Source organism: Pituophis catenifer, unplaced genomic scaffold (assembly GCF_029215685.1).
Source record: "Pituophis catenifer annectens isolate HBS135680 unplaced genomic scaffold, rPitCat1.0.hap2 SCAF_2, whole genome shotgun sequence".
NCBI lineage: Eukaryota > Metazoa > Chordata > Lepidosauria > Squamata > Colubridae > Pituophis > Pituophis catenifer.
In genome coordinates, this window is record NW_027256882.1 from 6323015 (window position 1) to 6383962 (window position 60948).

The 60948-nt window shown below is 59.3% G+C and overlaps 8 protein-coding genes across 14 annotated transcripts; 2 read left to right on the plus strand and 6 right to left on the minus strand.

Moving 5' to 3' along the window:
* The first annotated feature begins 2775 nt into the window (after positions 1-2775).
* On the plus strand, positions 2776-12574 carry LOC139309770 (beta-1,3-galactosyltransferase 4-like). Its single transcript, XM_070933977.1, is given in 5 exon segments — positions 2776-2806; positions 5150-5269; positions 8487-8662; positions 8665-8859; positions 10831-12574. Coding segments are annotated over 5 exon segments (1641 nt in total). The 3' UTR covers positions 11950-12574.
* Position 12575: 1 nt separating this feature from the next.
* WDR46 (WD repeat domain 46) lies at positions 12576-17585 on the minus strand. 2 transcript variants are annotated; one of them, XM_070936183.1, is made up of 16 exons: positions 17456-17585; positions 17128-17262; positions 16930-17010; positions 16710-16822; positions 15688-15775; positions 15527-15588; positions 15326-15430; positions 14911-15061; positions 14405-14540; positions 14223-14322; positions 13990-14143; positions 13754-13901; positions 13576-13670; positions 13305-13400; positions 13100-13213; positions 12576-12861 (listed from the first exon to the last, which is right to left on the minus strand). In XM_070936183.1, exons 1-16 carry the CDS (start codon positions 17537-17539, stop codon positions 12754-12756), a joined length of 1770 nt encoding a protein of 589 aa, XP_070792284.1. In that variant the 5' UTR covers positions 17540-17585; the 3' UTR covers positions 12576-12753. The 2 variants fall into 2 exon arrangements, with proteins under 2 accessions (XP_070792284.1, XP_070792285.1); XM_070936184.1 differs by lacking the exon at positions 17128-17262 and having other exon boundaries at positions 17456-17584.
* Positions 17586-28392: 10807 nt separating this feature from the next.
* On the minus strand, positions 28393-33515 carry TAPBP (TAP binding protein). The gene is made up of 7 exons (XM_070936207.1): positions 33352-33515; positions 32875-33108; positions 32456-32761; positions 30959-31291; positions 29992-30318; positions 29207-29296; positions 28393-29119 (listed from the first exon to the last, which is right to left on the minus strand). The coding sequence occupies exons 1-7, from the start codon at positions 33431-33433 to the stop codon at positions 28950-28952; spliced, it is 1542 nt and encodes a 513-aa protein (XP_070792308.1). The 5' UTR covers positions 33434-33515; the 3' UTR covers positions 28393-28949.
* A 2676-nt stretch (positions 33516-36191) lies between these two features.
* ZBTB22 (zinc finger and BTB domain containing 22) lies at positions 36192-37838 on the minus strand. Its single transcript, XM_070936206.1, is given in 2 exon segments — positions 36192-36374; positions 36377-37838. Coding segments are annotated over 2 exon segments (1560 nt in total). The 3' UTR covers positions 36192-36276.
* A 220-nt stretch (positions 37839-38058) lies between these two features.
* On the minus strand, positions 38059-44974 carry DAXX (death domain associated protein). 2 transcript variants are annotated; one of them, XM_070936209.1, is made up of 7 exons: positions 44351-44974; positions 41765-42557; positions 40437-40678; positions 39252-39447; positions 38578-38920; positions 38286-38487; positions 38059-38148 (listed from the first exon to the last, which is right to left on the minus strand). In XM_070936209.1, exons 1-7 carry the CDS (start codon positions 44579-44581, stop codon positions 38089-38091), a joined length of 2067 nt encoding a protein of 688 aa, XP_070792310.1. In that variant the 5' UTR covers positions 44582-44974; the 3' UTR covers positions 38059-38088. The 2 variants fall into 2 exon arrangements, with proteins under 2 accessions (XP_070792310.1, XP_070792309.1); XM_070936208.1 differs by having other exon boundaries at positions 38286-38484; positions 44351-44892.
* Positions 44975-45391: 417 nt separating this feature from the next.
* Positions 45392-50861, minus strand: KIFC1 (kinesin family member C1). Its single transcript, XM_070936210.1, has 15 exons — positions 50608-50861; positions 50410-50524; positions 50120-50161; positions 49792-50008; positions 49503-49701; positions 47755-47901; positions 47537-47665; positions 47204-47320; positions 46932-47105; positions 46568-46735; positions 46274-46412; positions 46043-46182; positions 45823-45896; positions 45643-45718; positions 45392-45551 (listed from the first exon to the last, which is right to left on the minus strand). The coding sequence occupies exons 1-15, from the start codon at positions 50734-50736 to the stop codon at positions 45507-45509; spliced, it is 1911 nt and encodes a 636-aa protein (XP_070792311.1). The 5' UTR covers positions 50737-50861; the 3' UTR covers positions 45392-45506.
* Positions 50862-51167: 306 nt separating this feature from the next.
* Positions 51168-57932, plus strand: PHF1 (PHD finger protein 1). 4 transcript variants are annotated; one of them, XM_070936214.1, is made up of 15 exons: positions 51168-51630; positions 51727-51808; positions 51930-52025; positions 52117-52202; positions 52430-52578; positions 52817-52912; positions 52998-53066; positions 53770-53893; positions 54584-54651; positions 55712-55831; positions 55963-56107; positions 56212-56315; positions 56417-56476; positions 57276-57350; positions 57533-57932. In XM_070936214.1, the coding sequence occupies exons 1-15, from the start codon at positions 51415-51417 to the stop codon at positions 57834-57836; spliced, it is 1794 nt and encodes a 597-aa protein (XP_070792315.1). In that variant the 5' UTR covers positions 51168-51414; the 3' UTR covers positions 57837-57932. The 4 variants fall into 4 exon arrangements, with proteins under 4 accessions (XP_070792315.1, XP_070792312.1, XP_070792313.1 ...); XM_070936211.1 differs by having other exon boundaries at positions 51321-51630; positions 57536-57932; XM_070936212.1 differs by lacking the exon at positions 57276-57350 and having other exon boundaries at positions 51321-51630.
* Positions 57933-58348: 416 nt separating this feature from the next.
* Positions 58349-59699, minus strand: CUTA (cutA divalent cation tolerance homolog). Of its 2 annotated transcripts, XM_070933322.1 has the most exons (6): positions 59658-59699; positions 59381-59562; positions 59239-59298; positions 59100-59145; positions 58593-58642; positions 58349-58507 (listed from the first exon to the last, which is right to left on the minus strand). In XM_070933322.1, exons 1-6 carry the CDS (start codon positions 59682-59684, stop codon positions 58405-58407), a joined length of 468 nt encoding a protein of 155 aa, XP_070789423.1. In that variant the 5' UTR covers positions 59685-59699; the 3' UTR covers positions 58349-58404. The 2 variants fall into 2 exon arrangements, with proteins under 2 accessions (XP_070789423.1, XP_070789424.1); XM_070933323.1 differs by lacking the exon at positions 59239-59298.
* Between the last annotated feature and the right edge of the window lie 1249 nt (positions 59700-60948).

The following is a 60948-nucleotide window of genomic DNA, read 5'->3' on the forward strand; positions in this document are numbered from 1 at the left end:
GGTTTCGAGGGTCTTGGTTTTACTTCACCTTTTGTTTTCAGAAGATCTGTAATTGGCAGCGCGATTTTTGCAAACGAGGGGATGAACTGTCTATAAAAGTTAGCAAACCCCAAGAAACTCTGTAGTTGTTTGCGGGTGCGTGGCGCAGCCCATTCCAATACTGCTCAAACCTTCTCAGGGTCCATCTCTATTCCCTCATGCAATATGCGATATCCAAGATAGTCGATTTTGTCTTGGTGGAATTCACATTTAGAAAGTTTGGCATATAGTTCAGCAGCCCTGAGTTTTTTCAGGACAGTTCACACTAATTTCACACGGTCGGCCATGTTCTCAGAGTAGATAAGAATGTCATCTAAGTAGACCAGCACCCCCTTTTACAGGTGCTCATGCAATACTTCGTTGATCAATTGCATGAATACAGCAGGGGCTCCCTGTAAGCCAAAAGGGAGTACTCTGAACTGGAAACATCCCAGTGGGCAATTAAATGCTGTTTTCCATTCATCCCCCTCTTTAATTCTCACTCGGTAGTATGCCTCTCTTAAATCGAGTTTGGTGAAGATTTTCCCTTCCCTAAGTGGGTTAACATGTCCTTCATGAGTGGGAGGGGGTAAACATTTTCCACGCAAATTGCGTTGATATTTCTATAATCGACCACCAAGCGGAAGGAGCCATCTTTCTTTTCGCAGAACATCACTGGCACCGCCACCTTAGGCTTGGCTCGTTCAATGAATCCCCGTTCAAGATTTTTGTCAATAAAATTTCGCAATTCTCCTAATTCTCGAGGAGTCATGGGGTAGATTTTTGGTTTGGGAAGCTTCACCCCGGGGAGTATTTCAATGGTGCAGTCAGTAGCCCAGTGGGGAGACAGCGTGTCTGAGGCCTTTTCGCTAAAAACTTCACGGAGATCCCAATACTCCTTTGGAATTTTCTCCTGCCCCTCAATATGGTCTATTGCTACTTCTGCTCTTTCTGGTTTTATATCGTCCTTCAGGGGTGGGCTTTCCTTCTCTGGAATCGGTTTTGCAGTGCGGATGCGCAGGACCCCCGTCTTCCAATTTACCCGTGGGTTCCATTTACGAAGCCAGGGCAGTCCAAGTATGAGGGGTCTCTCCATGCCAGGGGCCACAATAAATCTGAGATTCTTTACATGATCTCCCAACTGCAATTCAAGGGGTTCGGTCATAAAACTGGCTGGGCCCCCTCCTGCAATCGATCCGTCTAACTGACAGAATGCAATGGGTCTTTTTAACGTTTTTAGTCTCAGTCCCATTTCCTCCACCACCTTGGGGCTAATTATGTACCTGGTGCATCCCGAGTCTAACAGGGCTAGCATTTGGGCATGGGTCCCTGTGGATGGCACCCTTATTTCTACGGGGATGAGCAGGGGGTCTTCCGTGCGACTCACCCAATCGTCGGTGTTGGAATCGGAGTCCGTCTCGCTGTCGTCGCCGTTGGTCGGAGTTCCCAGCTCACCCTGGTTTTGGGGAACGAATGCAACGATTTCTCCTTTCAGGGCAGTGCCGCGGGTCTTGGCTGGTATTTTGTCACCCTTCTTGGCCCCGGAGCCAGCAGCTTTTGGCACTGGTTTGGAGATAGCAGGAAGTGTCCTTCCTTTCAGCACTTGAAGCAGGTGAAGGGCTTTGATTTGGGTTTAAATTCTGCTCTCCCCCCAGCCATCTTTGGTGCTCCCTTATGGTGGAAGGAAGATGACTGGTCCCCTGTACGCCCTCCTCGAAGTCGGCTTCGGGCCAATTCGATCTCCACATCCTCAGCCACTATGTACCAACTCTGCAAGTCTTCGGGGACCCCCATACTTCTACAGTCTCGGTATATCTCTTCATTCAGCCCATCCTTGAAGCTCTCCAACAGAGCCATTTCTGACCACCCTGTCATATAGGGTGTCAGCTCACAAAACTCTTGGATATACTCTGACACAGGCCTCCGGCCCTGCTAGATGCCCTTCATCCTGAGTCTCGCCTTTCGTTCAGCTAGGTGGTCTTCAAAACGCCTCCTAAGGGCCCCCATGAACTGGTGGTAATTTCTCAGTAAGGGGGAATTATTATTGTGGAGGACCACCATCCATTCAGCTGCTAATCCCTCTAGGGAGTTCGTGACACATCTCACTCGGGCGGCATCAGATACATAGTCTTCCCCCCAGTCCTGCATGTGGTTCCACACTTGGGTCAGGAAAAACCCCAAGGTCTTCGGATTCCCATCATATTTCCCAGGTAGGGGGGGAAATTTTGGCTTTTTACGTCTGCGGGGGGGGCCCTGCAAGGCTGCGGGGTCCCTGGCCGGCTGCATCCCTCCCTTGAGCTACGGAAGCCTGGGATGTTCCTTCCTCAGCTTCTTCCTCTCCCCCACAGGCTGTCTCTTCTGGCTCCTCCCTGGGGCCTTCTCCTCCCTTCTCCACAGGGAACCCAAAAGACTCACGGCTCTCCCGGCTTTTCTTGCTCTCTTCCACATCACGGAGAAGTTGCAAGGCTTGTGCCAGCATGAAGCTTTCCTTTTGTCCCTGCAGCCAGACTGCCTCTTTCTTGCGAGGTCGGGAGCTGGTTACACTCCCCGGGGTGTCCCCACCCAGTCCGGCAATCTCCCTACTCCTTTCGACCATCTGGCTTCTTCAGAATCCAGCCGGAGTTTTTCCAAACATTCCGCATTCTCTTTCTCCGCTTGGAGGGCGGCTGCCGTGGAACTCGCTGCCCCCATCTGGTCTCCGTCACTCTCTTCATCTGACATAATTTGGATTACAGTTCCCCTCGGTTTTTGTCAGGGATGACTGGAGTGAGTTCCAGCTTATTGTCAGGTATGCTTCCTTCAAAATCCAGGAAAGAATGACCCAAACTCCATTATTTATAGATTAGTACTTTTACTGAAAATGAAGTGATCGCAACCTAGGTAAAGCTGGAACTAAGCAAAACGCGCGAAATTGCATCTAGAAAGCATCTCCCCCCCCCTTGTCCATCGTCCATCATCCAATCCACAGGTCTCCCAAAGGTCAGGTGGAATCACATCTGGCAACATCATCCATCAGGAATGTAATGACAGTTGGTCTGACGGCCCCTTCGGAGAATCGGTTTCGTTTCTTGGAAAGACTCCTCCTGCGCCCTTCCCCCCCTTCGCCCCCCTAACTGTTTCCCACCCATTTCTTATGGCAGCTGAAGCAGTAAAAGCGGAGGCTGACACTGCCATTCTCCCGAAGGACTCAGGGCGGCAAACACAAGTTAAGAAACAAGTACAATAAAATCATAATTTAATCCAAATAATTAATTAGTAGTAAGTAATAAAGCCCGGAATCAGAGTCAGCCTATTTGTTTGAAAAGCCAAGTCTTCAAGTCCCGACGGAAGGAGCGGAGATCAGGACCCGTCCGGAGCTCAGTAGGTAATTCATTCCAGAGGGTGGGAGCACCCACAGAGAACGCCCTACCCCTGGGCACAGCAAGGCGACGTTGGCTCGCCATCGGAACCCTGAGGAGAGCAGCCCTATGTGAGCGAACAGGATGGTGAGAGGCAGGCAGGAGAAGGTCGTGCAAATATCCCGGACCTAAGTCATGAAGGGCCTTATAGGTGAGGACTAGCACCTTGAAGCGGACCCGGAGAACCACTGGTAACCAGTGCAGCTCACGCAGGAGGGGTGTTATATGGGAGTAACGAGGGGCTCCCATAACAACCCTTGCAGCTGCATTCTGGATCAGCTGGAGTCTCCGGGTGCATCTCAGGGGCAGGCCCATGTAGAGGGAATTGCAGTAATCCAAGCGGGAAGTAACCAGGGTATGAGTGACTGTGCGAAGGTCATCTCGGTCCAGGAAAGGGCACAACTGGCGCACCAGGCGAACCTGTGCGAAGGCCCCCCTGGTCACAGCCGTTAGATGGTCTTCTAGGGACAGCCGAGCATCCAGGAGGACACCCAAGTTGCGAGCCCTATCAACAGGTGCAAGTTTTTCCCCATCTATCAAAAGTGATGGATCCTCTGAAACCCGAGATGCTGGCATCCACAGCCACTCAGTCTTGGAGGGATTGAGTTTGAGTCTGTTTCTGCCCATCCAGGCCCGTACCTCCTCCAGGCAACGGGACATCACGGAAAGGGCATCTCTGGGGTGGAGATGTATAATTGGGTATCATCAGCATATTGATGATATCTCACCCCAAAACCACGAATGATCTCACCCAGTGGCTTCATATAGATATTGAAGAGCAGGGGGGAAGAGAACCGACCCCTGAGGCACCCCACAATTAAGGGGCCTCGGGGTGGATCTCTGCCCTCCCGCCCATACAAACTGAAAGCGACCCGAGAGATAGGAGGAAAACCACCGTAAGACAGTGCCTCCCACCCCTAACCCCACAAGTCGCTGCAGTAGGATACCATGGTCGATGGTATCAAAAGCCGCTGAGAGGTCAAGTAGGACCAGGATGGAGGAACAACCCCCATCCCGAGCCCGCCAGAGATCATTCACCAGAGCGACCAATGCCGTTTCCGTGCTGTGACCGTGTCGGAAGCCTGATTGGTACGGGTCAAGGTATTCCGTTTCCTCCAGGAATTGTGGGAGCTGTTGAGCCACTACAGTCTCAACAACCTTCGCGATGAAGCGAAGGTTGGAGACGGGACGATAGTTATTAAGTGAGTCTGGATCCAGGGAAGGCTTCTTGAGGAGAGGTCGAACCACCGCCTCCTTAAGAGAGGCGGGGAAGTTCCCCTCTCTCAACGAAGCGTTGACAATTGCCGGGATCCAGTCTCTAGTCACCTCCCTGGCAGCCGAAACCAACCAGGAGGGACAAGGGTCCAATAAGCAAGTGGAAGAACTAAGTTTGCCCATAATCCTGTCCACTTCATTGACAGAAACAGGGTCAAACTCAATCCAGATATTATTCTCAAGACCCACCCTAGTCTCCCGATTGGATTCTGCCCAGTCAGAGTCCAATCCGATCCGGATCTGAGCGATTTTATCATGCAGAAACTGTACAAAATCCTCAGCTCTGCCCTGCAAAGGGTCTTCCCTCGCTCCCTGATTGAGGAGGGAGCGGGTCACACGAAACAGGGCCGCTGGGTGGTTTTCTGCAGATGCAATGAGGGCGGTGAAGTAGTGACGTTTCGCCGCTTCCATCGGCACTAGATAAGACCTAATATGGGTTCTTAACTGTGTTCGGTCAGATTCAGATCGGGAGGACTTCCAACTCTCCTCTAAGTGTCTTTTCCGACGTTTCATTTTCCGGAGCTCCATGGAAAACCAAGGAGCAATCCAGGATCTGCGTCGGGTTAGAGGCCGCAAAGGTGCGATTCTGTCCAAGGCGTCGGTAGCCACCCATTCCCAGGATGCCACCAGAGCCTCAGCTGAATCGCAGGATTGAGAGGTGGGGAATGTCCCAAGCTCCGTCAAGAACCTTTCTGGGTCCATCAGGCGCCTGGGGCGGAACCATTTTATGGGTCCCGTCTCCCGGCGGCAGGGGTTGGCAGATTGAAAGTCTAGTCTAAGGAGGGAATGGTCAGTCCATGACAGGGGAGTGATGGAAAGTTCCCCCTTACCACGACCACTTATCCACTGCCCAGAGAGAAAAACCAGGTCGAGTGTTTGCCCTCCCCTATGAGTTGGGCCCTGAATGACCTGAGTCAGGTCCATGGCTGCCATGGAGGCCATGAACTCCCGGAGTGTCTCAGATGACTCACCAATCGAAGGCAGATTAAAATCTCCCACAACTAAAAGGTCTGGGAGCTCAAGTGCCACCTCAGACAAGACATCGAGCAGTGCGGGCATGGCTGTGGCAACATAGCTGGGAGATAGGTATGTGACCAACAAGCCCGACTGAACTCCAGGGTCCCACTTCAATAGAAGAGACTCACACCCGCCTATCTGAGGGACAGTGACCTCCCTAGGACTCAGACTTTCTCTAACAACTACTGCCACCCCCCCGCCCCTTCCCTGGTGTCGCGGCTGGTGCAGGACACGAAAGCCTGGGGGGCATAAATCAGAGAGAGGGATTCCCCATTCTTGCCCCAACCAGGTCTCCGTGATACAGGCCAGGTCCGCACCCTCCTCATCAATAAGATCTCGTATGAGGAGAGCCTTATTCATCACGGACCTGGCATTCACATATATCAGAAGGAAACCAGGGTCCTTCACTCTCACATCCCCAGGAAATTAACTAATTTAATTACTTAGTTGGTTTCTATTAATATGTTGAATTGTATTATTGGGAATAGTTGATAAAAGAATCATTGGTGATTAGAAGAGGAGAATTTAAGGAAATAATTGGGGATTGTACTATGTTATGTGAATCTAAATTTAGGGGTTCAAATTTTAAGGAGGGAAAAGAAAAACTGAACGACAATAGGATGAGAAGTCAAGATGAAGGGTAATATTGGTTTTTTTTTAAATTAAAGAGAATAAATGCTATGAGAAAAATTGAACATATAAAATTGTGTAAAAGATGAACAAAAATTTATACAAATTTAAGACCGGGCCAATATTCTGTTCAGAAAAGATGTGATGTATGTTTGTTTGTGTGATACACAGGAAATGCCTGTCACCCAAAAAATAATTGACAGAGAGTTGAGAGATAAGACAAGAATACAGTTTATTAATTAATTATCTCTTTGCAAAGGTCCCCCTCAAAGTGAGAGAGCAAATTACCATTCTTTCTCGCCGTCTTTTATACAATTTCAGGTTACACCTTACAGGATACAAGCATGTCCCTTGAGTACAATTTCAGACTTTATATAATAGATAAACACATGATATTCCCATAACTCCAGTATATAAAAATACCCTACTTAAAAATATTGCTTATACATGTAATATCAGCATATGTGCACTTCCCTTTCTTAACGGGGTCAAGCTGACCTGAACATCTCAAGAACACAACTTCCTCTAAAAACACAGGAACCACACATCCCGTTCTCATGCTGTCAGCTAAATCATATAATCAGGTTATACAGAGTAAAATAAAGCCTTAACATGATTTTAAAATGGCGTAACTTAGGCTATATTGTTTTACAGGAATAACCCTAATTTCTTTATTTCTCACAATCCCTCCTCCTCTTCATCAATTTTTATTCCTGTAAACTATGTATATCTTGCAACATTATAGAAACCTCTCTTCTCCCTAAGCTACCATGCGAGTCTTCAACTAATTTCTTTTGCTTCTTTATTCGGCAGCAACACTTCCAAACATTACAGCAAAGAGGTATACATTTAATACAAAGACAGGAAATAAGACATATAACTACAATCAATAATATGCCTACAAATAATTCCTTTAACCATGCAAAGCTAGGTAACCATGAAGTTAATATATCCCAAACTCCTTTAAAAGCTGTATTTTCAGTTACATATGTTAAATGTGTAGTAATATTGTGTAATGTTTTTATCTTAGATTCTATAAATTGAGACCTATCGGATACATTGAAACAACAAAGGCCGTGGAACTCCTCGCACCCATGACCCGTTCTTAATAACATGTAATCTATAGCCACTCTATTTTGTAATAAGGATTGTCTTATTTCTCCCATCTCATCAGCTAATGCAGCAATAGCAGAAGATGTCTCATTTATACTCTTAGCTAAAGCACAAGCTAGGTGTCCAAGTTGATTCTGACTATATTGTGTAGACATCCATGGAAACATTCCCAAAAGTCCAGCCTGAACCTTATTCAGTACCACCACTTCACCATTACAATTAGCATCAAATTCCAATTGTGTAGCATCTCTTTTACCTCTATAAATCCCCTTATATGCTCCTTCTCCAACATGGTCATATGTTTCTATTGGAGTAATATGCCATTTGGTAGGATCCTTAGGAGCATATATAATTAAATGAGGTTCTCCTTCAGGCCTAGGAATTTCTCCATCTCCATGTCCCTCTACACTTTCAACACCTCCATGCGTAGTTACTTTAGTCATTACTTTCTTCTGAACACGGTCAGTATGATACAGACTTGCATTCATCATCTCATAATAAAACTCTGTTTTATAATTTATATCTTTGAAATGTGTAACAGCCATAACATTTTGAACCCAAAACAGGACCTATGGATGGACAAGACCCAGGTGTGCCCTCAGCTGCCCGGGTGCCAGTCAAGCACTGGTTTTAACTGGTCAGTCCTTCAGGGCTGCCTTTCCACTTCACCCCCCCACCCCCACCCTCAAAGCCCCTGGGGGAGAGCAGCTGTGGGGAGCACCCACTTCCAGGTGAGTGGGGGGACCTGAGGCTGGGACTCTTTCCCCAGGGCGGCTCTGGACATCCAGAGGGGCCTCCCCCATATTAGCCGCATCATCCGCCTTTGGGGTCTCCGGGGTTTCTGTGTGAATTAGATGCCTTTTATGCTGGGGACGTTTTAACTTCTGTATCATTTTAGTGCCCTAAACTGCCAGGCATCCATTGCCCCCTCCTGTGGACACTTTTCTGCTGGACAAGAGAGGCTGGCCGGCCACAAGTCCTGCAGCCACTGAGGGCTGTTTGCTGAGTCTGGATCCAGAGGTCCCTCCCCCAAAGAGGCCTTTGCTATTTACCATCCGAATCAGTGTTTCCACCTGGATATTTGCTGCTGCTGCTGCTGCTGCTCTCTGGAGGACTTAAAGGGGGCTTTCCCCATTTGAAGGATTCCCCTATTTTCCATTCTTAAGCTGTCAGAACCTTCCCTGACCAAAGTCCAGCCGGTCAGCCTTGGTCCACTGAGAGAAAAGCAAAGGGGCTGATTGTTGCCAGTTGTGGAAAAGGAGCCCTTTCCCTCTCTGCCCCTCCCTCGACAGAGCCAGGCTCCGCCCTCCCTGCCTCCCTGGATGTTACCTGTGCAGGTAGATTTTGGGTAGCAACAGTGCCAGGAAACACGGATCCTGTCCTCTCCTCTCCTGCAGAAACCCCAAAGGTATTTCTGTGCCTTGAAAGACCCCCAGCTGGGTGGGTGGGGGAACAGGGGGACTCCTGGCTTCCCTCCAGCCCATGTCAGGAATACCTGCCCCCTCCTCCTCTCCCTACCCACACCTCCAATGGTGAGTGGGCACGCTCTGGGCATCGGGTGGCCCGCAGGTGCCACAAGGGCATCGCCAGGGAGAAACGGGAGTTGCCACTAAAGGAAAATATTTGTAGCTCAGGGTTGAAACGAGGGGCGCTTTCTGAGCTGGGTTGCTTTCTTCCTTCCAGAGGTTTCATGAGGTCCTTTAATTGGGCTGTTCACTGTGAGCTTGTCTGTCAGTTCCTTGATTGGGGTGCTGTTTACTTCTTGACTGTTGGCCTGATGTTAATCTTGGGAGTTACAATTCTGCTCACCTGGGTGCCGATTGCTGCTGGTGGGAGGTGCTGAGGTCTTTCACGTCCTTTTTCCACAGCATGTAGATGTTGTTTGGGTCTCTGTGTCTATTGTTGGACGTGTTTATCCCAAGCATGTTTCAACTCAGTTACTGATGAAACATGACCTTTGTTCATTTTGGGGAGGGACCCCTCCTGCTCCAGGCCAAGCTGGATCTCTCCTAAATGCCCCCAGCCCTGGGGGGGGGGAGGGAGGGAGCAGGCGGCCTCTGCTGCAGCCAGCAACGAGGGCTCGGCACAGGAAGGGGGGCACTTTAGAAGGAGAGGCAGCCATCGGAGGCTGTTTTAGAGGCCTCTCTGCTGGAACAGGCAGTCCCCCTCAAGGAGAAATACCCACAAGCCCCTGCTGCAACTTGAAGAGGGTGGTTACCCAGAAGGAATCAAAGATGCCCCTGCTTCAGGCATGCCCAGGGCCCCGACAGGCAGCCGCCCGTCCACAGGAGGCAGGAAGGCGAATGGTTGACCAGCCATGATCTCCAGAGGACCTGAGCAGCCATCTGGCTGGGCCTGCAGAGCTAGTGCTGGCATCTTGCTGGACCTGTTCCCAGCACCCGCACCCTGCAACCCAGCAACCGGTGCCCCAGGTTACCAGATGCTTGGGAACAATGGGGTGCACCGACCCAGGTCTGCTCTCCAAGAGGTCCCTGGGATGTGCCCAACTGCCAGCCACAAAGGCCCCGCTGGGCTTGTGGGTTTAGAGCAGGTGCCGGAGGAAGCCCGAGAGCCAGGCTCCAGGGCAGGCTGGCACAATCTCAGAGCTGAAGGCTAAGAGCAACTGGCGGGGGAGAGCTTAATGGCGCCGCTGGAGGAATTGGCTCTGAGCAGCTGGCAAAACGGGGGGGGGGCTGAATTTCACCTGAGGGGGCCGAGCTGGGTGGGAAGGCCCCACTTGGGCTAGCCAAGGCCCAGGCAAGGATGCCCAGCTGGTCTGGGTGGAACCGAGGAGGGAAGGGGGACGGAGGTCCCTGGTTCTGCCTCCTGGGCCTGACCTGATCTCCAGGCTTCCTTCCGCCTGGATCAGATCCCCGGAGAGGCTCCCAGGAGAGGAATCCCCCTGCCTTTCTGCCTCTTGGCCAAGGGCTTCGGCTGGGCCCAAGACCGCCCTCCGCCCCTCAGCTGAGGAGCCTGAGGACCGGCCTCCCTCCTCCGTCCGCCCGGGGGAAGGAGGCGCCTGCTGGGACCAAAGCAAGGCCGGGTCCTTTCATTCCTCCGCGGGAGGGGTCGGCGCCTGCCGGGGGCGCGCAGCGGCGAGAGCGAGGCCGGCAACCTCACGAGCAGCTCCGCAGCGGCCGCTCAGCCACCAGCAGCTGGACTCGAATTAGCGAGCGCCGCCTCGTCCCCCACAAAGGTCGGCTGGGCCGCCGCCGCCGCCTCCCCGCTTTTGCCGGAGGGAGGGAGGGAAGGCAGGCGAAAGAAAGCCCCCGCACCGTTAGCCCAGCCGCTCTCGCCGCCCGTCCCCTGCGGAGCGCGCGCGCGCGTCGGGCCGCCTCGTGTCTTCCGGCGGGGCTGACGCTCTTTCTCTCTCTTGCAGACCCACCGGCCGCCGCCGCCCATGACCGTCGCGCCGCTCCTCCCGAAGCGCTGCCCGCGCCGCTCGGCCCGGCTGCTGGCGGGGCTGCTGGGCTGCGTGGCCGTGGTGTCGGCGCTCATCTTCCTGGCGGGCGGCGGCCACGAGGAGCTGCTCTCGCGCTCGCTGCCTCTCCTGCTGCGGGCCGGGGGCGCGAGGGAGCCCCGCGCGGCCGCTGCCCTCCCGCCGCTGCCCGCCGCCGCCTTCTTCCCGCTGTCCCCGCCGGCCTGCGCCCCGCCCGCCGCCGCCCCGGGGCTGCTGGTGCTGGTGGCCAGCGCTCCCGGGCACTTGGCGCGGCGGGCGGCGGTGCGGCGCAGCTGGGGCGGGGCGCGGGCGGCGGCCGGCCTGGCGGTGCGCACCGTCTTCGCGCTGGGGCTGCCCGGGGAGCCGGCGCTGCAGGCGGCGCTGGAGCGCGAGGCGGCCGAGCACGGGGACCTGCTGCAGGGACGCTTCGCCGACACCTACGCCAACCTGACGCTGAAGACCCTGGCGCTGCTGGGCTGGGCCGCCGCCCGCTGCCCCGCCGCCCGCTTCCTGCTCAAGGCCGACGACGACGTCTTCCTCAACCTGCCGGCCCTGGCCAGCCACCTGCAGGCGCTCGACGGCCCCGACGCCCTCTACCTGGGCCGCGTCCACTGGCACGTGCCGCCCACCCGCGACCCCCGCAGCCGCCACTACGTGCCCGCCTCGCTCTACCCACCGCCCGCCTACCCGCCCTACTGCAGCGGCCCTGCCTACGTGCTCTCCGGCCCGGCTGCTGCCGCCGTCCTGGCCGCCGCCCCCCACCTGCCGCTGCTGCCCGTGGAGGATGTCTTCGTGGGGCTGTGCGCTCGCCATGCCGGCATCACCCCGCGGCACCTGGCCCACATGGCCGGCGGCACCCACTACCCACCCGACGCCTGCTGCTTCCGGGAGGTGCTCTTCAGTGTGCACGGTGTGGCACCTGGGCGGATGCTGGCCATGTGGGCCAAGGGCGAGAGGCCGTGTTCCATCTGGCAGCGCCTACTGGGCCTGGCCCGCTGCAAGGCACTGACCTGGCTGGTGGCCGTGGAGGAGGAGGAGGAGGAGGAGGAGGGCCCGTAAACCCTGGCCAGCCGGTCTTGGACTTGCAGGAGAGCGGCTGGGAAGTTCGCCCAGCAGACCGACTCCCCTCTCCAGACTTCGGGGCGCTGCGGCCTTTCAGCGGAGGAAGGCCAAAAGTGTGTGGCCACTGCACCCGGTCAGTCTTTTGGGCTGCACATTTGAGGCTGAGCGGGCTGCCATCCCTTCTCTGCTAACTGACTCAAGTGGACTTTTCAGGCAAGCAGGGAGAAGCTGCCCCACAGAATGGCGCCGGAGGGGTCTGAAGGGACTTGGACAGCATGTGGGGCTGGAATCTGGAATAACCGGGTGATTGTGAAGGCAGTAACTTTGGTCTCTTAGTGGGGAGTTCAGGGCTCTGTGGGGCACAGGAGCAGGCTTGCCAGGTGCTCCTGTGCCTGGGCTGTGGGGCAGGGTGGCTGCAGCCCTTGGGGGAGGGAGGTTCTCTGTGGCAGGAAAGCCCCTGCAGTGTCCAATGCCTGGGAATATTTTTTTGGGGGGTGCTTCTTTGGCCCCCTCTTCCCAAGGATGCTTTATGCCCCCTTGAGAGTCCCCCTTCTTTGCCAACTGTCGAATGGGAAGCGGGGGGCAGCCCCCACCTTCAGCAGGCCAGAAAAATGACACACATCTACAAATCACAAGTGTGTATTTATGCAAAGGTTCAGATAAACCCCAGAGGAGTTCCAGGGAAGGTCCATGGGACCAGCTGTCCAGTGCAGGGCCGGTATCCAGAGCCCGTGCCCCTTAAGGGGAGCCATCCAGAGCCACTCTCCTGCACACGGCGGGGATGCCAGCCTTCTTTGCCTGCTATTTCTGGAAGCGATCCAGCGCTGACCTCTGGGCTGGAGAGAGTTTGGCCTTGGAGGTTGCTGGCTGAGTCTCTGCCTTGGCAGCCAAGCTCTTCCGGAGCAGAGCCTGCCAGGAGGAAGGTGGGTAGGTGGGTGGGTGGGTGGGCCTGAATAGGAACTGGCAGAAACCCCCCTCCCCACAAGAGCCAGGACCCAACCAGATTAATGTGCCGATGGCTGCTCCTGAATCAAATGCTCTGATGGTGTATTAAAAGTAAGCATTTGGCAACCACATTGTGGCTCAGCAGAAAGGGGGGGGGGGGGGAAGGCTGGGATCCAGGAGGCGGCAACCTCCAGGGACTCACCCGCTGTTCCTCGGCAGCCACTTTCTTCCTTCGCTTCAGCCTGCTGCCTGCCGAGTCCCTGCCCTTCAGCTTCCTCCGAGGAGAGAAGGGCTCCTTGGCCTCCGGGTCGTAGCCCTGTGAGGAGGAGCAGGGGGCATGGAGTCAGCGTCCTCAGACCCAGAGCCCCTCACAGCCTCCTCCTCCTCCCATCGGTGCCCAAACGTACCAGCCTCTCTGCCCGCTCCTGGCGCTGCTGCTCCAAGGAAATGGGGTCCACCCGGCCCAGCTCTGTGGGGTCCAGGGTGATCAGTTCCGATGGGATCTGGGGAGAAGAACACGCTGTGAGGAAAACCAGTGGGGCTCCTCCCTCAGAGCCCCCTCTTCGATCCATGGAGGCGGCTCGATGTCCGGGAAGAGGAGCCCAGCTCTGCCGGGGGAGGTGGGGGCTGGAGTGGTGGCGGGAGGGAGGGCAGGGGCGGGGGGACCTGAGGGCTCACCTTCTCCAGGAAAGCTTTAACCTCCCACTCCTGCCTCTGCCTCCGGCTGCGGAAGGGGTTGTTCTCCAGGGCGTCAAAGTTTGGCTCCCCGGCACCTGCAAGGCAACCGGGCTGAGGGAAGTCTTCTCCCAAAACAGGGTGGCCCATCCCCCCTCAGATGGCCACTGCCACCCCTTACCTGGGACCAGTAGGCTGGCAAAGCCCTGCTCGTGGCCCACGCCCAGCACATCCTCAAAGGGGCAGAAGCGAAGGCCGTGGGAGGGGCCGGGCAGCCCGTGGCACAGGTAGGGCTTCCGGGCCGGGCAAACGGAGACATCCTTGTATACCTGGGGGAGAGGGAGCAGCTCACGAGGGCATGAATCAATGGGGGGGTTGGGGGTGTGAGGGCCAGGCTCAGCCTGCAACATCACTCACCTGCACCACCTCCTGGCAGGCGGCACCCAAGAGCCCCCGCTGGCTGAAATCCAGCAGCCCAGCCCCAGAGGGCAGCAGCAGAGAGTGGAGGCGCCGATACGCCCGGAGGTCATAGATGTGGAGCTTGTGGTCCAGCCCTGAGGTGGCCATGTAGCTGCGGGAGAAGGGAAGGAAGACCCGTTCTGCATTGGGCATGCCCCCCCATGCGCCCCCCCGGCTGTCTGCTTGCTCACCTCCCGGAGGGGTCGACCGCCACGGCCCTGACGGCCCCCTGGTGACACAGCATCCGGGCCAGTGGGGCCTTGGCGCTGGGGCTCCAGAGCGTGACCGTCCCTGCAGCAGAGAGAAGGGGAGATGGTGGGCGGGGGTACTCTGGATGAGGGCAGAGATGCCCACATGCCTCCACCCCGCTCACCATTGCTGTGCCCAAGGTGGATGATGGCGTTGGAGGGGTTCTGGGCCATCACCGCCAGCCGGCCTGCCTTGGTGCAGATGGTGGACACCTCCTTCCCCACTGAGATGTCCAGGTACTGCAGGAACCCTGACTCGCTCTGGAGGGGGGGAGAGAGAACAGTTCTGGGGGGGGGGGTTGAAGAAAAGTGCCCCCACCCGTGCCAGGCTTTGAAACCTCACGGCTCATTAGCCCAGCTGACCTTGGGTGATAGCTTTAGCAAAGGGTCAGTCTAGATGAGCATGAGGTTCCCTCCAACCCTGAGAATTGCTGGTTGCATTTTTGGGGGTGGGGCTTTTCTGGTCAGCTCAACCCAAGCTTTGAAATTGGAGAGACCGGAGGTGGGGTGGAGCCTTTTGCTGGGGACCCAGGAGACCCGCTCTGCAGAAGCTCTTCCCCCCCCCCCCCCAAATCAATGCCACTGGGCACCCCCTTCGGAGAGATGGCCAAGGCCTGCAGGGCCCGCTCACCGCTGTGGCCAGCAGGAAGTGGTAGGGCAGGAACTCCATCCGCTGGACGCCGTGGAAACGCTTCAGGCAGTTCAGCTCCACGCCTTGCTGGTCGTAGATGTACAGCCACTTGCGCTGGGCCACCGCAAACAGGGTCTCCGTGTGCAGCCACCTGCAACATGCAGGGCGGAAAGTGTGCCCACCTGCCCACAAAAGCACAGTGGTTCCTTCATGGGGTGGGGGAGGGGAGATGAGTGGCCAGCCAAACCAAGGCCTCCGTTGTGGGTTGAAAGACTCACAAAGATGTGAGATTTGGGAGCCGTTGAGTGGAGCCATTGGGGCAGGGATTGCAGCCCCCTGGGGGAACCTCTGTCCTCCCCCTCAGTTCCCTAGGGGCGGCCTAGAGCTGGGCCATGTGGGGGGGGGGGAGACTCACGTGAGATCAGTGATGGTTTCCATGACGTTGATCTCGCACATCAGGGCCTTTGTCTGCCAATCCAGGGCAGCCACGTGGCCCCGGCGCCCACCCAGGAGGAGATGCCTGAAGTGGGAGCAACGCAGGGATGAGGGAGGGAGGGAGGGAGGGTGCAGGGCACCCCATTCTCGGTGGCCCGAGACCCTTCGCAAAGCCCCTCACCTGCCATTCCGCGTGTAACTCAGCCGGTAGGGGCCAAAACGATCCAGGCGCAGCTCAAAGTGCTGGGGAGGGGGAGGGGAGAGACAGCATGGTGATGAAATCGCCCCCCCCAAACCAGTAAGCACCAGCCCTCCCCAGTCCGGAGCAACCCCCCCTTCCACCTTGGCACTGGCAGCGAGGTCCACAGCAGCAGCGATATCGGCCTGGGTGACAGTGCAGGTGTCTTCCTCCTCGTCCCCCTCCAGAAACCTGGCCAGGAGGAAGAGAAATTGGGGGGGGGAAGGGAAGGGTCAGCGTTGCACCCCAGCCTCCTTTTTCACCCCATAAATAAGTTAGTCAATGAAACAAAAACCCTTTCAACAAAAGCGGAATTCCATTTTCAAGGCCATTTGAAAAGGCCGGTCAGAAGGAATGGTCCCCCCTCCCCCATGGGATCCCAACGCAAACAGACAAGAACCCTCCCCCCTCCCCTTCGGGCTGGCTGGCGCTGCACCTGTGAAGAGGCCCCCCTCCCTGCCTGCCAACCCTGCCAATCAGTGTCACAGAAGACAAGAAGACCCAGAAACTGGGAGGCCAGGAAGGGCGGAGGGGAGCTTGCCAGATGTTTGGCATGTCAAAGCAGATCTGCAGGGAGAAAGGCTCCTCCTTCCTCCCAAGCAGCCTCAGACAGAATCGGGTCAGGAAGGAGGGAGGGGAGGGGAGGGGAGGGGGGGACCCTTTGGGACAGGAGGCCTCCTGGGGTCCCACCGGGGGGGGGAGAGAGAAGAGAGGAGGGCCACCGGCTTCCTCTCTGCTCTGGCCAGGTGTCCGGCGGATGACCGAGGGCTGCAAAGGGATTGGAGCTGGGCAGGTAGCAGAGAGACTGCGTCCGAATGGGCGCCCCCCTCAAGCGCTGACAGCCCAGGGAGACCCTCCTCCAACAGGAGATGCCGCTGCTAGGCAAAGGGGCCTCCCTGCAGTCACTGCTTGAGGACGGGGCTGGACTAGAAGGCCTCCACGGTCCCTTCCGGCTCTTTTCTCTTCTCTCTCCTATTCCTCCCTGCCCTTGACGCGCCCACTTCCGTTCCTCCCCAGACAGGAGGCGCTGAGGGCCGGCGGAACCGCCCGCCACAGTCCTCTGGTCCTCGCTGGGAAGGCAGGCGGGGCGGGATGCTGCGCGAGCGGGGCGGGGCGTGGGGCTCACCCGGGTTCCTCCAGCAGCAGCAGCTCCATCCGGGCCGCCTGGCGAGCGGCCGCTCGGGCTTTCTCCTCCTGCGAGGCCAGCCGGTGCTTCAGCCGGTCGCTGGACACCGACTCCTGCGGGGACAGGGCGGCGGCGTCAGGGGTTGGGGGTTGGGGGTGTCGGCCCGGGAGGGAGGAAGGGAGGGCCGCCCGGGGGGTGGGGGTGGGGGTGTCGGTCTCACCAGCTGCTGCGGGGCTCCTCGCTGGAACTTCCGCGCTCTCTCCGGGGGGCTCCGGGGGGCTCCGGGGAAAGGGTCCTCCTCCTGCAAAGGGGGCGGTTGGGGGGGGAGAGCAAGCAAAGGGGGGCGGTTGGGGGGGGGGATCAGCTTCGCCCGCGACCCCCTCTCCCTCCCCTCGCTCCCCCCCCCCCACTCGCTCACCCCCGAGATCCGCCCCTTGCCCGTCTTGGTCTCCGTCTTCCGCGGCCGCCGGGCCCTCTTGGTCTCCGGAGGGGCCGCCCGATGGCCTTCGGCCCGGCCAGGCTCACCGTCCCAGTAGCGCTGCGGCCGCCGGGCCTGCGGAGAGGGAGGGAGGGAGGGGATTGCGGGTGGGGAGGGGTCGCTCCATGGAAGGAGGCTCCCGAGAGGAGACCGGGGTGGTGAAGGTGGGCGGGGGGGGTCGGACTAGATGACCTCCGGGGGTCCCTCCGTCCCTGCAACCTCCCGTCCGCCAGCGCAGGGCCCCGGGGAGAAGGAAGCGGCGCCTCACCTTCTTCCTGGAGGCGGGGGCTGCCTCCCCCCGGGCCCCCTCCACGGCCACGGCCACGGCCACGGCCGCCTCGCCCCCCGCCATCCTCGCCCGCTGGGTCGCTTCGCCCGCCGCCCCACGTGGAGCCGCCGCTTCCGGGTCGCCCTCCCAGCTGTCTCCCGGAAGTGACGCCACGGGAGGCGGCCGCCATTTGCCCAGCGGAGCGAAGCGCCTGCGGCCATTTTGGAGAAGGGCACGGCCTGCCGCTCCTCCGCCGGAGTGAATTTCAGCGCGTGAAATGGGTTCTCGGGAGGGGGGGGAACGGGACGAGGACCCATACGAAGCGCCACTCTGGAATCTCGTCGTGCGGTTCCCGGCCGCGACTTCTTAGCCTATGCCGCATTGCGATACTGTGGCGAGGATACAATGAGGAGGAGCCGAGCGGTAGAAGAAAAGAATCCTTTGCCCCAACTTAAGATGGCTGCACCATCCTCCGTTCCCCTCCCGCCCGGCCTTAAGATGGCGCTGGTGGGCGGGTCTTCCAGACGGAGGCCGATCCCGGTTGGCTCCGCCTGCCTTTGAACGCCTGCCTATCATGCTGGGCGAGTTGAAGTCCAGCCTCCTTAAAGTTTGAGAAAAGCTGCTTTAACACGACCAGGAAAAGAAAAGAAAGAAAAAAAGAAAGAAAAGGCATGAAGGCAAATGTAGGAGAATGAAGGGGGAAAACCGGATAAAAAGCCCTTTCCCAGGAATCTTCTCTACCCGTCCAGCCCCATCCAGAGGTTGGGCGTGACAGCCGCTTGTCTGAAATGGTCTAGGCTGGGATTTAACAGATTGAACAGCGTTGGAAGGGACCTTGGAGGTCATCTAGCCCAACCCCCACCCACCCAAGCGGGAGACCCTAAACCACTTCTGACTGATGTCAGTCCAGTCTCTTCTTGAAAGCCTCCAGTGATGAAGCTCCCACAACTTCCGAAGGTTGATGGTTCTCCCTGTCAGAAAATTTCTCCTTATTTCCAGGTGGAATCTCTCCTTGTTCCATTTCCATCCATTATTCCTTGTCTGGCCTTCGGGTGCTTTGGAAAACAGCTTGACCCCCTTCCTCCTCTCTGGGGCAGCCCTTCAAATATTGGAATACTGCTATCCTGTCCCCCCTGGTCCTTCTCTTCTCTTCACTAGACTAGCCAGGCTCTGTTCCTGCAACCGTTTCTTCATATGTTTTAGCCTCCAGTCCCCTCATCATCTTGGTTGCTCTTCTCTGCACTCTTTCTACAGTCTCAATATCCTTTTTTATAGTGTGGGGACCAAAACTGGATGCAGTACTCTAGGTGTGGCCTTACTAGGGCTTTATAGAGTGGTATTAGTACCTCCCTTGATCTTAATTGTATCCCTCTGTTGATGCAATTTAGGATTGCATTGGCTTTTTTAGCTGCTGCTGCTGCACACGGCTGGCTCATATTTAGCTGATTGTCCACTAAGACTCCAAGATCCCTCTCACAGTCACTGTTATTAATTAATTAATTAATTTATTTATTATATTTCTATACCGCCTTTCTCCCGTAGGACTCAAGGCGGTGTACAGTCAAGAAAAATATAGACACAAAACATCATAAAATTGCTAATTAAAATTATTACTTAGTTTGGTCAATTAAATAAAACCCAGAATTAGATAACATTTAAAAAATCATTCACATGTTCGTATGTTTAGCCCCGCCTGTTGGAACATCAGGGTCTTGAGGGCACGGCGGAAAGCAGGGAGATCAGGGATATTCTGTATCTCCGGGGGCAGTTCATTCCAAAGGGTTGGAGCCCCCACAGAGAAGGCCCTCCCCCTGGGAGTCGCCAGTCGACATAATTTGACTGACAGTACCCTGAGTAGTCCCTCCCTGTGAGAACGAACTGGTCGGTGGGAGGTCTCGTAGGTACCCAGGTCCTAAGCCATGGAGCGCTTTAAAGGTGATAACTAACACCTTGAATCGCACCCGGAAGACCACCGGGAGCCAGTGCAGCTCGCGTAGGAGAGGTGTTACATGGGCGTAACGAGCTGCGCCCATAATCACCCACGCGGCTACGTTCTGGACCAGTTGGAGCCTCCGGGTGCTTTTCAAGGGGAGCCCCATGTAGAGAGCATTACAGTAGTCCATATGGGAGGTAACTAGGGCATGAGTGACCGTGCGCAAGGCATCCCGATCCAGAAAGGGACGCAACTGGCGGATCAGGCAAACCTGATAAAAGGCACCCCTGGCCACGGCCGTCAAATGATCTAAAGATAACCGTGAATCCAGGAGGACACCCAAGTTGCGGGCCCTCTCTGTGGGGAGCAAGATCTCATCCCCTATTGTCAGTGATGGTACTAGCTGACTATACCGGGACGCCGGAAGCCACAGCCACTCGGTCTTGGAGGGGTTGAGTCTGAGCTTGTTTCTCCCCATCCAGATCCGCACGGCGTCCAGGCAACGGGACATCACAGCAAGGGCATCATTGGGGTGGTCTGGGGTGGAGATGTATAGCTGTGTGTCATCAGCATACTGATGAACACTTACCCCGAAACCACGGATGATCTCGCCTAGCGGTTTTACATAAATGTTGAACAGAAGGGGTGAGAGGACTGACCCTTGCGGCACCCCACAAATAAGGTGCCTCGAGGTTGACCTCTGCCCCCCCTGCCAACACAAACTGCGAACGGTCAGAGAGGAAGGAGGAGAACCACCGAAGCACGGTGCCCCCTATTCCTAACCCCTCCAGCCGGTGCAGTAAGATACCATGGTCGATGGTATCAAAAGCCGCTGAGAGATCTAATAGGACCAGGATAGAGGAGCAACCTCTGTCCCGAGCCCTCCAGAGATCATCCACCAATGCGGCCAATGCCGTTTCCGTGCTGTATCGTGACCTGAAGCCCGACTGGAACGGATCCAGATAGACAACTTCATCCAGGTATCGGGGTAGTTGTCGTGCCACCACACTCTCAACAACCTTCGCAACAAAGCGAAGATTGGAGACTGGACGATAATTTGATAATATAGCCGGGTCCAGGGAAGGCTTCTTGAGGAGGGGCTTCACAACCGTCTCTTTCAAGGCGGCGGGAAAGACACCCTCACTCAGAGAAGCATTTATAATCCCCTGGAGCCAGCCTCGTGTAACCTCCCGGGAGGCCAGTACCAACCAGGAGGGACATGGGTCCAATAAACATGTGGCAGCGTTAAGCTTGCCCAGAATCCTGTCCACGTCCTCAGGAGCCACAGAGTCAAACTCTTCCCAGATAACGCTCTCAAGACCTGCCCCCGTCTCCTCCCCTGGATCTACCCAATCGGAGTCCAGACCTTCCCGAATCTGAGCGACTTTATCATGCAGGAATTGTACAAAATCTTCAGCTCGACCCTTTAAGGGATCTTCCCGTACCCCCACCTGAAGTAGGGAGCGGGTCACCCTAACCAGCGCAGCTGGGCGGTTCTCTGCAGATGCAATAAGAGCGGAGAAGTAGCTAGACTTCGCCGCTCTTATCGTCACTAGGTAGGTCTTAATATAAGATCTCACCTGTGTTCGGTCAGATTCAGATCGGCTTGTCCTCCAATCGCTCTCCAGGCGTCTTTTCCACCTGGTTTCACCCAGTCTATATTTGTACTTTTGTTTTTTCTTGCCTAAGTGTAAGACTTACTTTTCTCTACATTGAATTTCATTTTGTTAGATAGGCCCAGTGTTCATCTGTCAAGATCCATCTGGATCTTGAGCCTATCTTCTGGAGTGTTAACTATTCCTGCCATCAATAGGTCTGTAAGAATTATCACAATTAGATTTTATTAAGCAGGGAGAGTAAGGCCATAAGACCTCCGGGTGCTCCCCTTGAGGAGCACCCGGAGGCTCCAGCTGGTCCAGAATGCAGCCACGCGAGTAATAATGGGGGCGACTCGTCGCTCCCATGTAACACCCATCTTGCGCGAGCTGCACTGGCTCCCGGTGGTCTTCTGGGTGCGCTTCAAGGTGTTGGTTACCACCTTTAAAGCGCTCCATGGCTTAGGACCTGGTTATCTACAGCAGTGGTCCCCAACCTTTTTATCGCCGCGGCCCGCTGAGCGCGCGCAGGGGTGGGGGCACGGCCCAGGAGCTTTTGCGCATGGCCCATTGCGCATGGCCCAGGAGCCTTTGCACTGCAGCGTTCATGTCCCCCGGCCGCTGCGCGGCCCGGTGCCAGGTACTCCACGGCCCGGCACCGGTCCGCGGACCGGGGGTTGGGGACCACTGATCTACAGGACCGCATTCTGCCACCGATTGCCTCCCACCGACCAATACGCTCCCACAGAGAGGGCCTCCTCAGGGTGCCGTCAGCCAAACAGTGTAGGCTGGCGACCCCCAGGGGGAGAGCCTTCTCTGTGGGGGCCCTGGCCCTATGGAATGAACTGCCCCCGAACATACGAAGGATCCCCGACCTCCGTGCCTTCCGTCGCGCTCTGAAGACCCTATTATTCCAGCAAGCTGGATTGACAGGATAAAGGTTTTTTAAATTGGGTTTTGATAGGGGTTTTAAAATGATCTTAGTTGGATGTTTTAAATTTGGCCGAATGATTGAATTATTTTAATAAGCTTTTAATTTTTGTTGTACATTGTTTTTACCATGGCTGTTCACCACCCTGAGTCCCTCGGGAGAAGGGCGGTATACAAATATAAATATACTAACTAACTAACTAACTAAATTATATTGCTATTTATTTGAACAAGACATGATTGAGGAACAAGTCAAAGAAACGATGATAATTTGGAGTAAATATTTTGGGCACAGTATTGATTTGGACAATTGGCAGACTCTCTGGGAAAAAAATTAAAAATTACATTAGCAACTTCATATAAGGATTTTTTTTAAAAAAATATACTTTATTAAATTTTTTCATTACAAATAAAAAAAAATATAAAATCTATAAAGAAATTTTATATAAGATGCTTTATAGGTGGCACCCCCCCACACAAGATTAGCATAAATCAATAAGGGAAATTCTTCGGCATGTTGGAAGTGCAAGGTGGCTCTAGGGAACTTCTATTATATGTGGTGGGAATGCCCAAAGGCAAAAAAATATTGGAATCTGATAAAGAGTTGGTTGGAAGAAATTTTGTTAATAAACACAGAAGCCAAACTGGAATTTTTCCTTTTGGGAATGACAGAGGGCAAATACAAGAAAAACATAAATTATCTACTACTGCATATACTTACAGCAGCACGGATAGCCTTTGCGCAGAAGTGGAAAGAGAAAGATACCCCAACTGAAGAGGAAATACTACCAAAAATTTTCAACTGCTCAGAAATGGATAGACTCACCTTGGAACTCAAGGATAAAAGTGAAACATTGTACTATAAAATCTGGGCAAAATTCTATGAATGGTTAGATAAAAGGAGAATAGCTGAGACAAATGTGTAGTGTTAGACTAGAATTATATATGTTATTATAGATAAATATGTATGTGAATTGCACAGATAGGTATATGTAGGTATAGATATGTATAATTGTATAGGAATAAGGTATAAATTGCTATTATACTATGTTTAAATAACATATAAGGTGTAAGGAATATATTATTATATTATCATTAGTATATTATGTATTCATTTAAAATGTTGGAAGATGCTTGGGACCAGTGATGTCGTATCTATGTCCAATGTTTTTAATTTTGAACTACTAATGAAAAAACTTTAAAAAAACCCTATTCCTGCCAGCTTATTATCATCTGCAAATTTGGTGAGTTCCCCTCCTATTCCCTCATCTAAGTCATTTAGGAAGATATTGAAGAGTCCTGGGCCTAAGACAGAACCTTGTGGTACCCCACTGTTTACTTCCCTCCATGTAGACTTAGACCCATTAATGAGAACTCGTTGAGTACGGTTTATCAGCCAGTTATGAATCCAACTGGTGGTGATCCTATCTATCCCACTTTTTTCTAACTTACCAAGATGTAGGTTGTGGTCTAGCTAGAAAAAAGGTCTCCTGCCTTGAGCAGGGGGTTGGACTAGAAGATCTCCAGGGTCCCTTCCAGCTGTATTCTGACTCCCTGTGCATATCCCACTGGTGGTGGCCAAGGCCAAGCCTAAGGAGTTTGTTCACCAATCTCAACCAATCTCATTGTGCATATGTTGTGCACTGACAATAAAGATTTGAATTCAACTTTGCATGACGGGGAAATTGCTAGTCATGCCTGAATCAAGAAAAGGGGAATTCAAACAAATACTTCAGGCTTTGATAATGTTTGCACAAAGTTACAATTTCACTCATTGGTAACTTGCCACTTCCTGGGTTTACTTACTGCTGGTGCAATCACATGTTCCATCCCATACTTTGCTTAGCATGTTCTCTCTATCACTCATTGAAGGTATTATGATTCGTTGCATAGTCAGCCAGATGTTCAGTCTGGATTTGGCATTTTTGTCTGCCTATTGAATCCTTCCCACGGACCTGGGATAGGCAGATGTGGGTGTTTGACAGTGTCATGGATACCGTTGTAGGATGGAAGCTGTTCCGAGGGAAGCTGCCTTTTGCAATTGACCGATGGTGGTTTTGTCAATGCCAATGAGGGTGTTCAAGTGGTGCTTCGGTTTTTTTGGGATTGCACCAGTGGTGGGTTGCCCCCGGTTCGCACTGGTTCTATAGAACCAGTAGTAAAAACGGCGGGAGGCTCCGCCCACTGACCCCGATGCCATCAAAACGCTTCTGCGCATGCGGCCCTCCTGCGAACTGGTAGTAAAGGTAAGTGGAACCCAGCCCTGGATTGCACCCAAGGCGCCTAGGACTATTGGGACTGCCCTTATTTTCTTTTACGGTCTATTTGCAGGTCTTTTTATTTTGTTATCTTCTCCGGTTCATTTTCTTCTGTCCTGCTGCCTCCAGCCCCTGCCACATCCACTACCCCGACTTTTTTGTTTTTCTTATCGACAACTATTAAATCCGGGGTGTTATGTGGCAGGTGCCTGTCTGTCAGAATTCTGAAGTCCCAGAGCAATTTAGCTTCTTCATTTTCTATGACTTTATTCTATGGTCCCACCAGTTCTTGCTTGCAGGCGCATGATATTTCTTGCAGATCTTCCAATGCGCCATTGTTGCTACTTTGCCATGCCGCTGCTTGTGGTCAGTCTGGGCAATCTTGCAGAAGCTTACCAGGTGGTCCACTGTTTCTTCAGCTTCTTTGCATAGGCGGCACTTGCTGTCTGTTGCCGTCTTTATTATTTATTTGTAGCCTGTCTTTATTGTTTTTACAAATATAGCTCGAGGCAGCAAACATACCCATCACACCTTCTTCCTCCTCTTTTCCCCTGTGAGGTAGGTCGGGCTGAGAGAGAGTGACTGCCCAGCGTCATCCAGCTGGCTTTCATGGCCAAGATGAGATTTGAACTCCGGGTTTTCTCGCTTGGGGCCGTAACCACTAGACTAGGCCAACCTTGCTCTCTTTTGTTTATTTAGGGCTCCTGCCTTTAGTATGCCAATGGTGAACTTAAACGTCCCGTTACTTTCTTTTGTCCCAATAACGGGGGCTTGTACAACATTTCTTAGAAACATCTGCCGACCACATCCCATCATCAAACTCATGCCCTGCCTGAGTCATGCCCTGGTCTGTGCCCACCATTTTCCATTTCTTACGTGTGGTTAACGTTAGCAGTTTCCACTTGCAAGCGCAGCTGTTTATCTTGGTCTCTGCATCTTGGCACCTCACAAGCCAGCATTCATTCACTACGGAATAACTTATGGCTTAGCTCTGGCTGAAGCTCTTACCGAAGCTGAAGTTCACTCATCAACTATCTCGGCAGCTGTATTTATTTTGGGATGTTCCTCTTGTTTTAAACGTTTTCAGTTCAGAATTGTCAGCTGCCCAGTGTCAATGACTGAGAAGGGTGGGTACAGAAATGGAATAAATCAATAACAAAATAATCAAACAATGGTTTCTCTCTTTCAAGGGGTCACTTCCAGGCTCTCCAACTCGTTTGAAGGAAGGCGACCTGCTGATTTTGGCACTTCTGTGGAATCTGAAGCACCGGAAAAAGGATTTTTTGTCCCATTAGAAACTCCAGAACTCTGTTCTGAACTTTCTGCTTATGATCCATCAAAGTTTTGCAAAATTCTTTGCAATTCAAAACCCAGCTGTGGGCTTTGCCAGTCCTAAACTTCCTCAAATACAGTATAGAGGTATCAACCTTGGGTCACTTTCCTCTGGACTTCAACTCCCAGAACTCCCCAGTCAGCTGAAGTCCCCAGGTCTTAAAGTGGCCAGGGTTGACCCCCCCTCCCCCGCTCTAATCTATTCAAAAGCCGAGGGTCTCCAAAACAGGGGCAGTGCCTGGTCTAGCGAAAGCCTGAGGGATGCCTGGGCAAAATAAGCAGCTGCATGGGGCGGATTGAATTTCTTCTGCAACTTTCCAAGTGGTTTAAAAAGCTGGCCGATGCGCAGCCGATTAAGGGCACCTGTCCCGTGTCCCTTCATGAAAGAAAAATACCTCCTATTTTTAGAGGGCGGCCCTCTCCAACAGGCCACTTTCTCACAGAAGAGGGCGGCTCTGCTAAGCGCCTGCCCCCTCCAGCACCTCTCGGCCACAAGGGTCCTTGAATGAAGTCTCTTTGTTGGGAAGTGGGATTATTTGCTATCCTAGAGGAGACAGCTCCTTTGCACCTTTACCAGAACCCCATTTTAACACAGTAACAAGAGTTGAAAGGGACCTTGGAGGTCTTCTAGTCCAGCCCCCTGCTTAACCAAGAGACCCTACCCCATTTCAGACAGGTGGCTGTACCGGTCTCCTCTTAAAGAGACCTCCAGTGATGGAGACCCCACAACTTCTGTTCCACTGGTTAATTGTCCTCCCTGTTAGGAAGTTTCTCCTTACAATTCCAGGTTGCTTCTCTCTCCTTGATTAGTTTCCATCTGTTGTTTCTTTTTCTTGCCTTCTGGTGCTTTGGAGAATAATTTTGATCCCCCCCCCTTCCTTGTGGCAGCCTCTCAAATATTGGAATGCTCCAAGCATGCCACCCCTGGTCCTTCTTTTCAATAGAATAGGAATAGAAAATAGGAATAGAATAGGAATAGAAGGAAGGCACCTTGGAGGTCTTCTAGTCCAACCCCCTGCATACGCAGGAAGCCCGATGTACCGTTCCAGACTACAGATACCCAACTCCTGCAACTCTTCTGTTTTTGGGGCTAGGGAGGCTCCTCAGGGGTGGGGGGGTTTCTTGGCTCAGAAAAGGCCTTGGGAGACCAGTGGGAGGAAGCCAAGGGAAATAATGCTGGCCGGGGGGAGGGGGTGTTGGATAACTTTGGGAGAGCCCCATGGAACCCCCCCCCAGTGCATGAAAGGGCGGCCAGGTTCATCGGGATTGTTTTGGACCGCTGGCCACGGAGTGTCCTCGGGTACACCGGTCTGCCTCCGTGGCTCCAGCCACAGGCCTCAGCTCTTCCCCAAGGCTCCCTGGCCCCGTTGCAGCCGCTTTCAACCCAGGACCTTCTACGCTTATAAGGCTTCCTGCCTCAAGCAGGGGGTTGGGCTAGAAGACTGCCGAGGCCCCCTCCGTCCACATCCTACAATACCCAGAATGCTCAGCCAGGAAGGGCACGCCTGGGTCGCCTTCCAAGGGCGCAGAGCCTGCAAGAAACCCGAGCCCCCACTTGCCAGTCAGAACCGGAATAAATCTCTCTTTGTTCTTAGTAACGTGGGAAGCGAGCAGCGAAATAATAAAGTCCATTTAGTGACCGTTCAAAGTTACGATGCCACTGAAAAAAGTGACCTGTTTTTCAGAGTGACGACCTTCGCAGCGTCCCCGTGATCAGGGGATCAAAATTCGGACGCTTGGCAACTGACTCGTACTTGGGACCGTTGCAGTGTCCCGGGGTCACGTGATCCTCTTTTGTGGCCTTCTGACCAGCCGTGTCACTGGGAAAGCCAGATTCGCTTAACAACCGTGTTACTAACATCCACTGCAATGATTCACTTTATGACTGTGGCAAAAAAAGGTCGTAAAATCAGGCAAAACTAACTTTTTTTAAAAAGAATTAAATCTTGGTCACCTCCCTAAAGTTTCAGAACCGAAGCAGCAACACCCAGATAAGGCATGTTAATCTAAATGGCATCTCCAGGGATTAAGACCGGAGTCTGGTCACCCTCTTGTGGGCTCCCTCCCTCGATTTCATCCCACTCCACCCGCCCAAAGCTGCTGGCCGAGGTCCCTTGGACGTGGGAACTGAAGCAGCCGTTGGGCGCCTGCCTGCTGGCAATGACCTGCTGCCTTTGGCACCCCCTGGCATCGGGACTCACCTTCTAGCAACTGCTAGCGTGAGCGAAGGGCAGAAGCCGGCACATGAGTGAGATGGCACAGCCAGCAGCCCACCTGCTCCTATGGGGGACGCTGCTGGTAGGCAGCCCACCCAGCTTCAGGACCTCCTGGCCATGGCTGCCCCCGGCCGGAGCCCAGGGAAGACCCCGAGGGCGGGCTGGCTCCATCCGAGCGGGCACAGCCCCACCCAGAGACCAAGACGGGGTTTCCAAGGAGCCACCGTGTTTTGCAGGACTCGGCAAAGCCTCTCTCGACCAAACTGGTGATTCAGACAACGGGGGTCTCCCCCACCATCAGTGAAACCGGCAGCTGCTTCTCACAGGTGCTGGGGAAGATGGGGGCACCCCCAGGAGGGAGGAGCTCCCCGTCCCGAGAAACGTCAGGCAGGGAGAGGCCATGGTGAGCCGGCTACCATGGTGGCACGTCCTCGGCCACCTTGCAGCTCACCACCAACGCAAAAGCTTTGCTCTCAGATCGCTGCCCGTCTTCCTCTGCAAGCGATGAGGCTCCAGGTCCCCCCAGCCGACTGGCAAGGATTGAACCCCAAGGCTATATCTGAGGGTGGGGCGGTGGAGTGAGGACCCCTTGGCACCCCTTCCCCTTTCCCTGCAGGAAGCCCCCCCTGCAGTTTTCTTCCCGCAGTCCAAAGACCTCCAGTCACACGAGACGTAGAAAGGGAAATCTTTATAAACTGATAGAGAGCAAAGAAAACCCCTTTCCCTCCGTCCTGCAGTTGTGGGAGGAGGGCAGGCAGACAAGCCACCCCCACCCCAACTGAGGGAGCCTCTTCAGCAGAGGACTTGGAAAGCGAAACAGCTGACACTGCGGGGTGGGTGAGAACACACGGGGGGTCCCTCGGTTGGGTTTTTTAAGGCCTCTCACCCACCTGGGGGCCCCAGAGAAGGCCAGGCTGCCTGGCTGCTTCCCCACAATGCAGCGTCTGGGGAGAGCCTGGGGGAAGAAGCGAGGGCCGGGGCCTGGGCATCTGAGGGACCCCGGGGACAGGTAGGGAGGCCTCGCCCAAAGGGAAGGGTGGAGACGGAGCAGGGATCCCTGCTTCCTGCATGAGGGGAGGACAGACACACACACTAAGCAGGTTCAGGACCCCCTCCCCAAATTGCCAACTACGATCCACGGGGGGGAGGGGGTCTCCCAACGCCCCCCACCCTCCGCAGCCCTTCCTTCCTGCAGGATCCAGAGTGAGGCTCCACCACGCAGGAGGCCTTTCACTTCGGAGTGGGGCCCGGCGACGATGACCCGAGTCCAGAGAGCTGCCTCTTGCTGCCCCCCTGGCTCTTCTCGGGGGGAGAAGCAGCAGGCTGCGAGGGGTCAGGTGGAGGACTCTGGTCGCTCGGCTCTGACGTCGTCATGGTCGTCTCCTTCTTCTCTGCAGAGGCTGCCGGGGAGAAAGCCGATGGGTGAGGGGCGATGTGGGGCTGCCTTTCAAAGGGGCCGGGGTGGCGGGAGGCAGCCGCTCACTCACCTCGCTGGGAAAGCAGCTGCAGGAAGCCCAGGAGTGCAAAGGTGACCAGGAAGAGGCCAATCACGTCCTCCACGGAGGGGACCGAGGAGCCTGGAAAGGAAGGGAGGTGGGGAGTCCCGGAAATAGACATCAAGACACCCCCCCAGCCCTTTAGGGGGCTCCCTAGATGCCCCTTCCACCAATGCTTCCCAGACAAAGGGGGCTCCCATTTCAGCCAGCCCAGATGTTCTCTTAAGGGAAGCAGCTCTCCAGGCGGGCCACGACCCGTGGGACGGGGGGGGCTGTGCTGTGGGCGCAAAGGGGCTTGCCTGCACACCCAGCCTGACCGTACCCTAAGCCCCCCTGGAAGTCCAATGTTGGGCCTGCAGGAACTGACCACCCCCCCAAAGAAGGCCCCCCGCAGAGCAGGGGTCACACAAACGCTGCTCTTTTTGCATCCTACAGGCTCTAGACCGATGGTAGCACCCCTATTGTTTGGGGGGGGGTGCCCAAGATCCATGGCCTGCCTCTGGTGGCAAGAGGGAGCGGGGACACCAACATTTCCTACTTGTGGCTCCAAAGAGTCCCTCCTGATTGGGGGCGGTGGGCCCCAGAGCTGTGTGTCTGTTCCTGGGTCCCCCCTCGCTCTGGGTAGGGGCATGCACCCCCTCCAGATTCCTTGCAACAGTTTCAGTTTTCCCTTCCGTTCTTCTCCCAAGAGGGGATGCCCTCCACCTTCACACAGCCCCAGGTAGCCCCCCTCCCCTTCCTCCCCACATGCGGCCGGGAGCCTCCTCTGTGCCTACCTGCCACATTCAGCTTCAGGCTCTTCTGGAGCCCCGCCTGGCTCAGCCCCACGTGACTCACGTGGCAGCTGTACGAGCCGCCCTGGTCCCCTGGCTGGACAGCTGGCAGGCGGGCAAAGCTGGTGAAGCTGTAGGTGCCGTCCGGCGCCTGCCGGTGCCCCGATTCCCACGTTTCCAGGAGGACCTTTTGTGGGGTGCCGGGACTGTGCCACTTCCAGACCACGGAGACGCTCTGGGGGTAATAGCCGGTGATCTCGCAAGCCAGGTCCGTGTGGGTGTTGAGGGGCACCGGGAAGGGGACCGGGCGGAGGGTGACCTTGGGCGGCTCTGAGGGCAGAGAGAGGTGCCAGGTGGGGGGGGGGATGCAAGGCTCAAGGCCCCACTTTTCCTCCCAGGAAGAAACAACTGAGAAACACCAAGTAAATCAGAAAGGGCAGCTAGACGATTGTACGATTCGTGGCGTAGCACAGAACCACCACCCTGTGAGGTAGGCTGGCTCAAGAGAGTGACAGGCTCAGTGTCCCAGGCTGAGAGTTACTGCTCTGTTCCAGCCCCTTCAAGCCTCCCCCCCCACCTCCCAGTCCCTGAACCCAGCCGGGATTCTCAGTCTGCGGCTACCAGGAACCCAAGCCAGCTTCACATCCGAAGGGTCCCCTGTCCTGGAGAAGCCTTTGTTTCAGTGGGGCCTCAGTGCTTGCAAACACCCACGGAGGACCTGGGCTCCTGCGTGGGCAGAGGAGGGGAGACCCTTAGGCTGACCTAAGAGCGTTCCTGACCTTCAGTCGGGGCATGGGCCAAGCTGCCTGGCCGCTTCTCCCAGGCAGAATCTGGGGAAGGTGGCAGAAGCCTTCCGGTATGACTAGCCCACCACCATCAGGGGGGATTCCCCCTCGGCTACCCCACAAGCGACGCTGGAAACGAGGGAGGCGTTGGTGGAGCCCCAACCGGGGAGAGGGGAGCCACTCACGCACGATCTTGAGCTCCACGGCCTGCTGGGCTTGCAGGTGGGGCAGGTAGACGGAGCAGATGTAGGTTCCCTCGTGGCGCACCTGAGCGCCTTGCAACTGCAGCGAGACGTTGCTGCTCCCGGGGTCCAGAAACAGCCGGGCCCCCTCCTCAGACACGGCCATGTGCTGGGTAGCTCCGTCGTAGGCCAGGATCACCTGTCCGGCCCCGCCATGCTGGTGGCGCCACTCGACCGAGAAGGCCGTGGCCGGAGCTGAGAAGCCACAGTCCAGCAGCACGTCCTGCCCCAGGCGGGACTCCAGCCGGGGTGTCCGGGTGAAAACCGAGAGGACGGCTGTGCAGGAAGAGGAGGAGGAGGGTGAGGCGCTGAGTCCGGCTGGTCAGCCGAGCCCCACCCACACGTAGCCCAGCTCTGCCCCTCCCCCGAGAGCCAGCCCCTCCTTCCCCCCCCAGGCTTAAGACTTCCCATCAACTGATCTCAAATCTCAGTTTAATTTCTTCTAAGGCTTTAAAATTCTTTACTGTTTGCTAGTTTTATGTCTTCCTGAATTTATTGATTGGTATCCTGCCTTTATTGTTTTAAAGAATACAGGTAGTCCTCGACTTACGATGACAACTGAGCCCAAAATTTCTGTTGCTAAGCGAGACAGTTGCAAGGACCAGAGCAACAGACAAGATGTCTGCAAAGAGCAGCAGAAGGTATCAGATTACAGCACAGCAACAACAAAGGTGTTCCTTTTGTGGTGAAAACAATGTCGACTGGCGGCCCCCAGGGGGAGAACTTTCTCGGTGGGAACAGGCCCTCAACTTTTTTATTTCAACAATCCGGGCTGGCCTAACTGTCCAATTGTTTAATTTTAATTTTAAATGGGGTATTTTAATTGTTGGGCCAAATTGTTTAATATATTTTTAAATTGTTTTTAAACTTTGTATTCTATGTTTTTTATTTTTGGCTGTTTACCGCCCTGAGTCCTTTGGGAGAAGGGCGGTATATAAATTCAAATATAAATAAATAAAATAAGTAAACCACACTGGCCACTCTTTCTTTACCTATGTTGTTGTCTTTATGCCCTGCACTCTTAAATAAAGCTGGGAGGGAGGAGAGAAGAAAAGGGAGGGGAAGGAGGGAGGGAGTTTCCCTTAGCATATTCTCAGCAGCAAAAATGAATGTGAAAGTTTGCTTGAAGGAAAAGTGCACTTTATTCCTCTAAATGGAGTCGGGGAAAGGGGCTCTTTGTTGGGGACCTAAGATGCCCCCCCTTCCTGAAATCTTTCCCGCCAACCACAATCCATGGGATATGTTGGACTCAACACCCATCCTCCCCAGCTGGCTGGGGAAGGGATCCCGCTCCCCCTCCCCCCCTCTATATCGGGGCTACTGCAAGTCAGTCCAGGGTTCTCCTCCTCTGAAACCCTGGCCCTGCTAAGCCCAGAAGGGGCCGCCCCAGGGAGCCCTCCCCCCCAATCAACACCGCCCCCACCCCAACTGGAGGTGTACCTGTTGCCACGGCGACCCTGCTCGCCTCCGGTTTCCCGGGCAACGGCCTCTCCTGGTGCAGGATGCTGCTGACCCCAAAGTCCACCTCGGGGTTCTGGATGGTGGCGATGACCCAGCGGCCCTCCAGCGAGCGGGGGCAGCCCTTCTGCCCCACCAGCCCCGCGGCCCAGGGCACGTGGGCCTCCCGCGGCTGGTAGGGGTTGATCTCGCAGGCCACCTCGGCCTCTCCGGGGCCGGACACAGCGGCCCCCTCCCAGCGGGGACGGGCGCCGGCCTCCTTGCCGCTCCAGAGGGTCCCGGAGGGGTCTGTGCAGAGGGAGGGAGGGAGGCTTTCAGCTCCGCGGCCCCGCCCGCCCCTTCCCTGCCCACAGAGGAGGCCAGACGCCCCCTCCCCAACCGCCCCAGCTCCAGCTCCGTACCCAGCAGCTGGAAGGCCAGGCCGGGCTCCACCTCGGCGGGCAGGTCGGGTTCCAGGGCGGCTTCGGCCAGGCGCTGCCCGGGCGGCGGCAGGACGAGCAGAGCGCGGCGCTGGCTCAGGTCGCTGGGCATGACCGAGCCGGCCCCGCCGCCGCCGCCGCCCGCCTCCTCCACGAACCAGCAGCCCAGCTTGGCGGCGGCCGAGGGCGGCGGCGAGGAGGCGCCCAGGGACGCACCTGCGGGGTAGAGCAAGTCGCTGAGCCGGAACGCCCCGCCCCTCCTCCCGCGAAAGCGGCCCCGCCCGAGCGGGAATCCCCGCGGCCGGAGCCTCGCTGCCCGACGGCCAACGGGGGTCGCCGGGGCTTCGGGCCCTTGAAAGGTTCCGCCGGGAGGCTCCGGCCGCTCGCCGGGCCTGGGGTCCCCTCGGGGGCGCAGGATCCCCGCTTCCCCCCGGGCCCGGGCCCCCCGCCCGCACTCACCGAGGAGGAGGAGGAGGAAGAGGAGGGGGCTCCGCTCGCCGCGGGCGGGCGCAAAGGAGGCGGCGGCGGCGGCGGCGGCCATGCCGAGCGAGCGGGGCGGACGGGCAGGCGAGGAGCGGGAGCTGCAGAGCGACGCTGCGCGATCTGTTCGGCGGGAGCCACTTTCACTTTCGGCGGAGGAGGAAGGGGAGGAGGGCCAATGGCCTCGCCGCCCCCGCCCCTCTCCGTCCCGGGACGCGGCTGCCAAGAGGCTCGGTCGGTGCTTCCCCGGCCGAGGGAGGCGAACCTGAGCGGCGAGTGACGCCAGGCAGTCTCCTTTCCAGGAGGAAGCGGTGGGGACGCCCCTCACCCGGGGACCCCAGGAGGGGGGCCTGGCCTTTCCGAGGGGCCGCTTCACGCCAGCCAGCCTGGTGGATCTTCCGCAGAAGGAAGAAAACCATCCGCGGGGCTTCTGCCCATCCAGGTGGGACTTTTCATGCTGCAGCTGGGCTGAAGACAAGGGCAGCCAGGCCACACCAGAGCGAGTCCCGGGATGGGGGACCAGCAGGAGATCCCGAGAATTATTAGGAAGTCAACCAAGCACGCTGGAAGGCGCAGGGGCGAGCTGCCCGGGGACGATGGGAAGTGAGCTTGTGTTGGGGTGGGTGTGTCTGTGAAAGTTTCCAGAGGTGTTGAAAACAGACCTGTTCAAAAAGGGACTCACAAATGCAGTGGCATCCTTGGCTCCATGTCACACCAGCTATAAGGTCCCGTTCCCCCGAAATCTTCAGCACAACCATGAGGGCGAGGAGGTGGGCCAAAGGAAGACCCCACGGAGGGCGAAGGGAGCATCTGCCGGAACATGGGCCTCTTTGGGGGGAGCAAGATGGGTGCTAGAGACGGGCCCTCCTCCCCCCCCCCAGCAAGCCCCTTTGGTCTCCAGCAGAGGAGACCAAATAAAATGGCCGCCAAAGGGCCCTTCCGACAGCTGGATCCCAGCAGGGCCAGGGCAGAGCTTGCAAAAAGCGGCAGGAAAAGCCACGTCCCAAACCACGTGCCGAACTCTTTTATCTATCAGTCATTTTGGGGGGGGGGAGGTACCCCTTCCACATTCATTCATCCTTCCCGTCCCTTGCTCTCCCCTTCTTTTGAGACCGGCCTCCTTCCCTCTGGCCAGAGGCTCAAGAGGCAGGATTAGGACTGGAGTCGCCTCGAGATCACCCGGTCAGTTGCCAAAGCGCCTGAATTTTGACCACATAACCATGGGGATGGTGCAATGGTCATAAGAGGGAAAAATGGTCGTAGGTCACTTTTTTCACTGCCCTTGTAACTTTGAACGGTTCTTTAATTGAGGGCTAGCTGTACCACCCAATATAACTGGTCCAGAACGCAGCAGCGCGGGTAGTGACGGGAGCAGCATGGCGCTCCCATGTAACACCGCTCCTGCGCGAGCTGCACTGGCTCCCGGTGGTCTTCCAGGTGCGCTTCAAGGTGCTGGTTATCACCTTCAAAGCGCTCCATGGCATAGGGCCTAGCTATCTTCGAGACCGCCTGCTGCTACAGATGACCTCCCATCGTCCCGTGCGCTCCCACAGAGAGGGCCTCCTCAGGGTGCCATCAGCCAAACAATGTAGGCTGGTGACCCCCAGGGGGAGGGCCTTCTCTGTGGGGGCACCTACCCTCTGGAATCAGCTGCCCCCAGAGATAAGGAGAACCCAAGACCTCGGTGCCTTCCGCTGTGCCCTTAAAACCCACTTTTTCCAGCAAGCCGGGCTGGCTTAAGAAATAATTTTTAAAAGTTTTAAATTGGTTTGTGATTTTTAATTTTTGGGCCAAATTTATATATATATTAATTGTTTTTTAATATTTGTATTTCATGTTCTTAATTTTGGCTGTACACCGCCCTGAGTCCTCAGGGAGAAGGGCGGTATATAAATTGGAAATAAATAAATAAATAAATAAAAATAAGGATCCCCCAAGACCTGGAACCTTTCCCCCTCCTGCTCTGCATTGCCCACAGCCGAGAAGAGGGCGGGGGGGGGGGGGGGCAGGCTCAGGTCCCTAAAGGGAAGCTGCTTCAAGGCCAGGCACAACCAGGCAATTCCCTGGATCCAGCTTAAATTTAAGGCAGATTGTCCTTGGAGTGGGGGTGGGGTGGCAGCAATGATGGGGCAAGAAGGGCCCCTCCCCCGGGGTTCCTCCATACAAACACCAGCTCCCCCACCTCTCCTCAGCCCCAGGACGGCACCAGCAAAGATCCAAGCCAGGTGGGGGCTTACACAGCAATAAATATTTATAGAGAATTTGTGGCTTTCATTCAGAAAAGGCCAAAACCAAACTGAAGGACGTTCATCATCTTGACAGAAAGAACCAAGGGGATGGGGGAGAAGAGAGGGGGGACCTCTGAAACCTGTGGGGGAAGGGGGGGCTTCTTGTCTTCCAGGCTGGGACCAGAACAGAGTCCAGCTTTTTCGGTGTGTGCGTGCGTATGTGTCTAGAGTGACTGGTGTGATCTTCTCTGGACATACAGTCGGGCATCCAGCCATCTCAGAACTGTCCCTCGCAAGACCTCTTCGTGGGGAAAGTAGGGGCTCTTCCCCAAAAGTCTGCACCCTGAGACAGACACGCACACAGAGGGGGGAAGAGTAGGCGGCTGTTACATCCAAGAGATAAACCCCCCCCCACTACAAATGGGCCAGGCGGGCATTTAGCATCACCTTCTTCTCCCAAAAGAAGATTTTAGGCAAGGGCTGCAAAAGACCCCCTCCCAGGGTTGGGCCCATTGCATGATGGGAAGACAGGGGAAAGGGGGGGGCTTCCTCAGAGGGGAGATGGGAGCCCTTCGCAGCCCCCCCCCTGCAGAAAAGAGACCCCGAGGAGAAGCGGCAGGGCCCATCCAGGGAAGGGCAGCCCACGGCAGTCTCAGTGAAGGGGAAGGAAGGAGGCTCATTCGAGCACCAGAACGGCCTTCCTCGCAGGGAGGGCGCCAGTTCCACAGCTCACATCTTGCTGCTGCCCGCAAAGCCCAGTTCGCTGCGGGGGGACCTTCCGGCAGCCCACTCGGCCTCCCCGGGGACGCGAGAAGGCGACGCCTCCCTCTTGGCGGGCATGGCGGGTGCGCCCGAGGGGGTCCCCCCTCCGCCCAGGCGGTGGCGCCTCTCGCAGTGGCCCTTGTGGCGCATGAAGCTGTCCCTCCACATGAACTTCTTGGCGCAGACGTGGCACTGGTAGGGCTTGAGGCCCGTGTGGGTCTTCATGTGCTCCGTCAGGTGGTGCTTCATCTTGAACTTCTTGTTGCAGACGGGGCAGTCGAAGGGCCGCAGGTTGAGGTGCATGTTGACGTGCCGGTCGCGCATGCTCTTGTGGGAGAAGGCCTTCCCGCAGTGGCACAGGAAGATCTTGTTGCCCTCCCCGGAGCCCCCCGACAGCTGCACCGCCCCGTGCTCCACCGACGGCGGCCCCGACTGCCCCGCCGCCCCCGCCGGGAAGAGCAGCAGCGGGCTGCCCTGCAGGTCCAGCGGCAGGAGGGCCCGCGGGGGCGGCGGCGGCGGCTGCGGGGGCGGCGCGGGGAAGGCCACGTCCTGGGAGGACTCGCAGAAGTTCACCTGCTCCTCCGGCGGCGCCGCCTCGCTTAGCGTCCGGACGTCGCTGATGCTCAGGGCGGCGGGCTCGGCCGGCTCCTCGTCCTCCTCGCAGGTCAGCACCAGGCCTTCCTCCTCCTCCTCCTCCTCCTCCTCCGCGCCGCCCCGCCCGCCGCGCTCCTTCTTCACCGGCATCCACTGCCGCTGCGGGACGATGCTGGGCCGCACGTAGGCCGGCCGGCGGGCCTCGCTGCTGCCGGGCTCCCCGCTGCCGTCGCTGGCCGCGTCGTCGTCCGGCTCGGGCGCGCCCCTGCGGGCGAAGGGGTCGGGCGGGCGAAGGCGCCGAGGGGCGGCCCGGCGGAGCCCCTCCTCGTCCCGATCGCCGCCGCCGCCGCCGCTTCCTCCCACGCGGGGCCCGGCGCCGTCTCGGCGGGGGCTGAAGTAGCTGCTGCTGCTGGGCGACTGGCTCTCCCCGCCGCCGCCGCCGTGCCCTCCGGAGCAGCAGCCGGAGGAGGAGGCGGCGGCGTCCTGGGCGAGGTCGGGGCGGCGCTGGCGCTCCTTGAGCAGCTCCGTGCACTTGTCCACGATGTGCCACATCTGCAGGACGCTGCCCACCGTCAGGAAGTTGACCAGGTCGTCGCGGGCCATGCGCAGCCGCCCCGTGTAGGCCGAGCCCAGCACCAGCTCGAAGGCGGCCGGGTCCATGACGCTGGGCAGCTCCACCGAGCTCATGTTCTTCAGCAGCACCTGGTCGTGGAAGTAGGGCGAGCAGGCGGCCAGCACCGCCCGGTGCGCGCGGAAGACGCGGCCCTGCACGTGGATGGCCAGGTCGCACAGCTGCCCCTCCACCCGCTGCTGGTTCAGCGCCTCCAGCAGGGCGCGCGTCGCCTCCGGGAAGGCCACCTGCACCGCCGCCGCCTCCGCCATGCCGCCCGCGGGGGTCCGCGCCGCCCGCCCGCCCCGGCCCCACGAGCCCTGCGCACGCGCCGCCCCGCCCAGGCGGGGAGGGGGAAAGAGTCCTCGCTCCTCCCGCCCCGCCCCGCCCCGCCCCCCCCGCGCCGCGTGGAAGAAGAGCCCAGGCAGGTTCCGTGCAGAAAAATAGTCCTTTTTATTCTCAATCCCCTCCCCGCCCCTCCCCCCCTCCCCCCTCGAAGAGAAGTCCGCTGTCCGGCCGCGGCTACTCTGAGTCGGAGAGGACGATGATCTCCTCCGGATCGCACTGGGTGGCCACGCTGGTCTGGAGGGGGGGGAAGAGACGTCAGTGGACCCTCCCAGGCGCCCCTCCCCTTTTCAACCTCCGAGGGAGGGGAAGCTGCTCCCCCACCTGCAGCCCCCCCCCCCCCCCCCCCCCGTCCACCTACCCCCAGCACCCACCCTGGTGAGGAGGTGCTCCGGTGGCGGCTGCTGTTGCTGCTGCGGGGCCCGGGGCCGGGGGCTGCCCTGGCTGCTGGAGACCAGGCCGAGGCCAGGAGAGTCCGGCCGGGTGGAGTCAGCCATGGGGGCTGACAGCCACTCCTCCTCTTCCTCCTCGCCAGAGCTGGGCACCTTGATGCAGCCGTCCCTGCTGCTGATGCTGCTGGGGAGAGAAGCCATCGTCGTCGGAGGGGGGGGGGGGCGGCGCATGGCAGCTCCCCTCAGCCCCTCCCCACCCCCTCGAGCCCGTTACCTGCTGGAAACGGGGGGCTGCCCCCAAGCACGGCTCCTCTTGCTGGGCGGCTGCCCGTTGAGCTCCCCGTTCTCCAGCGAGTGGCTGCGCTTGGGGAGCAGGGGGCCCCTGTCCTGCTCCTGCTGAAGCAAGGGGGCTGGGCTGGGCTCCCCCTCTTCCTCCTCCTCCTCTTCCTCCTCCTCCATCTGCATGAGCAACTGCTGGGGAGGAGAGTCCCTGGAGGCCGGGAGACCATCGTCTTCCTCCTCTTCCTCCTCCTCCTCTGCGGAGAACAGGACCACCTCGGGCACCCCCGGGTGCATCTGCTGGTCAGCGTCTGCGTCCAGAGCAGGGGGGTCCTCGCCTGGGCAGGGGGGGGAGGTCGGCCAAGGTCAACTCCCTGACATGAGCACTCTTCCCTCCCCCGTACGTGGGGGGAAGTGGGGTGGGAAAAAGGGCAACAAAACAGAGAGGAGAATTTTTTTGGGGGGGGGGGGGAAGATTCCTAGATGTCAGGAAGTGGGCAGAGGGGTGCTCACAGCCCAGCAGGAGTCTCCCCCCCACCCAAGGCTGTTAATGCAGACTGACCCTGCAGAACTCATTACCACAAGAATGAGCACCTTCAGGGGAATAGGCCGGAGCCTGTGAGAGGAGAGGGGCTTCCTTGTGCCATTTTAGCCACCCACCCAAGGTACCTGCAGCCGCTGCTGCCGCCTCCGCCTCCTCCTCTTCCTCCTCCTCCTCCTCTCCACCATCCAGGCAGTGGGCCAGCTCTGCCTCCAGGTCCGACTCAGAGTCCGAGTCTTCCTCTTCTTCCTCCTCGTCTTCCTCTTCCTCCTCTTCCTCCCACGATCCCTTTTTTTGACTGCTCTCCTTGGGGCCTGCGCTGTCCTAGTGCAAAGGCCGGGTGTATGGGTGGGGTGGGGCTCCATTGACCCTGGACCCCCCCCCCACACACACACTGTGGCCAGAGGAACCCTCTCCCCTCCCCCCCCCCCCCCCCCGGCAAGGGCTGGATCCGTTAGCCGAATCGGGAAGAGCCAGCCTCGCCCTCTTCTCTGGCCTCCTGCCATCAAAGGCTGTGAGGGAGGGCTTGTGGGGCAAGAAATGGGCAATAAACCGGTAGGGGTATGTCAGTGTTGCCCAAACTTGGCTATTTTAAGACGCATGGACTTCAATTCCCAGAATTCCCCAACCATTATGCCTGGCTGAGGAATTCTGGGAGTTGAAGTCCATACACCTCAAAGGGTCAAGTTTGGGAAACACTGGGGCATGTGATGGGAAATGAGTTGGTGCCCATGAAAGAATGGGGATTGCCCCAAACATCTCAGCGTTTTCAAAACACCCAGGAGGATCTTCATTGGCTGAAGCCCGACTGGGCAATGGGGGAGGGGAAGAGGGGGGGAGAGGAGGGCTGGATTGGGGGGGGAAAACCTAGTTCTAGCCTGACTTTGCTGCAGCCAGCATCCTTTAGGGGGAAAAAACCCCATCACTTCAGCCAAAGGGAGTCGAGGGTCTTTCTTTCGGAAGGAACCTACCCGGGGCAGGTCTAACACATACCCTCTCTGCCCTCGTTGGAGTGGGTGTGGCCTTTGCAGCCATTTTGTGGGTGTGCCCTTAGCTGAAGGGATACTGGGCTGGACCCAACTGTCCTCCCTCAGCTCCGTGGCTCCCCATTGATTTGACCACGCGCCCCAGCAGAACTTCAGAGATGGAAAGGCCTCTGGTGAGCTCTGCTGGCCGCTCAAAGGCGGGAGGCTAGGTCCCCCACCCATCCCACAACCCCCACAATGAGCTGCCTGGCCCTCTGGATGCTCCCACCTCCAGGTACCCACGGGGGCCGGAGAGGACTCCTCCACGGCCCCTTGGCCCCCCCTTACCTCTTTGGCGGCTGTGCCCGAGACGGACTCCTTCGGGGAGGCCGGCTCCCCCTCCACGGCTCTGCTGGGTTGGGTCTCTCCGCCGTCCTGCCTGGGGGGCTTCTCCCCCTGCTGCTGCTCCTCACTCTTGTCCTGCAGCTGAGCGAACTGGGTGATCACCTCCTCCAGGCGCTGCACACCCAGCGCCTGGTTGCGTTGCAGGTGCCGGGCTAACTCCACATCTCCCAGGGCTGGGTCAGTATCTGCCAGGCAGGAGAAGGGTACGAGCTGAGGGAAGTCCGCCTGCCCCCCCGCCCCCCCAGAGGCCATGTGCTCCCCTCCATGGAAAATTGGGGGAGGGTCAACGCCCCCCCCCCCCCCGGAAGACTGGCCCTGGAGACACCTCTGGCATTTCCTTCCGAGGAGGGGCTGTGCCCAAGGAAAGGAAGGCCGGAAGAGTGGCCTTCCCTCAGCTGACGGGCTCCTGCCTGCTCTCTGCCACTGAGCTGCCACCGATGTTTATCCCAGCTTCAGCCCAGCTGCCCCATAGCCTGGGTACTTTGGTAGGGCACAGATGGCTACCTCCCCCCACCCCCAATTTTAGACAGCCTCAAAGTCCCCACCTGGGATTCTTGCCAGAAGCCCCCAGATGATGAAGCACAGCACCATTGTACCCCCTCCCCAGTCCTCCCTTTCCTGCTGGGTGACAATATTTGCCAGGAGCCTCCCTAATCCAGCTGGCTGCTCGGTTCAAGAATCCATCCAGCAAGGCAGCCGTGAGCAGAAAAGGCGGCAGCAGCAGCAGAAAAACATGGGCACTGAAAGATATGCCCCCCCACCCGACAAGATGGGCAATGGGGTGGGGGAGGTTCTAAGAGAGAGGCAGGTATGTGGGTTCCCTGGCCCCAACCTCTGTGGGGCAAGGATCGTGGGCCCCCTTGCCCGAGACTGTCAGCCGAGGGTAGGCTGCCCTGCCTGGCTTGCCTTAACCTGAATGAATCTGAGGTGCTCGTCCAGCCCTCTCATGCCCTCGTTTCGGCAGGGCAGGTAAGCCCGGAAAAGAGGTTTAGGCAGGACCTGCAGCAGCCCCTGGTGGGGAGCCCTTTTCCCCTTCCTGACAGACAAAGGAACTAGAAATAAGAAGAACAGTTGGGTGCCTCCTTTGCGCCCCCCGCTGGTGGCCCCGAGGATTGCCCTAAGCAAGACTGGAACTGGCATAGCCAGGCACCAAAACAGGTCTTCTTGGGTTGAATTTGGGGGTGACAATGGGGTCATTCCAAGCCTCCACCTCCCCCGGGTGGAAGCAGGGGCCATAAAGTCTCCCCTCGGGCCCTGGACAGCACACTCACTAGGCCGATACTGATCGGTGAGATGACTGCCGAAGTTGTACACCAGGTCGAGGCGACGCCGCTGTTGCAGCTGAGCGCCCACATCACGGAAGGCATCAGCTGCCATGACCTCCATCTGGCGCTTGGGCAGCCCCAGGCTGTGACGGGCGCTGGCCTTTTGCACCACCTTGAGGATGTCGGCGAAGTCCGGGAAGGCCTCTGGCTGGTTGATCAGCCGCTCGATGCGCCGGTTGACCTCCGGGTAGCGGGTCCCGCGGTAGGGGATGCGCTGCTCTATGACGCGGCCAGTCAGGCTGCTGCAGTCCTTCAGCTGGCAGAGGCGCTTGAAGACATGCATCAGCCGGCGCTTGAGGCGGCTCTCCTGCAGGTAGGCTGAATCCTGGCTGTCCAGCTCCGCCAAGTCCAGCTCCTGCTCCTGCAGCCGCTGGATCTCGTTAGCGTAAACCCGCAGCAGGTTCTCCAGGTAGCGGATCTGCCGCTTCGAGCCCACACAGGGCTTGGCGGGCTCAGAGGGTGTCTGGGAGGTGACGGCAGCCGGGGCATCCTGGGAGTCTGTGGGGCCGGGGGCCGCAGCCCTTTTCCTCTGCGAATGGGCCCGGAAGGTAGTGCAGAGTTCACTAATGTAAACGTAGATTTTGTTTCTCCTGGCTTGCACCCGCGTCAGGCAGCGACTCAGGACGTTGCGGAACTCCACGGAGGCCAGGTACTCCGGACTGGTCTTCTGGTGGCGGCCAGACAGGTAGGAGATGACCTCGGGGTGGTCCTCTGTGTGCTTGGAGCAGAAGGCCACAAACTGCAGGGTAAAAGGGGCAGGATAGGCATTGCTCAAGGAAGACCTGGGCTGGCCTTGCCTGCCAGGAAGAAAATGGCAGCTGGGCTGGGAGGTGACATTCCCCCTGGAAGTCTACGGGGCGGGCCCCGTAGTCCATAAGGCCTGGGAGGAGAAGCCTTCACAGGATACTATATTGAGTAGCTGGGTACAATGTAAAGGGTGCAACACGCCCAAACGCAGAGTTGCAGTTGATTGGTTGGAGAGTGCAGGCTCCTGCGTGAGGCAAGCTGCACTGTGATTGGTTGCTGCGGGTGCAAAGGGGGCGTTTCTAATTTTCCCGCCTTTTTCTTTGTGCGCTCTGAATGCCGTCAGATTTACCTCACGATGTAAATGTCAGAATAGATGAATTTATGGAATACAACTTCCTGTCAGCGTCTCCGACTTCATTCGGACAACCGCTGCGCAATTCCCTCACCAGAGTTAATGGGCACAGGAGCCTTCCAGCCCCTTCTAGGAAAGGACAGTGGCCATTGGGGTGGGGGCCCACAGGTCAAAATCCCATGCGGAGACCTATGGAAGAGGCGCCAAGAGAGAAAGGAGGCTGGAAGGTGGAGGCGGAGGCGGACCGGTCTAGCCACGGGGGATGGGGGCAGGAGAGCGTAATTCCGGCCACAGAGAGGATGGGCAACTTAGTAGCTAGAAGGGCATAAGAGGCACAATGGGCCAGAAAGCGCCGTTGTGGTTGCTTGGTCAGTGAGGGCTGCCTTTCGCCAGACGCAACCTGTGCCTGAGCACCCCCCCAACCCAGCACCAGGGGCTTTCCTGTGGACCCCGGGGGTGGGTTGGGGACTCCTGATCTACACTACAATTGGCTGTAAAAGGGGGAGGTTCCCTTTCTCCCCGCCCCCTTTGCCCTCCGTGGGTTATCTATATTTACCTCGTGATGTTTCTGAACCTACAGGTAGTCCTCAAGTTACGACCACAACCGAGCCCAAAATTTCTGTTGCTAAGCAAAACATCTGTTAAGTGAGTTCTGCCCCACTTTATGATTCTTCTTGCCATGTTTGTTAAGCAAATCCTTGCATTTGTTAAATTAGTAACACGGTTGTTAAGCGAATCCAGGTCCCCCATTGACTCTGCGGTCTGAAGATTGCCAAAAGGGAATTGCGGGACATCGGGACACAGCGACCGTCATAAATGTGAACCAGTTACTCAGTATCACGTGACAATGGGGACAACAGAATGGTTGCAAGTGTGAAAAAAGGTCAGTCACAACTCTCTTTTTCCAGGGCCGTTGTAAACGGTCACTAAAGAACTGTTGTAAGTCGAGGACTACCTGTAGCTCCTCTGCTGTAAACATAAACGTGAAATATATTTATATACAATAAAACTACAAGTTCGGTGTCTGACTTCCACCTGGACAAAGCCGACCGATGGAGGGGATTCTGGGAAATGGGGAGAAGACGGGAGGGGCCGGGGGGGGGGGGAAAGGGAGGGGGGTCAGGTCGCAGGGAAGCCCCCCCTCCTCCCCCATGAAAAGGGGAAACTCCTGAGCGAGGGTGGGGATGGGAGGGGGCAGCCGATAGTCTCGCACTTTGCAGGAAGGTGGGATGGATGATCTTTGAGGTCCCCTTCGCCTTCCCTCCCTCTCGGCCCGGAGAGCCGCCGCTGGGGAGGCCGGCTGGGTTCCCCTTGAGGAGGCCCGTCGGTTCCCGGGACGGGGCTTCCCGACCTGCCGCCGGAGGAGGAGGAAGAGGGAGGCCGCCGGGAGGTGGTGTGTGTGTGTGTGTATGTGGGGGGGAGGAACCGCTCACCTCCTGGAAGAGCCGCTCGTTGTCGGCGCGGAGCCCTTTCTCCCCGGGGCTGCCGTTCAGCGGGGGCGTCGTCGGGGCGTGGGGCCCGGGGGCGGCGGCCGCGGAGGAGGCCGGAGGGGGAGGCGGCGGCGGCGGCGGCGGCGGGGACGGGCCGCTGTCGTCGTCGTCGTCGAGGACGATGATGCAGTCGGAGGAGGCGTCGCCGGCGTCGTCGTCGGGCGGGGAACTCATGGCCGGCGGGGCGGAGGGGCGTCGGGCATCGCCGGTGGGTGGGGGAGGGGCGCCGCACGCGGGAACCGGCCTCTGGGCGGGAGGATGCGCGGAGCCCCCGACCGGCCTCGTCCGGGGGAGCGAGCGCGGCGGCGTCCACTCTCGAGGCGGCCGCTCCTCCCGCGACGGCGGCTTCCAAGTTTCGATTCCTCTCGCCTCGCCTCGCCTCGGACTGCCGTCCGGCCTCCGCACCCACTGCGCAGGACCGGAAGCGAAGTCTCCGCGCCGCCATGTTCTTGTACGGACCGGGGAGGAGGAGGAGGTGGCGGCCTTTTCGCTGTGCGTTTCCTCCGCCGGCAGCGCGGGCGCCTCCCCGCCGAGGACCGGCCGCGCCGGTAGGCACGTGGGCCCTTCCTCCCCCTCGGTCCCCGCCGCGATTGGGGCGTCGCCATCTTGCCGTACGGGGTAAGCGCTGCCGGCGTCTCCCGGCACGTGACCGGATATCGCTATGAGAAGCGCGAAGGCCACGCCCCCCGGGGGGGGCGAGCTTTTTTTCCTATTGCGGCTGCGCCCTCGGTTCCCTCCAAGCACCCACGTGGTAGGTGGGAGAGGATTCAGGACGCGGGAAACGACGCCCCCGCCTGTCAACAGCATCCATCCACTGCGCATGCGCCTCCTCCTGCCTGTCCGTGCGAACCAAGACAATCTGGCGCTGGGCCGCTTCCGGGTTCCCCGCCATCGCCCCTCCCCTTCCGCCAGCTGACAACCCCCCCCCGGCTCTTCCCATCGCCCCCCCCCCCTCTGCCCACCGGAGACCCCAGGGAGGAAAGCTGAAATAAAACTTTTTTTATTCAGAAAAAGTTACAAAGCTCACGAGAGACACACAAACACACAAAGCAGTAAAACAAGTAAAAAAAATAAAAAGAAAAAGAAAATAGGAAGACCCTCACTTCCGGTTGCTGGAGGCCGTGCCGATGACGCACTCGTTCACCTGCAAGGCAAAGGCGGTGGGGGTGACGTCAGCCGCTTTGCCCCTCCCTCCCCCTCCCCCCCTGCATCCGCCCCCAGCCCCCCCCCCTTACTTTTCTAGCGAAGCGAAGGGAGTTCAGAGACTCGGCAAAGTTCTCCTCCAGAGGGGAGATGTTCACAAACATCAGCCTGGGGGAGAAGAGGGCAAAGCGGCCCCTGTGAGTTGGGGGGTCCCAGGACAGCCCCCTCCCAGGCAGAGCCCCCCACCCACCCACCCCTCCACAGCCACTCACATTTTGGAGCTGCCGCCCAGCGAGTTCTGGAGCAGGTAGGTCAGCTTGCTGTTGCGATAAGGGATGTGGGCCTCCTGCAGAAAGGGGGGGGGGCGGGAGTGGTGTGGGGGGTCAGGCGTGATGGTCCTGGCCCAGCCGGGGCGGAGGAGGAGGAGGAGAAGGAGGAGGAAGGACGGAGAGGACACCCCCCCAGCCTTTCATGTCAGAGGGGCCCCGCTACCTTGTTGCTGAGGGCGGTGATGACCAGGCTGAGGGTGGAGAGGCTGGTGTTGATGGCCTGGGTCTCCTTCAGCCGCTCCCCTGTGGACAGAGACTTGTCCAGCCGCTCGCTGCCCGCCAGGTCCACTAAGCTTAGCACAGCTGCAGGACCAAGGAGAGCAGGTCAGGGCCCAGGGGCTCAACAAGGCCCGGGCCCTTTTGACGTCTAACCCCCCCCCCAGCCCCCACTCACAGGAGGTGTGGAGCCCCCGCTTGGTGTTCGTGCCCTCCACACGGAGCTGGAAGAGGCTGTGGCTGCGGGAGGAGCGTTCGTTCAGGTTGGTCCTGGCCACGGAGCGATGGGCTTTGGCCGTCAGCAGCAGCCTCCAGACCTGGCAAGGGCAGGGGAAAGGAGGAAGGTGGGTGGGGGCAGGGGGAGGCTCCTGGGCCAGTCCCAGAAGCCTTGCTGGGGAGGGGGAAGAGGAGACAGAGCCCCAGGGAGCACCCTTTTGAGGGGAGCGGGGAGGAGGGTGATCTGGCACAGTACCTCCTCCTCGGAAGAGACTGGGATGCAGGAGAGGTTGGGGACGTGCAGTTCCTCTGTGAGCTGGCTCACTCGTCGGATCTCCAGCTCCCCATTCTGCTCTGGCCGCAACACCAAAAGATCCCGCAGCGACTCGTTGTAGATCTCCAGGAAGTTGGCTGTGAATTGGTACTGGAGGGGTGGCGGGGAGAGGGGAGAAAAGGCAGGGGTGGGGGAGAGTTAGCCCTCCCAGGGGAGGCAAGCCAGTTTCAGGGAATGGGGGGCTCAGCCAGGCCCAGAAAACACAGGGTTCATTTCTGATTTTGAATACCATTTACAAGGGTCCTGCGTAATTCAGAGGGGGACTCCCCCTGGGCCCCTGCCTCACCTTCCACCCCTTGGCCTCCATGTCACGGGAGGCTGCGAAGATCTGTCGCACGGCCCGAGGAATCATGCCTGCCGTTTCGGGGCCCGGGTCATCAGGGCCCTCCATCGTGTATGTCTTGCCGCTGCCCGTTTGCCCGTAGGCAAAAATGCAGACATGATACCCGTCTAAGGCTGACTGGCAGAGAAAAAGAAGAGCGCCCAGGAAGGTGAATGCCTGGCAAAGGGTGAGAGCGGTGCCCCCTGCCACCCACCAGGCACCCCTCTGGCCCCCACCTGAACAAGCAGGGAGATTTCCTCAAAGACGCTCTCCTGAGAACTGGACGGAGGGAATACCCGGTCAAAGCTGAAGTCGTAGGTGATGTCCTCCTTGCGCTCACGGCCAACGTGGGACTGCAGAGGGGGTGGGGGTGGGAAGGGAGGAAAAAAGGGGTCACTTTGTGAGAGATGTCCCCGCCCCCCCCCCGGCAAAGCTACTTATTCCTCCCCCTGGGCTCACCCCAAATGCATGCCTGCCTTCCTGCCTCCATTCCATTCCTCTCCGCACGGTGGGCCACAGGTCTCTTCCCCCTGTCCCTGTGTGTGTGTTGGGGAGGGGAGGGAAGGTACCTCTTCTGCCCTGGAGAGCACAAGGCCCTTGTTGTTGTCGGCCGGGAAGCGCAGGTGACTGGCGGCCTTCTGAGCCTGCCTCTCGCTGGCCAGCAAGGGCCGCACTCGGCAGAAGACGCGGATGTTTCCCTGGAAGGCCAGAGCAAAGGGTGTGTGGAGGGGTGTCAGGCAGCCCCTCAGGACAGGGGCATCCCACCCCCCACCGGCTGCGTTCCCACCTTCAGCTCCTGCAGCGTGTTGTGCAGGCAGCGTCGCTCCATCTCTCCCTGGTGCAGCTGCTCCTCAAGCACCTCCAGCCGGGCCACCAGCCTCTCGTTCAGCTGCCGTTGCCCGGCCAGGCTCTCTTTGGCCAGCAGCAGCTCTTCCTGTACAGCAAGGAGGGAAGGGTCTATTGAGCCTCGTTTGCCTGCCACCCCCGCAGGCAGATTCAGCAGGCTGTCCCTCTCCCCAAAAGCTTTCCTGGCAAGCATCATTTGCATTGGCATCCTTCAGTCTCAAGAGACGATGGTATCGTGCTCTGGAAAGGGATCCTAAAACAGCAGCTAGTGTGACTAAAAAGGCCAATTCGAGAGTGGCCATAAATCCCTTCCACCCTGAGGGCAGATAAATTCTGTCCCCTGCCCAGCCCCCAGATTTCGCTGGTTCCGGGACTGCCTCTTTGCCTCAGCCTGCCGAACAAGTGTCTCTTCGAATTGGAGAAGGCCAGGCTGCGTCTTTAGCCTCCAAGTTGAACGATCGGAGGTCAAGGTTTCCCAGTTGTTAATGTCCATTCCCAGGGCCTTTAGGTCCCTCTTGCAGATATCCTTATATCGCAGCTGTGGTCTCCCTCTGAGGCGCTTTCCCTGCACTAATTCTCCATCCAGGAGATCTTTCGACCATCAGCCATTCTCACGACGTGCCCCAGCCAGCGTAGACATCGCTGTTTCAATAGTCTATACGTGCTAGAAATTCCAGCACGTTCCAAGACTGCGCTATTTGGAACTTTGTCCTGCTGGGTGATGCCAAGAATTCGTCGGAGACAGCGCATATGAAAGGTGTTCAACTTTCTTTCCTGCCGTGCGTAAAGGGTCCAAGACTCACTGCACTACAAGAGTGTGCTGAGGATGCAGGCTCTATAGGCCTGGATCTTTGTATGTTCCGTCAGCTTCTTATTAAGCCCTATTCTCTGTGTAAATCTGGAAAATGTGATGGCCACTTTACCAATACGTTTATTCAGCTCAGTATCTAAAGAGAGAGTGATCCAAAGAGAGCGCCTTCCTCCTGGCAAGGCAGAGGAAACAAAAGGGGACGCAGACTCTTCTCGCCTTCTCTGAGGCTTTGCCTTGGGGTGGGGGCGCTTTGCATAGCCAGCCTTGGCCAGAGGGAGGAAGACCCAGCTGTGTAATGGACCCTAACCCTAACCTCAACTAACCTGAGCCTTACAAATGTCTGAAAGCAGCCACTTGACAAGGCCAGAGGGAGGAAAGCAGCCTTGGCCAGTCTGGGAGTCGCCACCTTCTGGATGAAAATGGTGCAACCCCCACCCCCCACCCCACCCAGATTTGCTTGGCCCAGGAGAGGCAGCGACCACAGAAGAGGCTCAGGGACGGCAAAAGGAGGAGGACTGAGAGTTTGAGAAGGAGCAGCCCCACATGCAGCATGTGCTCCCGCATCCCATTTCCCTCCACCTCCCCGCCTCAGTTATTGCTGCTTACTAGCAAAGGATTCAGTGAGCTGTGCGAATGAAAGTGCTTGTGCAAAATTTGGCTGTGTTGTGGTCAATAAAGCTGCAAACGGACACAGTTGTTTATTACTTCACTGAAAGGCACAGATGGGTGGAGAACTAACCCTAACCTCCACAATCTCGAGACGCCCTGACTTTGCCACGCATCAAGATGCTGTTCTCGTGCCTCAATGGGTGGCAAAGGGAAGCCGTGGTCAGGAAGCGAGCCAGGACCCTCCGAGAAGGCCCAGCCCGCCCTCTCACCTCTCTGGCCTTCAGCCGGATAGCCTGCTCCCGGCTGCCTTCCGTGACCTCCTGGTTGAGGGCCTCCAGCTGCCCGATCCTCTGGGCTTGGCTCTGGCACCTTTCTTCCAGCCGCTCTTCCTTCTCGAGCAGCTCGGACACTTTCTGGCCGCTCTCCCTGGCCTGGTCTCGGCAGACCTGCAGTTCCGAAGCCAGCAGACTGCAGAAGGCCATTGGGAGGGTTAAGACCAGCGCCTGAGCACCCGCAGCTCCCAGCCGCTGCCCTGGGCGGAAGGCACCTCTTCCTCACCTGGCCCGGCCGCTCAGCTCTCTGTTCCGGCCGGTGGCCTCCGTCAGCTCCTGCTGCAGCCCCCCCAGCTGGCTCTTCAGGGCCTCGTTCTCCCCTGCCAGCCCCTGGACCCTCTCCTTGTAGGCCCCCACCTTGGCCTGGAGGTCGCTGATCTGCCCCTTCAGGTCCCAGGGGGCTCGCTTCCGCTCCCTTCCGCCCACAGGGGCGGCCGGGGGTCCTGGGGGGGAGGGGAGGAAAAGCCCGGGTGAGGAGGGGGCTTAAGGGCTGCCCGAGGGGGCGTGTGTGGGGGGGGGTGGGGGGGTGAAGGGGTCGCTCAGGGCTGCCTTACCTGGCTTGGGAGGCGCCCCAAGAGCCGCCCGGCAGTTCAGCCCTGCGAGCAGAGCAGAGAGAGATTGAAGGGAGCCGCCAGGCTGGAGCCCCCCGACTGCCCCCCCTAGCCCCGCCCATGCCCACCTGCGGAAGGGGCGGCCGGGAGGGCGGCGATGGTGGCCCTGGCCGAGGACCGGCGTCGTCCTGCGGGGGGAGAGAGAGAGAGAGAGAGAGAGAGAGACAGGAGCCGTTCGGAGGCGCCCAGGGAGAGGGAGAGGGAGGGACCCGGGGACGGGGCTGCTGACTTACCGGAGACGCGCAGGAGGCCGCGGGGCGCCGCGGGGGCCGCTCGGGGCCGGGACCCTCCGGGGGCCGCACTCGCCGCCACCTTCGCTCCCGGGGCCGGCCCGGTGCGCGCCCGTTTCTGCGGGGAAGAGCGGGGGGGGAGTCAGAGGGCGCCCCGGGAGACCCCCGCCCGCCCGCCCCGCGCGCGGCCCCGAGGCTCACCTGGGGCTCCGGGGGCGCGTTCTCGTCCGCCGCGGCGGCGCGCTTCCCCCGCAAGCCCGGGCGGGGCAGCCGGGAGTCGCCGGGAGCCGCATTTGCGGCCAGGTGCTGCCGGGAAGCCGCCCGGTCCATCGCCAGAGGATCCGGCTTCACCGGCGCACCCCGCGAGGGCCCGATCGACGCCGCGCTCTGCACACGCTCAGAGGCACGGAAGACGGCGCTCGCCGCTCTCCCCGCCCGGGCAACGTCTGAGGGATTCGAACCGGCTCCCGTCGGGACGCGCGCGCCGGAGCCAATGGGAGGCCGGCGGCGCGCTCGTCCAGCCCCGGCAGGCGACCAATGGCGTGAGGATGCCGCCGGCCCGCGCTCCCCCCCCCGCCCCTTTGGAAGGCGGGGCCCGAGGGCTCCTGTGCGTGCACGCGCGTCCGGCCCGCCTGGAAGGAAGCCCCGCCCACCCCGCTCGGGCGCCAGGCAGGCCGGGACGGAGGGGCGGGGCCAGCCCGGGGGCGGGGCCGGAGGGCTCACCCAGGGCTCCGCCCCTCCCCCGACCGAAAGGGGCGGGACCGGCTGCGTTTGCTCGCACCGCAGGCAGCAGCCCCACCGGTGCAACTCGGGCGCCCTCCGCCCCCCTCCCGCCCCCCGTCTCTCTCCCGCCCCCCCGCGGGGACTCCGGAGGCCGCGCCCGGCCGGCCCGAAGGTCGCGTAAGGGCGCCGGCGGGGCTCCGGGGCTCCTCCGACGGCTGCGTCACTGGCGCGGGGGCCTCCCGCCAGCGGCCCTCCCGGCAGCTCTTGGGCGCAGGAGGCGATGTGATGGCGAGCGAGCCCCCCGCCGCCGCCGCCCCCCGCGGCACCCGCAGCAGCGCCCGCCTGACCTCCGGCCCCTGGAAGCGCCCGGCCCGGCCCGCCGCCGCCTCCCCCCCGCCCGGCCCCGGCGCCGCCCCCGCCGGCTGGCCCCGCTTCTGGGAAGGGCAGGACGTGCTGGCGCGCTGGACCGACGGGCTGCTCTACCTGGGCACCATCAAGAAGGTCAGCCGCGCCCCCTCCGGCCCTGCGGGGAGGCCGACTGGTCACTGCCCCGGCCGGACCCCGCTGACCTGACCCTCCGCCCCCCCCCCGCCGCAGGTGGACGCCCTCCGGCAGGTGTGCCTGGTGCAGTTCGAGGACGACTCTCAGTTCCTGGTCCTGTGGAAGGACATTAACCCGGGTTGGTGCTGCTCTCCCCACCCCAAAGGGGCTCCTCTCCCGGCTGGGGGAAAAGGGGGGGGAGAAGGGCTGCCCACGACCCCCCCCCAACCAGGCGCCCGGTGACCCCTTTCCCTCCGCAGCTGCCGTCCCGGGTGAGCAGCCCTCCTGCAGCGTCTGCCGCTCCGAGGCCTCCAGCCCCGAGAATCGCCTGGTCAGGTGCGACAAGTGCAGCCACGGTGAGTGCCATGGGGGTCGGGGGAGCAGCGGGGGTGTGGGTGGGGGGCTCCGTCCTTCAGGCCCCCCTTTAACCCCGGTGCCCTCCTGCAGCCTACCACCAGGAATGCCACCTGCCCCGCGTGCTCAGCGACGCCGCCTGGACGTGCCGGCAATGTGTCTTTGCTGTGGCCACCAAGGTGAGGGGTGGTCGACTGGGTGCTCCCTGCCCCCCCAAGGAACGGCCCTCCTTGGACCGGCTGGCCTCAGGGTCTCCCTTCTCCCTGGCAGAGACGGGAGGCCTGGCCTGGTGCCCCACGTGCCCCTGCCCGCTCTCGGGGAGGGGGCTCAATCTCAGTCCTCCCTGCCCCCCACCTTAGCCTGGCCTTCCCCCAGGCGCCTCCCGCTGTCCTCTCTCCCCCTGCAGCGCGGGGGGGCCCTGAAGAAGGGGCCCTACGCCAAGGCCATGCTGGGCATGAAGCTGGTGCTGCCCTACCAGCTGAAGTCTCTCGACTGGGATGCCGAGCACCTGACCAACCGGCAGCAGTGCTACTGCTACTGCGGAGGCCCCGGCGAGTGAGTGCGGGCCCTGGCGGGGGTGGGGGGGTGGGGTGGGCAATAGGGGCAGGATGGCTGCCCTGCCTGGAAGTGGGGGGGAGACGGCCTGGTCGATCCAGGAAGGCTCAGTGGAAGTGGGATGGGGGGGAGGGGCTCCGGTGGGGGAGTGCCCTGGCCTGGAGGCTGGTTGCAAAGCCAGGAGGGGAGGACTGAGGCCCCCATGCCGACCCTCCTCCTTTCCCTCCTGCCGGCCCAGGTGGAACCTCAAAATGCTGCAGTGCTGCCGTTGTGGGCAGTGGTTCCACGAGGCCTGCACCCAGTGTCTCAGCAAGCCCCTCCTCTACGGAGACAGGTGAGCCCCTGACCCAGGAGATGCGGGGAGGGGGGGGCAATAGGGGGCCTGACCAGCCACCGCTAACCTCTTGAGCCCTGGGCAGGTTCTACGTCTTTGAATGCTGCGTCTGCACTCTGGGCCCTGAGAGCGTCCGGCGCCTGGCCCTGCGTTGGTGAGTCTGGGTGGGGCAGCTGGTGGAGAGGGGCTGCTCGGCTGAGCTGAGGTCAGGGAAGCCCCTGGCCCTTCCCCCCGGCAGCGTTGAAGCCCCCCAGCAAAAGAGGTGGGGTCCCCAACTCCAGCACTGGTGGCTGCTCTGCTTCGGTCCAAGGTGAGGCCCGGAGGGGGTGGGTGTCTGGCCTTGTCCCAGGGGGCTTTGGGGGGCTCTGGGGCTTCAGGGTTTGCATTCGTGTAGATGCTCCCCAGATGCCGCTTCACTGGCTGAGCCTTCCGCTGCCCTCGGTTGCCTCCTTTGCAATCAAAGGCTGCCTGTGCAGGGCCCGGTTTTTCGGGGTCCGGAGCCACAGGAAGCTGCCCTCCTCCCCGGCCAGCAGAGGGCGCTTCCCTCTGTCAAGTTCACGGTGGCGGGAGTGGGGGGGCTGCTTGTTCTGGCTTTGGAGCCTGACGGAGGCGGCCAGTTTGGGGCTGCCATTTTTGAAGGAAGCCCACGAAGCCCGAGCTGGCTCAGTCTCTGTGTGAAATTGAGGCTTGGCCCTGACCCAAGTGGGGCTCCTGCTCTGCAAGGGAGTTTTAAATCCGGGGGTGGGGTGTCACAGAGGGCAGAGGTCAGCCCCACAAGCCCTCCAACCCCTTGCCGAGGGTGCTGGTGCGGGCTTGGACTGGCGGGTGTCTCTTACCCAGGTTTTGACGCCTTTTAGGGTGGACGTGGCCCACCTCATCCTGTATCACCTGAGCATTTGTTGCAAGAAGAAATATTTCGATTTTGAGCGAGAAATCCTGCCTTTCGCCAGCGAGAACTGGGACAGCCTCCTCCTGGGAGAGGTCAGAGCAGGGCCTGGCGGGGTGGGGCACATGGGGGGATCCCTCCTGCCTGCCTGCTTTGCGTCGTGGACACATAGCAGGTCACCCCGGGCTCCTGCCTCTCTTGAAGAACCCGGAGCGCTCCTCTGTGCTCGTGGCCATTATGTGAAGGGCTAAATGGGGGGCGCTTGGAGCCACTGAGGAGCAGGTTGGTGCTGCTAGCTACCCCTGCTCCAAATGAGGTCCCAGGCCCAGGCCCTTTGGATCCCTGAAGGAAAACTCGGTGCAGCTCTAGAGGCAGCCAACAGTCTGCCTCTAGAGTCCACTGGGAAGTGGACGTTCGTGGCATAAGCACAGCTGCCTATAGACCCCCCCCCTTCAATCCCCAGTGACCTTTAACCCCAGCGGCCACTGCCTTGGAAGGAGGGATTTCATGTATAGCATAGATCCACCCTAGGGACCACAGCTGGGTCTGGTAAGAGTGTAGCCTTATGGGCGAGGTTGTCCCCCTTGGCTGGCCGTGCTCTTTCAGTTGGTTCCACAAGGCCTCGATCCTGGGAGGAAGGTTAGCCTGGGGAGGCCATCGTCTTCTGGGCCCCTCAGCTAAACTGGACCCTTTTCTTTGGCCTGGCAATGGGTCCCTTTGGGGGGAAAGGCTGTGTTGCACATTGGCTGTTGTTCATTGTCCTTGTCCTCCTTGGCCCCCTGCAGCTCTCCGAGACACCCAAAGGAGAAAGGTACAACCAGCTGCTGAGTGCCCTGACCAGCCACAAGGACAGGTAGGCCTTGCTCGGGACTGTCAGGCGCGAACAATCGGACCAAGGGTGAAATCTACTTACCTTCCCTACCGGTTCAGAAGTGCATGCGCCACGCGTGTTACATGCGCCACATACCCTCTGCACACGCAAACCCTTCTGTGTATGCGCAGAGGGTAAAAAACAGAGGTTACTTCCTGGTTCAAACCAGGAAGTAACAACAGGCCTCGTACTGCTGCCGCTACCTCTGAACCACCTGCCACCATCGCTACCGGTTCGGCCGAACCCGTAGCATTTCACCTCTGAACCAGACCCACAAGTGTAGAATTGAGCTACTGCACTTCGTTGCTCTCTGCCTATTTACAGGAATCTTCCCAGATTAGTAAAATCACCTGGGAAAGGCCCGATAAGACTCCAAGGCACTGGAAGGGAATCTGATCTTGTGTTTGCGTAGACTCCAGGCTAGTTCCCTGTTTGACACACCCCCTCCCCCCCCCCCCCCCCCCGGACTGGGATGGTTGTTCCCCAACAGGGCCGACTCTCCTGGGTCAGGCGAAGGTTCAGCCTGATGTACAAGCTCAGCCCGTTTGGTTCCATTCAAATTTTGTTCTGTGGTTTGAGCCCCAAAATGGGCAGCTCATCTGTGCAAATGAATCCATTTCTGCATCTGGTCATATTTGGTCTAAATTTAGGGGGCTTAAGAGAAACAGCTGCTTGCTGAATTTAAGGGAGTTTAGGGTTTCAGGATCTCGCGGGAGCCTCAGGTTGAGCCAATTCAGAAACCAAGTGGGGGTGAACGCAGAAAACAAGGCTGTTTCAGTGAAGGTTGTCAGAAAGGTGGAGGGCGAGGGCAGCCGGTGGGTTTCTAACCCCTCAGGTGCAAAGTGCCCCTCCCCCACGGGAGCTCCTAGATCTAGTTTAAACCTGTTACTGCAGTGAGCTGTGTCCTGTCAATCAAAGTGCATCGCTGGCCTTGTATCACTGACTGAATGGGTGTGGGGGCTGCAGCCCCGATGGCGGCCTGGGTTGCAGGAAGGAGGTGTACTGGCGCAGCCCCCCATCCCTCCTCTCCTCTGCCCCACAGATTCATTTCCGGGAAGGAAATCAAGAAGCGGAAGGGGCTCTTCGGTCTGCACCTGCGAGTCCCACCCCCCGCCCCCCAAGCCCCAGAGTGCCCCGGGCCACCCCTCCTCTCCGAGAGCAGGTGAGAAGGAGCCTTCTCTGCCCCACTGGCCTCCCCAGCTGTGGGCCTGGGGAGAGAAGGAAGCTGCCCCCCCCGGCTCCTTCCCCCCGGCCCCCCCTCCGTGCTGCACAGATAAGGAGGGCCCCTTACAGCTTGCTTTCAGGGCAGGGCAGGCGTGGGTCGGGGCCGCAGCCCAGGAGGGACAGGTGCCATCGCCCGAAGGCTCCAGGGGCAGCCTTGAGCACGGAGCAGCGCAGCACCAGGGAGAGGGAGCGGCTGGGCAGAGCCCTCACTCAGGTAAGTGGGCGGAGGGGGGGGAGGGGATGGCGGGAGAGACCCACCAGGGAGGAGGGGCTCCATGCTGGTCCCCCCAGCGGCCCTTCAATGCTCCTTTCACACAGGAGCTGGTGCAGAGCCCCATCAGCCCTAACCAGAACTACGGCGGCTACGGCGGCACCTGCAGCACATACAACTTCCGCCGCACTGATGCCCGCTGCCAGGACAGGTGAGGCTGTGGCCAGGGGGCACAGAGGGCGGGGCCAGTTCACCAGGCCGGCTCCCTCTTGATGCTCTGCTCTGCTCTCCCTCCTCCCCGCCCCCCCCCAGCGCTCCGATCCGGATGTTCGCCTCCTTCCATCCCTCGGCCAACACTGCAGGGACCTTGAGGTGAGCAGGGCAGCACAGAGGGCCGTGTGGGTCCCCACAGCATCCCCCTAGGGTCAGGATGGTGGATCCCAATGGGGAGGGGGGCTTCTGGCCTAGATAGGCATCCGGTGTGCCTGCTTCCCATGGCTGGTGCTTCCAGGCAAGCTGAGGCTCTGCGTTGGGCCCCTGCTACAGTGGCAGGACGTGGTCTGGCAGCCCCCCCCCCGATGATTCTTCATGGGCTGCTCCGACAGACGGCCGGCAGTCAGCCTCTCTCCCCAAGGGCTGCTGTCAAGGGGCACTGCAGGGCAAAGACCTGCCCATTGACGGAAACTAAGGCTGGGCAGGAGCCTTAATGGGCTAGGGGTGCGTGGGGGGCTTTCAGAGCAAAGCCCTTGTCATGGGGCCACCTTTGCCCCCAAAGCAGGAGCTCCTCCTCTGCAGAAATGGGTTGCAAAAGGACTGGTTTTCCCCCAAGGGTGCAAGCAGCCCTTCCTTTGCACCCGTGAGCGTAGGTTGCCTGGGGCCCCTTCCCTTGCAGGCCCCCTTTGCGAGGGGCCCAATCCCAATATTGGCTCCCTCTCTGGAGAGGCCCTCGAAGGAGACCCTCCCCAGGATCAGTGCTTCTGCAGAAGCACCACCCGGAGTTGGGGGCCGTCCCGGAAGTCAAAGAGAAGTCCCGGCACGCTGGCGGTCCCTTCCACCGGCTTCTTCCCCAAGTCCGGTCACAGGACCCGCACCCCACCTGGGCAGGAAGGTCCCCAAAGCAGCTGGGGTGCCCACCGCCACTTGCTCCGGTCCTGGTAATGCCACCATGCAGGGTACTGAATGTCTGTGGAGCTGGGCCGCCCGTGTTCTGGATAGGATGCACCCCAACGGCTGACGGGGCTCTGAGGTACACCCCAGGACAGAGATCAGCCAGACCCCTACCCCCCTTTTCCTTCTCTTCCAGGATGGGAAGCCTCCACAGAGGGGCCCACTGGGACGGCTCTGTCCGGGGGAGGGGGGGGGAACGGGACACCACTGGACATTGGTGGTGGGAGGGGCTGGCACTAACCACTCCCTCTTCTCTTGCAGCAGAAGCGGTGAGCCCCCCCTTGACCCTTGTGTGGCAGCCACCCCCGCCGCAGAGCAGCAGAGTCCGGAGCGCCCTGCCCCTGCCTTCCTGCCCTGCCCGACGCCTCCCCTCAGACGCCGAGCCGTGCCCCCTCCCCCTCCCCCCGCCATGCCCTCCTCCCTCTGCGCCCCAGCCAGCAGCAGCTACTTTGGGGCGATGGGCCGGCTGGCGCGGGGGGAGGCCGTCCGCATCCTGGCCCGGCGCATCGCCATGGACGGCACTGTCCAGTACCTGGTGGAGTGGGACGGGCGGGGCATGTTTTAGGCTGCCTGCTGGCTGAGAGTGAGACTCCACCTGGAGCCACAAGGACCCCCACCCCCGATTTCCACAGAAGGAAGGGCAGCTGGGGACCTGGGAAAGGGACCCCGGCTGGAGGGCCCCGCCACCTTGCCGCCTGCGCTCTCCCACCCCTCCTAGCCCCCCTGTGGAGCGAAGCCCGAGTTCGTTTATTTTTGTACTGTTTCTGAGTAAAGTTTTTAGGGAGACGGCCGAGAGGGGCAGGGCACGGCTTCCCGGGGGGGCTGCCTGCCTCCCCCCCCATTGCTGACTTCGTTCAAGATGCTGCTGCCGCTCCCCTCGCCTCCCCTCCCGTTCACAGCCAGAGGCTGAATAAAGAGCTTCAGTGAGACTCGGCTGCCGCAATTTCTTCCACGGTGGGCCCCAGCCATGGGACTGCAGCTGCCGAGGGGGGTCCGGGCAGGCCCCCCCCTTGGCTCCACACAACCCCCAAGACGCAAGGAGGCCCCGGGGGCCCCCTGGACAATTGCAGACAGAAATGAGAGCCTGAAACGCCCTGGGGCTTTATTGTAGACACAGGCTGGTCAAGGGCCCCTCACTCCGGGGCCACGGCCTCTTCCACCCATCGCAAGTATGGGGGGTTTCCCTGCTGGATGGGGACGGAGATCACCTCGGCCACTTCGTAGGGGTGCACCGACCTGCAAGTCAAGGGGGGGGGTTGATGTAGACATTGAATGTTGCCCCCCCCCATCTGCCAGAGGGGAGGGGGGGGCTCTGCCTTACCGGACATACTCTGCCAGCGCCGAGACCCTGGAGCTGCGTGTTTTGATCATCTGTGGGGGAATAGAGAGACCGGCCATGAGGGAGCCCCAAATCTGCAGGCCGGGCTCTGAATCTGGCAGGAGGAGAAAAGCCTGCTCCCCCCTTGGAGCCCCCTCCCCAATTCCTCAGCCAAACTCTCCCTTCTGCTGCAGGTGCCACATGCAAAGCCTGGCACGCTTTGGGCTCACTCAGTTGGGGTTTCAGGCCCCCTTGGGTGGGCAAGGGGGCGTCCAATGGATGGGGGGGAATCAGGACACGGATCAACTCGGTCGCCTGGCCACGGGGGGCGGGGGGAGGGCAGGGCACAAGCGAAAAAGGGCAACTTCCACAACCCCCACAGAAGGTCCCGGGGGCCTCAGTGTTGCAACCCCCACAGGGCTGGGGGTGCAAGGCTGCCCACCCTTCACCGGATGGGTGAAGGCGGCTCTTCCCATGGGGGAAGGCGGAGCCCTCTGTCCCCCTCCTTACCAGCAGCACCTCGGCTTCCTCCTCGACGGCGTCCTTCCACCGGTAGCTGCAAGAGACGCGGAGGGGGGAGCTGAGGCCGGGACGCCGCCGCCCTCCCCCCCCCAGCCCGCCCTCCAAGCAGCCCCCACGGGAGACTCACATGGAGGTGACGTGGGGCAGGACGTTCACGCAGGCCGCCAGCCGCCGCTCCACCAGGGCCCTGCGGACACCAACCATCAGGACCGGCCCCGCCAGCAGACCCTTCCCCCCGCCCCTCCCCCCCGGTGCCCCCCCCCGCCCACCTGGCGATGTCCTTGGCCACCGTCTCGTTGGGGCAGGTGACGAAGGCGGCCGAGAGGAGGGCCGTCGCCGCCGGAGAAGAAGGGGGCTCGGCCGCCATGGAGGAGGAGGAGGAGGAGAAGAGGCGACCGGAGAGCCGCTGCAGCGCCGGCACCATCAGCAGCGCCAGCAGCAGCGCCGCCACCTGCGGGGAGGAAGAGACCCAACCGCTAAGCCTTCCGACGGCAGCAAACCCCCCCACCCACCCACAGCCCCCCACCCACCCAGCGCGGCCCTTACCCCGCAGGCGCCCGCGGGCAAAGGCATCGATGCCCCCCCCCACGCACCCCTCCCCTCTCCCCGACGGAGACCCCCCCGCGCCCGCCTCTCCCCCCGCTGGCCCCGCCGGGGCTGCTCCGGAGGCTCCGCTACCTGCTTCCTGTCGCGTCCGCCGCTCGACCCGACGGGGCCCCGCCCCCGCCACGAGGTTGCGCCGTCAGGCGGAAGTGCGGCCGGTGCAGCGCCCGAGGGAGGCTGGGGGGGGGAGATCCAGGGGACGCCAACCTGCCCTCGGACCCCCCCCTCCCTCTTCCTTAGCCCCCCCCCCTCCCTGCCCTCCCTCCCGCGCCGAGGGGGCCCCGTGGGGGTCGGACTCCGGTCGCTGCCTCTGCTTTGATCGTCCGGTACAACCACTGAAATAAAGCAAGAACCACGTTTGTGTCGCGAAGGCCCCCCCCAGCCCCCCCCCCAATCAGCTCCATGCCCCCCCCGCCCTGCCCCAAGGTTTCCCCGGTGCCAGATCTCCTCCTGCCGCCCATCCCTCTGGCCAACCGGCGGCCCTGGAGGCTGAAGTGAGCCGCGTTTGAAGGGGGGGTCCTGAATGAGACCCTCCCCCAACAGACTCGCCCTTCCGATGCAGCCGGCAGGCCCGTGGCTCCTTTGGCTCAAGGCCTCGGGGGCTGTTGGGGGGGGGCTCGCTAGTCTGGATGGGGCTGTTAGCTGGGAGCCTGAGCTTCCCTTAACCCTAACCCCGCTTCCAGGCTCTCCTCTGGGTTGGGGCTGGGCTGGGGGAGAGGTCCCTCCCCCCCCCGACCTTTCGGCTTCTGGCCTTGGGGGTGCCCCCATCTCCTTGGCCCCCAGCACCTTCTGGGAGCAATAAGGCCACCCCCACCCCACCCCAAACATCTGGGCCAGGGACCCTTGTCCCTGTTTCTCCTCTGTGCTCAGGAGTGGCTGGCGAGGGCTGCCCTGACCCCGGGGCTCTCCCCTCCCTGAAGAGGCCAGGCAGGTGCCCCCCACTCCCTCCGTGGAGCAAAACGTACCTGGGGTTCCTTGGCCTATCTATTTATTTCTCCATCTAGGAAATGTATATACGGCCACCAATCTCAGGAATGTGAGTCTGGGCAGGCAAAACAAAGCAACAAAAACTCAAATAACCACTGAAAACAGTAAGACAGCTCCCCCTGTGGAGGGGGGGGTCTCTTGGGAGGGCCTGGATACCCCACCTTCATTCCTAGAGCAGTCTGGGGTCTGAGGTTAATGTATTGGCATTTGTTGACTTGATACCTTAACCACTTAGACCCAACTGGCT

Coding starts and splice junctions, on each gene's coding strand:
- WDR46 (XM_070936183.1), bottom strand. CDS start 17,539: ATGGCGGGGGGCGAGGCGGCCGTGGCCGTGGCCGTGGCCGTGGAGGGG. Junction 15,589..15,687: donor ACCTCGCTGCCAGTGCCAAG/GTGGAAGGGGGG, acceptor CCCCCTCCCCAG/CACTTTGAGCTGCGCCTGGA. Junction 13,671..13,753: donor TGCCAGCCTACTGGTCCCAG/GTAAGGGGTGGC, acceptor GTTGCCTTGCAG/GTGCCGGGGAGCCAAACTTT.
- TAPBP (XM_070936207.1), bottom strand. CDS start 33,433: ATGGCCGCCGCCGCCGCCGCCGCCTCCTTTGCGCCCGCCCGCGGCGAG. Junction 33,109..33,351: donor CTTCCTCCTCCTCCTCCTCG/GTGAGTGCGGGC, acceptor TCTACCCCGCAG/GTGCGTCCCTGGGCGCCTCC. Junction 31,292..32,455: donor CAGGGTCGCCGTGGCAACAG/GTACACCTCCAG, acceptor CTTCCTGCACAG/CCGTCCTCTCGGTTTTCACC.
- DAXX (XM_070936209.1), bottom strand. CDS start 44,581: ATGAGTTCCCCGCCCGACGACGACGCCGGCGACGCCTCCTCCGACTGC. Junction 39,448..40,436: donor CGGGCACAGCCGCCAAAGAG/GTAAGGGGGGGC, acceptor CCTTTGCACTAG/GACAGCGCAGGCCCCAAGGA. Junction 38,488..38,577: donor CAGCCCCCCGTTTCCAGCAG/GTAACGGGCTCG, acceptor TTCTCTCCCCAG/CAGCATCAGCAGCAGGGACG.
- KIFC1 (XM_070936210.1), bottom strand. CDS start 50,736: ATGGACCGGGCGGCTTCCCGGCAGCACCTGGCCGCAAATGCGGCTCCC. Junction 46,183..46,273: donor GCGGGGGCTCCACACCTCCT/GTGAGTGGGGGC, acceptor TTGGTCCTGCAG/CTGTGCTAAGCTTAGTGGAC. Junction 45,897..46,042: donor TCACCGCCCTCAGCAACAAG/GTAGCGGGGCCC, acceptor CCCTTTCTGCAG/GAGGCCCACATCCCTTATCG.
- PHF1 (XM_070936214.1), top strand. CDS start 51,415: ATGGCGAGCGAGCCCCCCGCCGCCGCCGCCCCCCGCGGCACCCGCAGC. Junction 52,913..52,997: donor CCCCTCCTCTACGGAGACAG/GTGAGCCCCTGA, acceptor AGCCCTGGGCAG/GTTCTACGTCTTTGAATGCT. Junction 57,351..57,532: donor ACGGCTGACGGGGCTCTGAG/GTACACCCCAGG, acceptor CTTCTCTTGCAG/CAGAAGCGGTGAGCCCCCCC.
- CUTA (XM_070933322.1), bottom strand. CDS start 59,684: ATGCCTTTGCCCGCGGGCGCCTGCGGG. Junction 59,563..59,657: donor TGCCCGCGGGCGCCTGCGGG/GTAAGGGCCGCG, acceptor TCCTCCCCGCAG/GTGGCGGCGCTGCTGCTGGC. Junction 59,146..59,238: donor CTGCCCCACGTCACCTCCAT/GTGAGTCTCCCG, acceptor CGTCTCTTGCAG/CTACCGGTGGAAGGACGCCG.